The 72,089-nt window shown below is 47.8% G+C and overlaps 1 protein-coding gene across 2 annotated transcripts; it reads right to left on the reverse strand.

Annotated features, from left to right (window-relative positions):
* Nucleotides 1–17,997: 17,997 nt before the first annotated feature.
* STARD3NL (STARD3 N-terminal like) lies at nt 17,998–60,336 on the reverse strand. Of its 2 annotated transcripts, XM_066585179.1 has the most exons (10): nt 60,135–60,335; nt 47,768–47,929; nt 43,550–43,833; nt 40,940–41,017; nt 38,347–38,424; nt 36,847–36,900; nt 28,923–29,040; nt 26,207–26,305; nt 21,050–21,106; nt 17,998–19,502 (listed from the first exon to the last, which is right to left on the reverse strand). In XM_066585179.1, exons 3-9 carry the CDS (start codon nt 43,772–43,774, stop codon nt 21,054–21,056), a joined length of 705 nt encoding a protein of 234 aa, XP_066441276.1. In that variant the 5' UTR covers nt 43,775–43,833; nt 47,768–47,929; nt 60,135–60,335; the 3' UTR covers nt 17,998–19,502; nt 21,050–21,053. The 2 variants fall into 2 exon arrangements, with proteins under 2 accessions (XP_066441276.1, XP_066441277.1); XM_066585180.1 differs by lacking the exon at nt 38,347–38,424 and having other exon boundaries at nt 60,135–60,336.
* Between the last annotated feature and the right edge of the window lie 11,753 nt (nt 60,337–72,089).

Raw genomic sequence — 72,089 nt, forward strand, 5'->3', positions numbered from 1 at the left:
ATTCCTTCATCTCCCCAGCATGTCCCCTCATCACTGGACACTGGGACAATGATGTGACAATGATGAGACAGCAGTGTCCCAGTGTCCAGTGATGAGGGGACATGCCGAGGAGATGAAGGAATCTCCTGCTACAGCTGTCACAGTAGTAGCAGGAGATCGCACTGCTCTCCCTGCCGTCTCATTAGTATGAATGGAGCCGGCCGGCTGCTGGCTCCATTCAAAGCAGTGAAGCATGCATCTCCATTATGACGCCGGTCCTCCAGTCATGTGACCGGCATCATCGGGAACGCGCACGCTGAGGAGAGAGAGGCAGCAGTGCATCATGGGAACTACCCAGCAGCGCCATCTTTGAAAAATTCTTCAGGCAAGCTTTATAAGGGGAAGAAAAGCAATAAAAAGGTGAGCAGAATATGGATTTTTATGTGTAAAGCTGTAGTGTGTGATGCTTCTACTCTACAGGGCATTAATGGGAAAAAAAATCAGTTTGGGCGGCTGGACAACTCCTTTAAATGTGGAAAATTGGCTTCTACCTCACTGAGGTGTTTTGTCTTGCTCTAGATGAACATTAGTAGGGTTCTGGGGGGGTTAAGAGTTTTAACTGGATGGACATATGTCTTTTTTTGGTCTAACATACTATGCTACTATGTTCTCTGCCATCCAGAGACAGGTGGCACCATCGTTACGCCTCTGTGTCTGTTGAAACCTCCTCCAGGTGCTTGTTTGAAGGACATTTGGTCTCCCAGCGCGCGTTACATGTGATAACTTTGACACTCACATACCATCGTCTCCATTTGCAGTGATGTCGTGGATGATAAAACTAGACTGCTGCGCAGTGGAACTGGATTGTCTTCAAATACAGGTTTAGTTTGGGCGCTGACAATGGCCGTGTCTGGGGACATAGGGGTGAGCGCCTCAATCCTGCCTCTGCTGCGGAGCAGCACACTGCCCCCATTACTCATGTGATGGTCTGGGGGGCGATCGCATAAGATAGTAGGTCACCCCTAGTAGTGGTATGAGGGACAATGACAGCTCAGCGATATTTTCAGGAAATCCTGCAGCCACATGTGTTCCTCTCATGGCGGCTTCCAAGAGGTATTTTCCAGCAGGACCAACAGGGTACTAGAGTCTCCAAGTCCATCCATATCACATCCTGTACCCAAGGGTACTAGAGCCTCTATGCCTGCCTGTGTCACATCTTGTATCCAAACTAGAAGCCGTACAACAGAGTACTAGAGCTTCCATGCCCATCCGTATCACATCTTGTATCCAAGCTAGAGGTGATACAGCAGGGTACTAGAGCCTCTATGCCTACCTGTGTCACATCTTGTATCCAAACTAGAAGCCGTACAACAGAGTACTAGAGCTTCCTTGCCCATCCGTATCACATCTTGTATCCAAGCTAGAGGTGATACAGCAGGGTACTAGAGCCTCTATGCCTACCTGTATTAAATCTTGTTTCCAAGCTAGAGGCGGTACAACAAGATACTAGAGCCTCCATGCCTGCCCATATCACATCTTGTATCCAAGCTAGAGGCAGTACAGCAGGGTACTAGAGCCTCCATGCCTACCCATATCACATCTTGTATCCAAGCTAGAGGCAGTACAGCAGGGTACTAGAGCCTCCCTACACGGGGTCGGTTCTCCACAATAAATGATGCTTTTTCTCTGATATTGTAATCACTTATATCAATGTTACAATCACAGAGGAAGTTTCATTAGATTCTGACAACTCTTCCTAGGGGCCTAATTTTTCTTGACAATGAGTGGACTTTAAATGTCACAGTGTTCAGTGATGATGGGACTCCCCGCAGGGATGAAAGAATCCCCTGCCACAGCTGTGGCAGAGGACCGCGATGTTCTCCGATTGCTTTCAATGGGTCTGATGCTGCAGCTGCCCCCTTGAAAGCAAAGGGAGGCAACCCCCGCAGTGATTTTCGGGGAAGGGTTTAAAATCTAAGCCCCTCCCTAAAAATCAATCCTAGCTGGCTTAAAAAATTAAATTATCTGTCCTGAGTGTTATCACTGTGTGTTTGCTGTGGTGCTAAGCTCCATTTATACAGGACGAGTGTTGGGCAAACGATTTTTTAATAATAGATATGGCAAAAGGGGGGTGATTTAAACTTTTATAACTTTTTTTTTTTACAATTAATAAAACTTTACTGATTTTTTTTTTCTTTACTTTAAAGTCCCCCTGGGGGACTACAAACAGCGATGCTTTGATCGCTCCTGCAGTATGACATAATGCTATAATATTACGTCATACTGCCATTTAACAGGCAGTCTATCAAGCCACCCCACGGGGATGGCTTGATAGGCAGTCTGCTAAGGCAGCCATGGGGCCTTTCAAAAGGCCCCCGGCTGCCATGACACCTGCCCGGCTCCCCCGATCTCACCCCGGGGGCCGTGCAAGACCCCCGAACATCGTTCGGGGAATTTAAATGCCGCTGTTAGAATTGACAGCGGCATTTAAAGGGTTAATAGCCGCGATCGCGGCTACTGCCCGTGGGTGTCAGCTGTAGTAAACAGCTGACGCCCGCGCTGTATGCAAAGAGGTCGCCCCTCGACCTCTCTGCATACATACCCCGGCGCTCCAGGACGTAAATGTACATCCTGGAGCGGGAAGGAGTTAAACAGCAGCCGTTCAATAGTGAACGGCGGCTGTGTTATGTGAATAGAGGGGGGCGGGGGAGCGAAAGGAGAAAAATCTCCTGCCCCGCCCCCCTGCTGACCACTCCATGAACCAGTCTAGTGTGCTATCTCCCATGCAGGAACACAGGAGTGCAGAGACACAGGGCCGAGTGTCGTGCATCATTTGCCCGGCACTCGTCCTGGGTAAATGGGGCTTTACATAGGACTGCAGGTGACATCACTGTGTTATCTTTCCTAAGTTATCACAGTGTTATCTGTCCTCAGTGTTATCACTGTGTGCTATCTGTGGTGTTACATAGGACTGCAGATGACATTATCTGTCCTCAGGGTTATCGCTCAGTGTTATCTGTGGTGTTACATAGGACTGCAGGTGACATCACTGTGTTATCTGGGTAAACATGGCCACTTACATTACACTACAGTACTGTTTTACTAGCGCCCACGGTGATGCTGGAGAAGGGTGGGTAGCGTTTCAGCATCAGGAGGAGAATATGCTGAGCAGGAGATCACGTGGGCCGCATCAGCAGTGAGGCCACGTGGGCCAGCGGGTGCCAATGAAACTCGAAGCAGCCAGTGAAACTAGAGGCGAAATTCTGACTTGATAAATCAGTGAAACTGGAAACCGGCTAAACTAGAAGACAATGAAGGTAGAGGTCTGACTGTATATCGTAATTTTCCTCAGACATTCTCGCTTCGAGCTCACCAACTTTATTGTTCAGACTTCTTGCATTCGTTGCCATACAATTTATATGGTGGTTGTTATTCTACTTCTATCTCTAGTCCTATTGTAGTGGCCCAGTACATCAGCCTGGTCCCCTCCATAAATGTCATACATGTTTGTCTTATGTTGATGCACTGTGCAAAGCTGTCTTGTGACTTCCAGTATGTGTGTTTCACAGCTGCAGTGCTTGAAGGGTTAACTTTAATTTAAAAAAAGAGTCTGCATGTAAATGTATCAAGTCTGTCATGTCATGTGGTATGGGAGAGGGTATAAATAGGAGTGATTGAGGGCAGGAAAGGAGTCCATCTTCTGGAGTTGAGAGAGTCTAAAACACAGAGCCACATGGAAGCACCTTCCTGCTGATATTGTCTGAAGGAGGAAACATCTGTAGTGTCTGCACAGCAGCGGACCACAATATAGCGCCACTATGGACCGCTCTTCCAGGAAACTTCAGCCTTAGAACCGTGGTACATTAATCCCGCCGCCACAGTGGAGAATGTGAGCAGTTGTGTTACTGATGTGCTAATTGATATATGTATAATCGTATTCAGCAGTGCTTTACTATTGGGGATCCCGGCAGTTTAGTACAGATACGTAATACAAAATATGTGGTTTTTTTCATTTATTTTTTTTATACAAAGAGGGGAAAGTGCGCAAAAACTATTTTCTTTATTCAAATTTTTATAAATTTTTTTTTTTACATTTTTTATGTCTTGGTAGGCCGTGGCAGGCATGGACACCATTGTCTGGCGTCCTATAGCAATGGCAACCTATTGGCCCTCCATGATTACATAGTGGAGGAAGATGTGAACTCTTTACATGCTGCCATCTGCATTGATTGCTGCATTTAAGGGGTTAACAGCGGTGATCGGTGTTCTCGACAATCCCCACTGTTGCAGTGGGAGGATGGTCATCAGTCGCAGCTGGCTTCCGCTGTGTGATGGTGCAGGCTCACTTTTGAGTCCGTGCCATCCCCAAGATATAAGTTCATGTCCTGCTGTGTTAACTACCATCCTGCCAGGACGTAATGCCAGGAATGGGAGAGCAGGAGAGTATAAAAAATACATCCGCCGCCTCTGCATCACCCCACCAAACTCCACCATAATGTAAACAAAGATGGGCGAACCACTTCACTAACTACCTGATGCATTCTGGGTGTTAGGAGTCATCGGTAGTCTAAGACACTACATGCTGATCTGACTGGCCAATCAAGGCAGGTGTGGAGCGTCCAATGATGCATACTGATGTAGAGTGTGCAGCAGGCAGGGACGCTGCTGTGGCCAGATCTGTTTTTGGATCGGAGGGTCACTTTAATTTATGTTGCTGTTTGGTAGTGACAGATTCCTTTTAACCCCCCAGCAGTTTAGGAGCAGCTCTGTTCGTTCTGCAGGATGAGGACATCACAGTTTTGGACAAACAGAACTCGTTCTACTAAGATATTGTTCCATGTGCCATTTGCATATTTCCCAGAGGAGCATGGGTGGCCTTATAAGTCTCACTCCCCTTCTAGGTGTCTCCTTAAGTAGAAACGATACCCTTCCTTCTAGAGGCTTCTCACCAGCCAAGCCAAAAACCTGCGGCACACTGATGAGGAGCAAACACCCCAAAATAGCTGTCGGTGCCTGGTTATTCTGGCTTTTTCTTACAATTCCCAGAAAATGCCAAAAAAAGCAGTTTTCTGTTTATCTTGCTTCGGCAAAACAGGACTATAAAATAATCAAAAAGTCGGTAACAAGACCCAAAAAGGAAGGGGGAGTAGGCCTCCCTAATTTTACACGATACCATCAAGCAACCCACTTAACCCGAATAATAGACTGGCACAGACACGGGACCCTCAAACAATGAGTCACCATTGAACAAGTGGCGACGACTATTCCTTTGAGGGTTCTACCCTGGCTGCTGGAACAGATTCCCAGAGAATTGATCCAGCACCCCACAATCGGCCCCACCCTGGTGACAGCAGCGAAAACACTAACAAGATCGAATATAGCCCCCAAACCCTCACCAATGCTCCCAGTCCTAGGCAACCCCTCGTTCCCCCCGGGGATTGAAAACAAAGTCTTCCGCAGTTGGGCCCAAAAGGGTAGATACCAAGCAACTCACTTCATATACGAAGGCCAATGGCTTACCGCGGATCACCTGACAGGGACAAAAGACCTTCCGCCAATCTCGTTCTGGCAAACGGTACAATTGAGACATTTTCTCAACACATTCCCACATCCGAGTTCATTCACGCGTTCAAAAACTCAGTTCGAATCCATATGTAGTGCTGAGGGCCCTCACAGACACACGCTATCTCTAGTATACGACATCCTCAATACACAGACAGAATCCACACCACCCAGCTTCGTTCAGAAATGGGAGGAAGACCTTACAATAACACTCTCCCAACCAGAAAAAGAAAAAACATCTTTACACTTACACACTCTGCATCCATATCCAGTAAAACACAGGAAACTGGATACAAGGTGCTATCACGATGGTACAGGGTACCAGCCCAACTAAATAAAATTTTCCCCGCGGTCTCCCCCCTGTGCTGGAGATGCAACACCGCTCGAGGGACCTTCCTACACATCTTTTGGGACTGCTCGGTGCTGGCGGGCTTCTGGACGGAAATTTGGCAGATTACCTCGAAATCTACTCAATATTCAATACCCAAAACACCTGCCTTTTTTTTTCTCCACCATAACGAGATTCCTCTTGCAGTGTACAAACAATCAGTAGTGCGTCATCTGGTTAACGCAGCTCGTTCCTGCATATCGAAACTCTGGCGCCTGACAACACCTCCCTCGATAGCTCAATGGCTCAACACGATACAGGGGATAAAAGAGATGGAGGACCTTACGGCATCGCTCAAAGGTACCCAAGAAAAGTTCATAGAGACCTGGTTCTACTGGCTTGAGTTCCAGAACTCCTTGGAATACTGGAGACTACTAGACCCCAGTCACCAAAAGGTCATAAATCCCACCCTTATATGTCCCCCTCTCTCCGCTTCCACCCCTCTCCTGATCACCTTCCTGACAAAACCTAAACATTCCCTACTGTATCTTGTCCTCTGTCTTGGTTCTTAGATGTTTTCACGTTAAGGTTACAAGAGTTCTTAATTATGCTATGTCTGCCTGTTTATAAGTAATGGACTTTAAGACAGCGCAACCACAACATATGGAAGATGTTTTAAACAAGGAATCGTATAGCGTGTCAATGAAGATGGTTGGTCTGTGCAGACACACTTCAAAGTTTATTTGATGTTCTGAGATGGGACTTTATTTCACTTTTCTGTATTAAGATCCTTGAAAGAGTCCTAACAATATTTGTATTAAAATTGAAAAACTGAAAATAAAGAATTAAAAAAAAAAAAAAAAAAAGTCGGATATTCCTCAGAATGGTACCAATAAAAACTAAAGTTTCCCGTGAAATCGGGGCTGGCCCTTAAAGCTAAAATTAGTTTTGTTATAAAGCGGTTAAAAATGGACTACAGGCAGGTAAGACCTGCAGCAAAACTATATCTATATGTTCCTTTTGTTATTTTCTTTTCTTTATAGGCTCGCTGTAAATCCCCAGTAATGGTGTGAGCCAGCGATGGACAGCAAGAACATTTCCTTTACTCAAACCACCTTCTTACAACTCCTCGTGTGTGATATTTACAGGTTTTTAGTTTCACAGTGTTTTTCGGCTTCCTACAATTCTCTTTACTAGTAACCTACGTAACGTGATGGCCTCAAGAAGACCTTTTCATACAGTGACACGTGCCACCAACTTCAGGTATACAACATGGGCATGGTTCAGATTCAGCTTCACGTTTGGTCACCAGATTCTATCAGGGAGTCGCGTTGCCTCTGATGCCGATTCAGGGTCCCCCGGGGTATTCTGTCAGGTGACTATATAAACTTTAAACTTGGGCTTCTATGCTGCAGACTACAGAAGCGTATACCCTCAGAGATGTGAGCTTCGTAACACGATGTATGTGTTATATAGCAACTGCAATCCGGTGAGTTTTAACATGCCAGTTAATTCATATGCTATATTGTATCCTCACACAGGAACTGTGACTGTTCGGCCAACAACCGGACCCCTGCTCTAAGGACTGGAATCAGAGAAATCTCCGATCCCGGTCGCTTAACCCATTAGATGATGCAGTCAATAGCGAACGCAGTATCTACAGAAAGGGACTGCCTATCAGTGCCCCAAAACTTGTTCACAGGAGCCAATGTGTTACCATGGCAATTGGCAGCTAACAAAGGCCTCTGGGTTTGCTAAGATACTAGCCCACTAGTTTGCCTTTCCGTATAACCAGTATCATAGTATGGAAGACCGAGAAAAGGCATATGTCCGTCCAGTCCAGCCCATTAACCCCCAATGTTAATCCAGAGGAAGGCAAAAAAAAAACCTCAATGAGGCAGAAGCCAATTTCCCCCATTTAAGGGGGAAAAAAAACCTTCCTGACTCCAATCTGGCAATTGGAACAATCTGTGGATAACCGACATTTCTGAAGTAATTAGGGATATAACATGCAATTTTATATATAACGCTCAAGAAAGCTGTCCAGGCCCCCCTTATACTCCTATCAAATTTTCCATCACCGCATCCTCAGGCGGAGAGTTCCAGTCTTAGTGCTCTTACAGTAAAGAACCTCCTTCTACATCTGTGTAGAAACCTTCCTTCCTCTAGATGTAGAGGGCGCATTATATATAATAGCTAATATTAGCTATCTATCTATCTATCTATATATATATCTATATATATATAGCTATTAGAGCGCCCGCTTGTTATAGTCCAGGGTATAAATAGAAGATGGGAGAGATCTGGCTATTGTTTCCTGATATATCTATACATAGCTATTAGGTCACCCTCCAGACGTCTTTTTTCTAAACGAAATATTCCCAATTTAGATAACCTCTCTGGGTATTGTAGTCCGCCCATTCCATTAATTACTTCTTGAGTACCAGTGCCCAAAACTGTCCACAATATTCCATGTGTGATCTGACCAGTGACTTGTAAAGATGACGAACAATGTTCTTGTCATGTACCCCTACCCCTCTTTTGATGCACCCCACCTTCTTTTTGCCTTGGCAGCAGCTGCCTGACACGGTTTGCTCCAGTTTAACTTATAGTTAACTAAAACCCACAAGTCCTTTTTAATGTCAGTGTTTCCAAGTGGATCACCATTTAGTGTGTAATGGTGACATGTATTTCCTGCCCGTGGGCAGAACCTTACATTTATCAGTGTTAATTCTCATTTACCCCTTTTCTGCTCCCAATTTATCCAGATCATCTTGCAACCACCTTGTGTACTCACTAGTGTACATTACTTTACATAGTTTTGTGTCATCTGAAAATATTGATTTTTTACTTAGGCTCCTCCTACCAGGCCATTAATAAATATATTAAAAAGAGGGCCCAAAACTGAGCCCGGTGGTACCCCAATAGTAACAGTGACCCAATCAGAGTATGTATCATTTGTAACCCCCCTCTGCTTTCTATCTCTGACCAGTTACTCACCCACTTACACACATTCTCGCCCAGACCAGGCATTCTCATTTTACATACCAACCTTTTATGCGGCACAGTATGAAACGCTTTGGAAAAGTCCAGATACCGAAGATCCAGTGATTCCAGTCTAGAACTTACCTCCTCATAGAAGCTGATCAGATTGGTTTGACAGGAGCGATCTCTCATAAACCCATGCTGATATGGAGTTATACAGACATTTTCTTGAGGTCCTCCAGGATGGCATCTCCTAGAAACCCCTCAAACATTTTACCCACCATAGAAGACTTACCAGCCTGAAGTGTCCACAATCGCTTTTTGACCCCTTTTTGAATATTGGTAATCCAGCAGAACAAAGAAGAAGTGAGGGTCTGTGTATTACATTACTTAATTCCCTTAGAATTCGTGGGTGGATGCCATCGTGACGCGGTGATTAGTCTATTTTAATCTTTTTAGGACGGCTCTGCAGTTCTTCCTGGGTTTGGCTGGTGACATTTAGTGTAGAGCTTATGTTATCACTCTGCAACTCATCTGATATTTTATTTTCCGCTGTGAATACACTGGAGAAAAAGCGATTTAACAGATTTGTCTTCTCCTCATCGCCCTCTACAATTTCTCCTACATTATTTATTAAAGGGCCAAGATTTTCAGTATTAATCTTTTTACTATTTATATATTTGAAGACCAGCTTAGGGTTAGTTTTACTCTCTTTGGCAGTAAGTCTCTGGCTCCATCTTTGCTGCTTTTATCTGATTTTTTACATAATTTATTTTCTTCTCTTATAGGTTTTTAGTGCCAAAGTATTTCCAAACACCAGGCATGTGATCAAATGATCATATCTTCAAAGTTTCCTAGTGGCACTAAAATGTTATTGTTTAATATTGTAAGCAAAAACACAACAACAACAAAAAAAAAAGCTAGATTTGTCTTTTTTACCCATTCTTATAGAATAAAACTATACACATAAAAAGGAAGAATTTTTTTTTTACCCCCAAAACTTAATAAAAGCTTAAATTAAAAATTTGACGTACCCCAAAATTATGCCATTGAAATTACCACTTGGCCTGTAAAAGTGCAAGCACTGATACAGCCACACTGAAGTAAAGAGTTAAATAGTTAAAACTCAAGGAGGATGACAATGTTGTCATTTTGTTTAAAGGAGATGTCTCGAGGAAGCAGTTAATTTTTTTTTTGCCCAGTCCCCCCCATTAAACATACATTACTAAGCCCCCCTGTAAATGACATTTCTAGCTGGTTCGTACTTACCGTTCCAGCGTTTCAGCAACTTATAAAAGTTTCCCCAAGATGGCCGCCGGCTCTTTCCCCGTCGCTCGCTGCAGCCCGACGTGCGCGCTCCCGAGACGCCGCCAGCTGTGTCTCCATGGCAACCGGACGCATCGCAGCCGCCGACCAGACGCCCCGCAGCCGCCGACCAGACAGCAGGTAACCGGCGCTAGCCCCCGGCTCCCCAGCGCTAGACCCTCAGCCCAGGTGAAGGCCCCGGAGCCCAGCGCTAGGTTCCGGAGCCCAGCGCTAGTTCCCCCGGCCTAGCGGCAGCCCCCCCCGGCCTAGCGACAGCCCCCCCGGCGCAGCGGCAGCCCCCAGCGGCTTAGCGACAGCCCCCCCATCACAGCGGCAGCCCCCCCCGGCCTAGCGACAGCCCCCCCGGGCGCAGCGGCAGCCCCCCCCGGCGCAGCCCGGCGCAGCGGCAGCCCCCCCCCGGCCTAGCGACGGCGCAGCCCGGCGCAGCGGCAGCCCCCCCGGCGCAGCGACAGCCCCCAGCGGCCTAGCGACAGCCCCCCCCCGGCCTAGCGACAGCCCCCCCGGCGCAGCGGCAGCCCCCCCCCGGCGCAGCCCGGCGCAGCGGCAGCCCCCCCGGCCTAGCGACGGCGCAGCCCGGCGCAGCGGCAGCCCCCCCCCGGCGCAGCGACAGCCCCCAGCGGCCTAGCGACAGCCCCCCCATCACAGCGGCAGCCCCCCCCGGCCTAGCGACAGCCCCCCCGGCGCAGCGGCAGCCCCCCCCGGCGCAGCCCGGCGCAGCGGCAGCCCCCCCCGGCCTAGCGACGGCGCAGCGGCAGCCCCCCCGGCGCAGCGGCAGCCCCCCCCGGCGCAGCCCGGCGCAGCGGCAGCCCCCCCCGGCCTAGCGACGGCGCAGCCCGGCGCAGCGGCAGCCCCCCCGGCGCAGCGACAGCCCCCAGCGGCCTAGCGACAGCCCCCCCCCCCCCCCCCCCCCGACCCATCACTTACCTGGGAGGCTTCTCGGGGCTGCTGGGCTGGGCTGGGCTTCTCCGCTGGGCAGCTCCAGTTTCTGCACCTTCCTCTAACAGAGGATGGTGCAGAATGGCCGCTTCAGCGCGCTCCCGAGCAGTGACAGCTCGTCTGCGCATGCGCAGAAGAGCTGTAGCGGGGAGCACACTGAAGCGGCTCGTGCTGAATGGAGAAGACCGGACTGCGCAAGCGCGTCTAAAAAAGCAAGCTGCCAGCGAATTTAGACGGAACCATGGAGACGAGGACGCTAGCAACGGAGCAGGTAAGTGGAATAACTTCTGTATGGCTCATATTTAATGCACAATGTACATTACAAAGTGCATTAATATGGCCATACAGAAGTGCTTAACCCCACTTGGTTTCGCGAGACCACCCCTTTAACAGTTTGGTCCTTAACCCCTTACGGATGTGGCCCTAGTTTGGTCCTTAACCCCTTACGGATGTGGCTCTAGTTTGGTCCTTAACCCCTTACGGATGTGGCCCTAGTTTGGTACTTAAAGTCATGCTGAGTTTTGGAGTTTTTCATCTCTGCACTTAAAAACTAAAAAAAAAAACTTTTCCTGTTGATACAGCCATACAAGGACTTCTTTTGTGCAGGGCGGGTCAGAGGTATAAATGGCACCATTTGGAGGTACTTTGTAGTATTATATAAACTCAGGCTGGGTTCACACTGGACACTTTCCCAGCAGAAATCTCGCAGTTTTGCCGCAGCGAAAAACTGCAAGACTTCCATGGAATAAGTGCAGCTTAAAAAAAAAAAAAAAAAAAAGAATTGACATGCGTCCTGGGAATCCGCGTCACAGCGCCAGCTAAGGGCATGCGTTATGCCAGCATTTTGGCTGTGTTTTCTGCACAGCTGAAAACGCAGCCAAGGATGCTGATTTAAAAAAAAATGAATACTTACCTAGCTGGTGAAGTCTCTGTCCCCAGCGCCGCTGTCGGGACCTAATAAAGCCAGACTATTGCTCAGATTGCCTAAGCAGTGTTTAGTGACAGCTGGCTGAGCCAATCAGAGCCAGCAATGGATACGTCCAATCACAGCCATTCAATGGCTGTGATTGGACGCATCCAGTGCTGGCTGTGATTGGCTGAGTGGGCTGTCAATCTGCGGTGCTCAGCCAATCAGAGCAATCTCTTGTTGGAGGCAGGGATTTCAAATCCCCGTCACCAGAGAAAAAGTTCCCCTGCCAGCTGACAAGTCTCGGGAGCGCCACCGGGGACAGCAACATTACCTGCAAGATGAGGATTGATTGATTTTTTTTTTTTTACTCAGGCAGTATAGCTGGGGCATTTAGCACTGCCAAAAGCGCGGTACCAAGTTGTGCTGCATTTTTGGCAGCGCTGAAACCGCTGCCCATTCATTTTAATGGACAACATGGGGCTGAAAACCGCCAAAAATAGGACATGTAACGCTGCCAAAGTACAGCGTTGAAGACGCTGCATTTTCAGCCTTGTGTGAGCAGACCTATTGAAATTAATGGGAGCGTTGTACATCATTTAGCACAGGGCTAAAGAAGCAGCGCTAAACGCTGTACAAAAATACGTGTGGGAGGGAGGCCTTAACACCAGTGTTACTGCTGCAGGCTGAGCAATGAGACCGGTACATTTAGCCTGTCCGCCATGTTCTTGTCACTCTACTGCTATAGAACACAATGTGTTGACTGATGACCCTTTAAAAAAAAAAGGAGTCATGTTTTTTTCTCACAGAACTTAGGGCTTCAAGGGGTTAAGTCATTAGAACAAAACCCCGTCCCCCTATAAAATAAAACAGAAGGGTGTCCTCACCTGTCCTGGAGCCCCAGGACGCAGCAGACACTCTCCGCTGGCGAAATCCGGGTAGTTGGACGGCGGGAACATGTGACCACTGCACTAAATCAGGGGCCGGAGCGTCAGGTCCTTAAACTCCTGGCATCGTGGCGCCCAGGGTATGAGTGCTGATGCCAGGAGCACAGACGGTGACACAGAGGCCTCTGATTGGCTACAGCAGTCTGGCGCTTCCACCATACTATCCAGAAGTCACTGGTGACAGTCGGCTGCATTCCAGGACTAATGATAAAATCCCTACTAAACGATAGATTCAAATTAACTGCATTATGAATTCCATAGAAGTCACTGGATCCATAAAAATAATTTAACGTTGTTTATTTGAAAAAATATTGTGTTTACAAACACTTATCAGCCCACTAAATACAGTTATTAAGCGATACGGCTATTCAATCTGATATATACAAATATATTACAGCTTACAATCATTACACATTCACATTAATGGCATCAAGTAGGTAAAAGTACAAAGTTTACAGAAAGGTATATATTAGAGTTTCATATGTTTAATCTAAATGGGTTCAAAGACCTTGCTGCTTGATTTAAATAAATCAACCATTTTTCTGCAAATGTTATTGTATAACTACAACTGTGTGAAGGGAAGCGAGGGATTTGGAGCTTTGCATCAAGGAAAAGCCTTCAGGCCCATAAATACATATTATGAAAGCAGCAGAGTATGCCGAACCTGTATTTACAGCAGATGGGAAATCTAGGAGATTCAATACGATTAAAAAGAGGTAAAAGTTAAGATGTATTGAAGGGATTTCCCGGGACTTTAAGAAAAATTATAAAGGGTTAAAATAAAGAAAAATTGCTCACCTACCCCGGCGGCTCCCCGTGCAGTACCGCAGCCCCACCAACCCGGAATAAGTGACTCACTGGCTTCAGCGGTGATTCTTCTATGGCCGCTGAAGCCGTGAGTTACTGAGAGGCCGTAGCAGAAGGAACGCCACGTGACTCAATTATATTACTTTATTCTTCTAGTTCAGTAGGTAGTAAAATAAATCTCAGTAAGGTGGCGATCATTACAAACAACCATTTATGAAAACTAGTCTAGAAGTACTAAGAATCAGCTAAAGAAAAGTCCCATCTCGAATTCCCATCTGAGAGCCGTTCAGCACATCCTCTGGGTCTCGTACATGAAAGGTTTGGAGTTGCCCACAGAAACTAATTAGTTCCCCTTCATATTCGAATCTGTTAAAAAAAGGTGATGGGACCGGTGTGGCTGCTTATGAGCAACAGATTTTTGCATGAGGACTTCCATGCATCAACATGGTTGGAGGGATAGTTCTGGGCTCCAGCACCTCACCATCCGTGGTCACCGGAGAACTTCATTCTCTAACAAAATGTAGTCAGTATCACAGAACATGCACAAATATACACTTTATCACAAAAACATATACTGGCGAGTTTTATCTGTATCGACCCATTGATTTACTAGGAAATGACAGCCACCGGAGACCAGAGAGTTTTCCATGTCAATATTTTGAACAGCTAGAATAGCCGTCAGTAACAATTCCAGACTGTATACAGAACCATGAAGCTCTACTCTTTGGACCCATCACTATGGCTTGAGGGGACGGTGAAACTGAATTTTACATAAAGGGGCATTCTACTAACAGGCATTTCTCTTAAAATCTGTTTAAACCATACAGATTGACAGCATGGCATGGGGACAGCCTGGCATGACCGCTACCAAGAGGCTCTTGCCCTCTTTGCCGTCAGCTCAGTGCTGGTCCACATGCTGGACAGCCAAGTGATGTTTGAAGTCTGGTTACTAGGTATATACTACCTATCAAACAGAAGTCCTTCGAACAGAGTTGTCAAGCAACACTTTTCAAGGGTTACCATCTCCTAAGCTGACCATACAATAGGGAATTAGGGCGGCCAATGGGTCAATTAAGACCATTTTATGCCAACTGTTGATGCCTTTTCGTGACATGAATGAGTGTGACATATGCCAACCGATGGCAGACATTGGTCGATAAGTTGATCTGATGTGATGGAGGTTTTTTGGTTGTTGGTGCTGCAGTTAAAAAGCCGTTGATACCGAATAACAAATCAGTATCCCATCAATGTTCCCTAGACTAGGCCACGGATTACAGCAGAGGTGAGTGGGGATTAGTGGTTTCATCTTGTGACATAATGTGGTCTTTGAAACGTTTTTGTAGACCAATCATGGACAGGTCATTCGACCGTCTGCTATGTCCGCTTTGGTGCCCTGTAGGACCATATTTTTGTAATGCATCTAAAAGGAAGAAAATCTGAGCTCAAACCTGAATTTAGGAAATTGGTTTTGGCTCTAACCTCTAACAACCCATTTAGATCTCCAGTTATCAGAAAGTTAAAGAAAAGTAATAGAAATGCCTGATTGCTTGCGAGAAGTCAGACAGTTTCTGCACATCTAGTAGTAGTCTAGTTTTTATAAAACAGCTAAGTTTACTAATATTAGATTCATAAAGCATTAATTCTTTTGGTTCGTTCATACAATAAAAGCAGTTGTGCCACTTCTAAAACTGCTGACCTATTCATTTCAATGGGACACAATCTCCAGTACCACACCAGGCCACCGTGCAACGTACAGAGCTGTCTGCAACCGGAGACAAAGCAGCTCCACACATTTGAACTCCAACCCTGCCAAACAGCAGGCTTCCCAGACCATCGACTATTGATGGCTGATCCTGAGAATACGTCATCCGGATTACAATGGAGACGACCCTTTTACTACAAATATTCAGTTGGGGCATAGCATTATAACAAGGGGCATTCTACTTCTTACGTTTAAGAAAATCATGACCAATAATTGGGAGGAGCACAGAATTATACTTCCAGTAACCGCTATCAATAATCGTGTTCCGTCGGTGGTTTTAGCTACTCTGAGCAAATAAATGTTGGGGGTGATACATGCAGGTCTAGGGCTGCACTACTTACCAACAGAGAAGCAGAACTCTTAGTGACCATCTGCTTGTAACAAGTTTATATTACGCTCATACTTTAAGACCACAAGCATTTGGTGACGTGACACAAAAATTTGGTTTCCAAGAGGTAAAAAGACATTGACACCATGAAAAAAAATAAGTTGCTGTACAATATCCACATGCAAGTTGTTTTCAGTTACTTATATAGGGTTATTACAAAATGATCCTCCTGATTTTGACCCCCACCCCCCCATAACTCACCTTTAATGACACTCGAATACGTAAATTTGATATCAATTGGAAAAAAAAAAAAACACCTCAAAAATTTTGATTTAGCAAAAATGTCTGACGGTAAGATGTCCTTGTTGCCTATAGCAATCCATCATGGTGCAACTTATTTCTCAAGCTTCTGCACTGCGATCGGTTGCTATCGACAACAAGGACGTCTTACGGATAGTTTTGCTAAACGAGGCCCAAAAACTTTTATCATACCGTGGTTGTCACTAGGGACATATGAGACAATATGGCTGCCAATGGAGACAGGAGAGCGTTTTGTGTCCTTGATTTTCACACCTACCAGTCTATTAGTGTGCAACGTTATTTCCAAACAACGTTTGAAGCTCCACCCAGCGGGCGCATGGTTCGTAAGTTGTACTCCAATTTTAGGACAAAAGGTTCCATCTGTGAGAATAATCCGTCCGTCCGCCTGTAAGCGTGGAAACAGCGGAGCGCGTCCGTGCACTCAAAGTCCTCAGAAATCCACCATCAGAAGAAGCAGAATTGGACGTCCCGCCGCCGACTGCGTGGAAGATTCTGCGCAAATGTTTACAATGTTATCCCTACCGATTGCAATTGTTCCGGCCCCGAAACCGGACGACAAAGTGGGAACGCCGTTCTTCCTGCAAGAGTCTGCTAACCAATGGAAAGCGATGGTTTCATGGAGCCTTAAGTGATGAAGCCGCCACCCAGCTTTTAGGCAATAAATGTAATGTTAGAATCTGGGGAGGGGAAACCGCCAGTGTACGGGGAGCGCATGGAGGACTCCCCCAGGTGATTGAGTTTAACGCTATAACCGGTAGTGTGCTGCCCCTTCTTCCATGGGGGTTTTGTTTTGATTTCTATCTCTGGGGGATTGTTGGACTCTACATGCCATCCATCATACATGACCTGCCAGGACACATCATGGAAGCCACTGCATCAGTATTATGTTACTACGTGTATGGCAGAAACGTCACTACAGGCTCAATATGTGTCTGGGGACAAAAGGGGTCACATTGATCACCTCTAATGTGAAAAACATTTCTGATGTCATGAAACTAAATACTTTGAGGTGGTTTCCATTGATATCAAATTTATGTATCCGAGTGTCACTAAATGTGAGTTAAGAGGGCTTCAGATTGGGTCGTTCACTTGTAATACACATGTATGTTATAGATATACATACAAATATATAAATATTATAGCCGAGATATCAGTATATTGTATGGAGCCAAGTCCCCATAAAGTGCAATCATAATCTACATAACATTTGCTCTACATTGTAGCCACATTGTTTTACAAGGGAGTGCTTTGCCTGAAATGTACCGGTTCTTCCTTTCCCCAACATCTGCCATTAGAGTTGGAACCCACACTAGATAGTCACCTGGTCTGCCAACTCAGGGCAGGTTAGCTGATCTTCATCTAGTGTGAATGGGGAGCCTTCAGGGTGAGGGTCAGTCATCACCAGCACAGGCTTACTCAGATGCTTTATGGCTACAACCTCCCTCGTCATCCCAGAATGATCTTCAGCACTCCAACACCAAATGATGCTGTCCAGAAAAAAGGCTAATTGGCGGATTAAGGACCACATGAAGGTACACAATGCTAACAATGGAAAAAGATTGTTTTTTGGAGAAGGCCCCACATAGGGTTGTTAGCGTAATCAGCACTGAGATGTTGGGGTGGGAAACATGTTCTAAACGGCATCTACTCGTTCCATGGAAATAGGCCAACTGGGTCAAGTATCTTAACTCTAACATATTATTAATGGTATCGGTTTCAGATCATTAGATTTGCTGGATTATCAAGAAAATATAAACTTCTCTTGAAGACCTTTAGGAAAGTTAAAAATAAAATCGTAAAAACATGAAATCACTCAACCTGTTTTTAATCAGTTCCTAATTAATTCTCTGGTAAATCTTCTGATCTCATGAAATTCAGCATTATATTGCGGTTGCCGGAAACAAGAGTAAGTTTACAGGGATTTCTGGACGACGAATTAAAGTAGTTTCACGGTTCTAAAAGCAGTTCCACGGGTTGAAGAAAGGCAGATCCATCGAGTTGAAGGTTTTTTTTACCAACTCTACATTACTATTTGCCAGCCTAATTCTAGCCCTCCATGCCCGTAGTTATCAGATAAGCAGCTAGCCCTTTTATAAATGCGGACATTGGCGAATCAGGCAATCTAGGTAAGCAATATACAGAAATGTGCTGCAATTGTTGAGAAGTTAGCTTCTCTTCCAGACCACGGCATCCGACTGGTTGATACTCCGCGGACACTTAAACATATGTGGTTTACTCTGCTCTTCAATCAATTTGAAGCCTGATGGACTCAATGAATATGAGGTATGATCTAAATCTCAATGCACTCGAGTAAAGGACTCCGTATGGCAGCAGAATTCTTAGTACATACCTGGAGAAGGGCCTTGGCACACCCGGCTGGGGGCAGGGAATGGGAGACATATCAAATAAGTAACGAGGGTTGAAAAAAAAACCTGAATCTCTAGAATAGCAGCTAAGAAAACCATTTTTGTACATGGAATATCATCAGATGGGTATGTGTGTGAATCCTGCCAGCGCAGGAAGCTTGTAGACTGAATCGGTGTCTTGTCACTTGCCAGTGTGCTACTTTGGAACAGACTTGTCAGGGTTTGTTAGCTTTATACATCATGTGCAGAATTTACTGCCCTATTGGCTACTTTACAACACAACGCAAATATAATCTTATAATGAAGTCTTGCATCCTCTTCACATTTTCCTTACTTGCTAGAGCAGGGGTCCCCAACCACCAGAGGAGGGGGGTGGGGTGGGGGGGGGGTAGTATATGGGTCTCGAGGAAGGTGGGGGTGAGTTGAGTCACATTTACATTATAAATGTCATAATTATAATAAGTATGCACTAAACTCCAAACCCCTCCATAACCCCGCCCCCATATGACCAAACCCCGCCCTGCCGGGCCATGGAAAAATGGTCTAGTTTGAAGCCGGTCCCTGGTGCAAAAAAAGATTGGGGACCACTGCGCTAGACAACCCATCCTTAGAATCGCACTTTCTGCATTATGGAAAGCACAAAGGCACTGAAATCTGGTATAATGGACTGCAGGAGAGAACGACGTCAGCGGCTCCACTTCTAGGATAAAGTATAACTAAGCCAGTGTTCCTATAGGATCTGCTAGCATATAAAGTATGCGCTGGATGTCTCTTCTCACTAAGGTAAGTTTGAACCCAAGTCCAGAGCATCTTCAGTAGTAGGTTTGTAGCCCCCTAGAGCAGCAGTGTCTGCACCCAGAGACACGCTTTATTCGGCCCTTCTTCCTGATGTCACCATGGAGGCATCCCTTTTTCCAATGAGGTTCCATGCGATGAAATGTCTTCATTCTGTAGAGAGAGGACAATGCTGAGCGGAGCATCGCTTTCATAAACTAAAGTATAAAACAATTTACAAAGTCTACTTCTATTCCAATAGGGCTACGGCCCCTCAAGCAAGCAGTGCCGAGTGCTTACATATCAGAAATGTTAACAAGTCGCCACCTAGTGGAACATAGCAGAAGGGCAATGAATGGAAAGGTTGATTAGATTTTGGCACGCATTTATTAAAAATGTATTTTCTTCGCTTGCCCCTTCCAGCGGTGTGGGTTCTGCAAGTGCTGGAAGACTTATTCTGCCGGCATCTGCGCACCTTCCAAAACACATAACTTTCTAAGCCGACTTGGCTGTATGAGGCCTTGTGATGACCCCCTCCAGTGTCCCCCACCCCCTTCATTTTGTGATATGTAAAAGTTAGTTTTAAATTTTATGAATTTTAATTATGGGTGAAAAGTATTTTTTTTTTGCCATAAATAACATGCTGACTGTTGCACAAGTTGTTACCCTATGTTACAGTGTAGAGTGATCCATCTGTCACAAGGGGCTCATTGCAGATACTGAAGTCTCACAGCTCACATCACTGCTTATCGCATTCATTTTGGGAAAATAAAACCTTTTATCAAATATAATTTCTCAAAATGCTCCTATCCACAAGTAACTTCTCACCTCCAGCCAGTGGCCCTTCCTTCGCATAGGTTGTCCTCAAACACAGCAAGCAACGTATCCCCTTTATGGCAGCCGGCCACGCCCGGTCACGGTTCCCCTTTATGGCAGCCGGCCACGCCCGGTCGCGGTTCCCCTTTATGGCAGCCAGCCACGCCCGGTAGCGGTTCCCCTTTATGGCAGCCGGCCACGCCCGGTCGGGTATGCTCTTATGGCAGCCGGCCACGCCCGGTCGGGTATGCTCTTATGGTAGCCGGCCACGCCCGGTCGGGTATGCTCTTATGGTAGCCGGCCACGCCCGGTCGGGTATGCTCTTATGGTAGCCGGCCACGCCCGGTCGGGTATGCTCTTATGGTAGCCGGCCACGCCCGGTCGGGTATGCTCTTATGGTAGCCGGCCACGCCCGGTCGGGTATGCTCTTATGGTAGCCGGCCACGCCCGGTCGGGTATGCTCTTATGGTAGCCGGCCACGCCCGGTCGGGTATGCTCTTATGGTAGCCGGCCACGCCCGGTCGGGTATCCCCTGTGCCACATGCACTACTGTGCTTGCACATCAGCCAGCAATTATGGTGGCTCTAGGTGTGTGCACTACTGCAAATTCTATCACTACTTTTTATGTACTCAGCAAGTTTTACGAACTTGGCATTTGCGAAGGACATCTCCAGAAGGTTAGTTTGCCAAGTACATACGGCCTTCCCATCAACCCAGATAGATCAGCGGCAGTAACAGGGGAGTGAATAGACTGAGAAAAAAGTAAAGCATTGGAAGTAACGGTTGCAGCTATTATACATAGATGCAGTCCTGATACAACCCCCTTTGATTAAAAGAAAAATGAAATTCCTGCTACAACTATCCCGCCGTGCCGTGTCCCCCTTATACTGCTGTGCGGATCTTACTTCACTAGATGAGAGATTTTTCACTGTCTTGTTTCTCCTCGAGGTCTTCATCAGAATCTGCAGACAAATAAAGACTATTAAAATTACGGCATCAAGAAAAGGTGAATAGATTTACTATACAGTGATCCCTCGCTATATCGCAGTTCAATGATTGCGGCTTCAGTGCATCGCGGAGTTTAGATTGACCACATATAAATCGCCAATCTCGCCAACGCAAGATTGTACACGGCACGCTATTGGCTGATGGAATGTGTTCTGTATCCTGGGCGCTGATCGGCTCACTGATCGTGGCATCGGGCTGACTGATCACTTTTGCGATTGTTTGGCAGTTCACCCGACAGATTCATTTGTGTAATTATAACGCTGTTACTTCGCTGATTTTCACGTATCGCGGGGGTCTCTGGAACGTAACCCCCGCAATAGGCGAAGGTTCGCTGTATATATTTTGAGCCAATATCTAATCCGCCGGTCCCCCATGTGTCCATCAATTCTACCAGGGCAGATCTCGATCTATTGGGAGGAAATAATGAAGGTTCCTATTGAATAACTGCAAGCAAATATATTGAAAACATCGAGAAATGGATGCAGAAAGTATACTGGACAACTGTAGAACTTTCCATTATATAAGGCTCTGTACACGAGCGTCATTATGATAAATAATAGGTTGAGATCGCTCCTCTCCATGAAAAAGGTCTAATCAAACTGGTTCCCTTTCATATAATCATAGCCGACCGATCAGAGAAATACGGATGGATACAACTGGGATACAATTTGAATGCAGACATGAACGGGATTCCGAGATCATAGTGGAAACAACGGACAAACCTACACAAGCATGAGGTCCAAACACATCAGTCAGGTATAGAGCGCCAGCCAAAGGCGGCAGCTGCTGGCATAACACAAGCGTCTCATCTACAATGTCAGACCCATCCTCAATCTTCAAGTACAACAGGTTGCTGTGTGTCCCTGGCGAGGGTCTATAAAATAAATAGACCTAAGTACCCTGCTACGTTCACATCCCACACGCATCGCTTCAAAATAAAATCGCATCTGATAGAACTGATTGTTTCCTATGGATTCCTTCTGCTCCCTCCTCAGACCCAAAGAACAGGCCCCCATGATGGATCTCTGTGCTGGAGAGCTGGCCGCCCACTTGAAAGAAAAGAATTAAAAAAATCGAAAACATCCAAAAAGAAATCTCCGAATATTACACAGCTGCCCAGTCTGCTCAGCACTGCATCCATCACTCATTCACTATCTATACTAGAACCAACGACAGGGGAAGAAGTCTCCAGGCTGCTGTCCTCTTCTCGTCCCACCTCCTGCACTACAGACCCTCTCCGCTCACACCTCCTCCGGTCCCTCTCCCAAGCTCTTATTACCCACCTCACCACCATCTTCAAACTCTCTCTAATCTCTGGTATTTTCCCCTCCTCATTTAAACACTCCATCATATCCCCTTTGCTAAAGAAACCAAACCTAGACCCGACCGACGCTGCCAACTACGACCCGTCTCAAACCTCCCCTTCATCTCCAAATTACTGGAACGCCTGCTCTACTCCCACCTCATACGCTTTCCCTTAGACAACTCTCCCCCATACACCTGACTGAAACCGCCCTCACAAAAAGTATCAAACGACCTGATGACAGCCTTGAGGGGCGACTACTCCCGACTAATTCTCCTCGCTCTCCGCTGCATTTGACACTGTTGACCATGACCTCCTCTTCGCTATGCTTCGCGCTATGGGCCTAAAGGAGCATGCTCTCCTGGTTCTCCTCCTACCTGTCTGACCGCTCTTTCAGTGTCTCCTTCACTGGCTCCATCTCCTCTCCGCTCCCCCATGCTGTTCGGGTCCCCCAGGGCTCGCTCCTTGGTCCCCTCTCCTCTATCTACACAGCCCCTATTGGACAAACCATCAGGAGATTTGGCCTCCAATACCACCTGTACGCTGATGACACCCAGCATACACCTCTTCCCGTGACATCTCAGCACTATTCCTCCAAAACATTACCAACTGTCTGTCCGCTGTCTCTAACACCATGGCCTCCCTTTTTCTCAAATGTAACCTCTCAAAAACTGACCTCCTTGTCTTTCTGCCCTCAACCAGCCGACCTCCCCCAAAAATCTCCATATCAGTATAGGGCACCATCATAACCCCCAGACAGCATGCCCGCTGCCTTGCGGTCACACTAGACTCTGACCTCTCCTTTACCCCCCACATCCAATCTCTGGCCCGAACATGCTACCTGCACCTCAGGTATATAGCTAAAATCTGGTCGTTCCTCACCACAGACGCGCTAAAGACACTTGTTGTTGCCCTCATCCATTCCAGACTCGACTACTGCAACTCTCTGCTCATCGGCCTCCCCCGCGTCATACTCTCCCCTCTCCAATCCATACCAAACGCGGCAGCTAGGCTCATCTACCTGGCCGACAGCTTCTCAGACGCCACCGCACTATGCCAGTCGCTGCACTGGCTACCCATACACTATAGAACTGCACCACACCACCGCACACCATTTACTTTCTTTCCATTTATTACCCAGCCCACACACTCCGATCCGCTAACACACTCAACACCCTTCTAATATGAACCTCACACGCTCGGCTCCAGAACCTCTCTAGAGCAGCACCCATCCTATGGTACGCTCTACCCCAAAACATCCGAACAATCGCCAACACATGGAACTTCAGATGCGCCTCTTTCATAGAGGCATACCAAACCTCCGGATCTAGTCCCCCACCCCCCTATAGCTTTCCACTTTTGCCTATCGTGTACACTTCCTGCCCTGTACTTCCTGTACTGCCCCCCATCCAGTTGATGACCTAAAAACTGTTTATCGCATGTTACCGTCACATTGCTGTGTTCCCCCTTGCTCCACCTCCTGCCCCTGTACTTTCTGTATCACCCCACCCCCTGTTTCCAAATAATTGAATACCGCATGTAAATTTGGTAATTTCTATATTGTTTGTACCCCATGTGCCTCGAAAGTGCTGCGGAATAAGTTAGCGCTATACAAATAAAGATCATTATTTGTGCCATTTTGGGGTACATACAGTTTTTTCAACACTTTCATTGCATTTTTTGTGAGGTAAAAAACAAAATAAGTACTTCGCCTACATTTTTTTCAAGGTTTTTCCTGTTTATGATAAATGGTGTGCTCAAACTAGTACGGGTCATTACAGAGATGATGCTACCAAATATGTGAGGGTTTTGCTTAAATTTTAGTTACACAAATAGTAGAAAATGAGCAAAAAAGTGTTTTGGGGTTTTTTTTTTTTTTTTTTTTAAACACTATGTTTTTACACCCTTTATGTCCCTGTATGGGACCTGAACCATAGCAGCTATGATAAAGCATTGCAGGACTTGTACTGCAATGCTTTATCGCTTGTAATAGCAATGATAGGCAATGGCAAGCTAGGACGCAAGTGTCTGGCATCCTGTTGTCATGGTAACCCATTCGTCCTCTGTGATATCACGGGGGTCTGATAACATCACAGAGGCAGCCCTCTCCCTCTGTGAACCCTTTACATGCTGCGATCTACATAGATCGCAGCATGTACAGGGTTAACAGCGGAGGTCGCTATCCTAATGTAGCTTCGCTGTTGCAGCGGGGGGGGGGATAGTTATTGGTAAACAGCTGGTTCCTGCTGCCGGATGGCGCGGGCTCACTTCTGATCCCGCGCCATTTACAGGACATAACACAACAGGCCGTAAGCTTAAGTACCCTGCAGCCAGGACGCCCTGTGGCGGTAAGGGGTTAAAGGGATTGTCTACTTCTGAACTATTGCATTTGTTCTTTTTTAGGATTGGTGTATCTTAGGTCAGACACAGAAAGGAGATAGTTGGAGTGATTTATGCTTAACGTATTAAAAGGTGTATGCCTTTTTACAAATTTGTTGCATTTGGGACGGTACAAAAGTCCGATAATAGCAGGTGTCGAATTGTGCCAAAATTTGTGCCATTTTCCGACTTTCTCTTAAATTTGCCAAAAACCTGGATACCTTGCCTACTTCTCCTTATCACTTTTCAAATTTTGTGCACGTCAAGGCCTGCAACTCTATTACCCGATTTATTCCAAACGTTGTCGTAAACTACTTAGTACACCTGGGGCGCTGTGTGTTCTCCACCAGAGGACTTCATGGATTTGAGATTATGGATTTCACGGAACATTTCTGTGAAAATGGAAGCATCGTCAGGACCCAGCGAGTAATACTCTGCTAGACTGCTCCAGCTTTCATCCGCAGCGGACCAGATTGGAATTCCAGCTGCACAACCTTCCTGTGTAAGACATGTTGGTTCTTAAGGACACTGTGTGTAGTTTTGTTAACCCTTTCCAATCCACTGTCTGACATCTAAAGACATTCTGATTGAAGGCTGTACAACTCCGATGTCGGTAGACCTCCGGCAGGGTATTCTTACTGTAGATTACTGGCCAGTCTGTTGTAGGGGGCCACTCCAGCATGTCACATACCGCAGTACTGGCTCTAGCCAGGAGATGGCGCCATTGTATAATGACAGAAAGAGAAAGCCCCCTAGTAAATCCTGAATCCAAAATTGGATTGCAAAGGGTTAAACTCTCATTTATAAAGTATATTGAGAAAAGATCTATGTAACTCAACAAAAACCTCTAACAAACTGACTGCACATCTGTGGTTCTTGTTTTGATTATTGCCATTTCCTTTTGTGGAAAAAGCAAGCACAGCTTGAGAGTTCCGGCAGCCATAACGGTAGTCTACCTCACGGTCAGCAACGCCACACATGGCCTTAAAAAAAGTGTTCCTCTAGGTTAAAGGAGCTATCCAGGCAGCGGCCGCCAGGATACCCCGGGGTCAGACACGAAGGGTGTACCGCAAGATTTAAAACCATACACCTTGTACCAATAACTGCAATATTTGGTCATGTAGGTTTTTTTACCCATACCTGTTCTAAAGATTAAAAATTAATATTTACACACGTGAAAAAAAAACAAAAGACTTTATACGGGGTGTCCCTACTTTCCCACATGACTGTATGAAGTCTACAACTCTTCACCAACAGTATACCCAACCAGTGTGTTAAAAGCAAGCACAAATAGCATTGCTCCAATATGAAAGGTTTGCACTGGGGATACAGAGCCGATTCCTGAGAAGAGCACAAATATATCTACAAGTACCTGCAGGAGATTCGGGAGGCGAGTAGAACTGTCCATCCGACCTTGGTCCTGGCGGTAAAAGTGCAGCACGTTCAGAAACGCTCTGAATCACTAAACGACCTTAAAAATAAGAAAATTACCAAGTCAGTAAGGCCTGCCAAAATGGTTTTGCATCTTTTTCATTTTAGAGAAAACCCCCCAACAGTTTTGCCTACAGTGTATTTGGGCTTGGAGAAATGGACTTAATGATTTTGTCCAAGTACAGCACGGGCTAGATTGCAGCTGCGGCTGCCTTTTGTATCTTGTTTTCAAGGCAAAAATATTACTCATTCTAGCTGACATTCTAGCAGGATGAAGTGAGAGCTGCAAGTACTGAACTTCAGCCAGTGTGCAGGAGGGGAGAGGGGTGCAACGGGGGACAAGCAAACAGGGAGAAGATCTGGGATTCTCCTGTTTGTCCCTGGTGAGGTGTAGCATAGACTTCTGTTCATGTTACCATCCCCCTCATCAATCAGAAAGCATCTCTGCTCCGACTGTCACATGTTCTATCGTGGCATTGTTTCCCAGGAAAGGAGTGAGAGGATGAGCGCTTGCTCATGTAATCATTCCCCCCGCACCTGATTAGGCCATTTGTTGACTCCATGATCCAGATGAAAACCAGTCAAATGCCGCAGACAATAACTCTTTAGTGCTAGAAATATTGTATATAATAACCAGCTGCACAATTATATCCGCATCTGTATGAACTACTAGAAAAACAAAACCAGAACAACGCCAGAACACCTCTTTACTGTTCAGCTCACCTTCAAAATCATGCGTAAAATCGCTAAAAAGTGGTCCTTTAGGACAGAAACACGCTGGTCTTTAAGGGTTAATATAGCTACTATGTTATATTCCTGTATTTGCCGTTGCCACAACAGGCAGCAGGCGAATTCCATAGAGTAAATCCCAATGCACTCAAGAACGCTGCCGGTTTGTGCCGCAAGTAACGATACGCACTGATAAATAAAAGGTTTGTGCCGTTTATTAGACTTTACTCGGATCTACCATGCGCACACGACTATTAGATACTTTCGTTTTCCCGTTTTGAGGCCTCGCTCACACGCCAGAATTTTCCAGGGAATTCTGCGTCCGTAATGCTTGTGAATTCAGCGCCATTTTAGAATCCTACTGCTGATTTGGCATAGCCTGACCGGCAACTTTGTGCTCCCTAGAGGCTCCCGGGTGATGGGGAGGGATGTGTCCCCAGCTGAGGGGGGGCGCTGCAGCTGCTAAAATCAGCAGATTGTGACCAGGAATCAGCTGGATACACCAATTGTGCATTTTTCGCTGCGAGAATTCCCCAGAATTTACGCTACGTGCGAACGCACCCTGAAGGGTTTCGATTTTACAAGAGTGTAAAAACCTACAAAAATGTATATATTTTGGTATTGTCGTAATCGTACTGATATGCAGAAAAAAAGTTACCATTTTAATTACACCGTTTACTAAACATCATTAAAAAAGTGTCAGAATTCATGTGTTCTTTTGTCCTGAACCCCCTTACCCTAAAAAAAGATTATCAAAAAGTTAATACATTATAAGGACCCCAAAATGGCACCAATACAAAGTATGGCTCACCACTCAGCGAATAAGCCCTCATATCAATGGAAAAATAAAATAGTTATGGCTTGTGACAAATGGAGATACAGATCATTGCATCCTTAAAGGGATCCTGGGAGCGGTAACACATTTTTAAAACATTTAACCCAAGCAATACCTTAGCACCCCCACCTCCACACAGAGTTCATACATGTCCCATATGTCCAAGTCTACCTGCATACGTCTTCATAAAGCCATCTGGAATTCTGCAACAATGTACAGTGCAATAAAAACGAACAGAATTTAAGGAGGGTCCGGTGGGGCGCAGAGTGTTAAGGCAGCAGAATGCAGTCCGGAGCTCTCTGGGGAAGGAATGGCAAAAACAGTCTGCCAAGAAAATGTCACAATGTGACGTCACCCTAGGAGTCAGTCATGACTCTGTGCTCGCACCAGTGGACCTTACCTTTACCTAGCCAGAACTTATCCTTGGTTTGGGTCACCAATATCAGATTGGCAAGGGTCCAACCCCCAGCATCCCCATTAATGCGCTGCTTTTTGCACCAGAAATAGGACCCCTCCGTAGAGGGTGCAGCATTCCAGAAAGGTGCTGCAAGTTCAGGCCCTTTAACCCTTTGCAATCCACTGTCTGACCTCTGAAGACATTATGATTTAAGGCTGTACAGCTCTGATGTTGGTAGACGTCCGTCAGGGTTCTCTTACTGTATATTGCCAGCCTCTCTGCTGTTGGAACCTATCCAAGTGTCACCTCATGTAGTACTGGCTTTAGCCAGCATATAGTGTCATTGTATAATGGCAGAAAAAGAGTAAGCCCCCTAGGAAAACCAGGATACAAATTGGATTTGAAAGGGTTAAAGGGAAGATCTGTGGGTGTTCTAGGTGGCAAAACCCTCTGCTATTTGTTACATATGCTGAGCATAGATCATCAATAAAAAAAAAGGGACCCTCACATCCACAGTTCCGCACGTGGCATAAAGTATGGGTGGCATAGAATTTACCACACTTTTGTAAGACGGGTGGTTTCTTTTTGAGAAGAATGTTTTTACACTCCAGTTGGTCAAACCCGTCATTTTAAACCATAAATTGTAGGATAAGTAGTTAATAAAAAAAGATTCAAAAAGACATTTTTTAAACTTACGATTTTCTTCTTCAGCTTCTTGTGGTAAAACTTTAAAATCTAAGAACCAAGCCTCTATCCAGGCCAAGATGAAGGACATGATAGGAAGGACGTAGCCAAAAGCACCTTGGGAGAACAGCTGGGGAGACAAAGACGACAACTTTTATTCACACCGTTATCAGATCGAAAAAACCACTCGTAATTATCATCAACAACGGACAAATAACGACTGCGGATGTTCAGGCATCTTCAGATCTACGCCGCTTACTCCGTCATATTGATGGAACTCCATGGACCCCACTATAAGTCACGGAGTATGGAAGGCGCATTTGATGTCCATCCTTCAACAGACCCTGCAATGTATTATGAGGCTCACTTTTAACGGAGGTTGGATGGCAGACGTGAACACAGTATGTAAGGCCGAAAAAAAGATATATTTCCATCCAGTTCAGCCTATTAGCCTCCCCCCCCCACCCCCAATGTTGATCCAAGTGGAGTAAAATGAAAAAAATAAAGCGTCATTCAGGCATCTTTCGGTGCGTCTTGTTTCTACGGCGCAGAAACTGCAACAAAAATCACACTATATCTTTTTTCTACGGGTCAGTACGATTACCAAGATAACAAACGTATGTAGTTTTTTTTTTCTTTGCTGTACTACCTGCATTTTTTTTTAAATTAATTATTTTCTGCCATCTTCTGCGCGCAATAACTTTATTTTTCCTTTGACATAGTTGTGTGGGGGCTCATTTTTTGCGGGTCGTCCTGCAGTTTCCGTTGGTACCATTTTTGAATTCATATGATATTTTGATCAGTTTTTATTGCAATTTTTCTTAGAGACTGGGTGACCAAAAATCTCTGGTATTCTTAATTTTTTTTCTTTTTTGTTCGACAAGCATCGTGCGGCGTAAGTAATGTGTTCCTTTAATAGATCGGACTTTTACAGACGCAGCGATACCAAATATGTATTTTTGTTTTATTATTTAGATTCTTTTATTGTAAATATGGCGAAAGTTGTTTTTTATTAACTTTTACTTTTTTTTTCTCAACAATTAGTAAAACTTTATTGTTTTTAGTTTTACTTTTTTTTTTTCAGCTTCCCCTAACTAACCACCACTAGTGATGCTTTGATCGCTCCTGCAGTAGATCATGCTGTGATCTGACAGGCAGTCTATCAAGCCACCCCACAGGGATGGCTTGATAGGCAGTCTGCTAAGACAGCCCTGTGGCCTTTCAGAAGGCCGCCAGCTGCCATGACACCCACACGACTCCCTGCGATCTCATTGCGGGGAGGCTGTACGGGACGTCTAAACATCATTCGGGACATTAAAAAGGTTAACAGCCCAGATTGGCCGTGCGACCGCTCGCAGCTGTTGCCGCTGGGTGTCGGCTGTAATAAACAGCCTGCACCCACGATGTATGATGAGAGATAGCCGCGTGATCTCTCATCATACATACCCCGACCCTGCAGGACGTAACTGTACGTCCCATAGAAGGAAGGGGTTAAATGACTTTAAAGGCCAAAAATGCTTCTAGTTGATGTTAAAGTCTGAATTTAGTATAAAATAAACCCTAGGCAAAGCTTTTCAGTTTGGGGCATTTTGTTGTTTTTATTTTTCAAGCAGGCTCGTTTTAAACGTTACAAAATAAAAATGCCACAAAAAACGCTTTAAAAATATGCCAAGAAAACATGACTGAAACGCGGGCATTTTTTTTTTTTTTTTTTTTTAATTAAAACACTGAAAAAATATTTTTTGTGAAGAAGGTATAAAGTATAAAGGCAGCCGAGACCAAGACAAATTACGCTGCAAGTTAGTTTCATGCAGAGGCATTTAGGGCTTATTCACACAACCGTATTTACGCAGGTATTTTGGCACAAAAACCGCGACCGTGCGAAGCATTGGATTCCAATGGCTTCATTCAGATGAACGTTTTTTTCTACGTAAAATATACGCATATATATATTTTTTTTAATAATTAGTGCATGAAGAGACGGGGCTTGCCTTATTTTTTGATGTGATACACAGTAAGTTCCCATAGACTTCTGTGGCAGCTGGGATGGGGTGGGGGAGTGGTGTTACCCTGCGTATAACACTGGGAAAAGAAGACAGCTGCCCTAATTAAGCATTGATTGTCATTCTGAGCATTTTAGTCCGATCGTCCTTCGCCATCGCTTCAGCGTCTTTTCGCATTCACGCAGCAGCGCCCCGCGTGAACAGCTGGAAATACACGAAGATTGGAACTCGATCATTTCAAAAAGTCATTCATACGGTGCGTGCGGGCAAACGTAAAATCGCATACGGTCGTGTGAAGGCCGCCTTAAAGGCCATGGACAGCTATGAATCCGTTTCTGCGCTGCATGTACAAATAGAACAAATCTGCAGTTGTGCATGTAAACAGCAGAGAACGAGCTGCGAGAGTCGGGGCGGCGCTCCTCCTGTCGGACGGCTCAGACGTCTTTAGGAGCAGCTGGTTTGTGATCGTCCATATATTTTATTGATTTAATAAACGTTAAGTTTTATATATCAGTCAGACAGTTCTTCTCGGGGATAAAATTTGAGTTTATTTTGAAGTAGACTGTTGCCACGGTGATAGTTTTGAAAATTTTGAATTATGGCAAGCTTCCTGTCAAGTTGCATTGACACTGCACCTTGGCTCACTGAGGCAAAATCGGTGTTCTCAAATAAAGAGCTGGATACTAGCACACATACAGTTTCTATTAACCAAGCGTTCAAAAACTTGACTAAAGTATACAAAGACTTCGTACGCGTCTGGTGGGAGGTCCAGGGACTCTCCAATTATTTGGAGAATAAGATAGTGCCCCGAGGACTTAGAGTCCATATACTGCCCACTCCAAAAATGAGAAACAACGCTTTCATGATCAAATGGGAACAAGAAGCTACGGCTAGTCCTCTGAGACTCATGACCTTGCTCCTAGAGGAGGAAAAGATAAATCTTGAGAAAAATGGTAAAGCCCTTGACGAGTTCATTAAGGAAGTACAGAAGTTCTCAAGTGAAGCAGACATTGAGAGAAGAGAGAACTCTCTCAAATTAACCATTGACAAGTATACCTGCCACTTGAAAGAAAGAAAACACCACCAATATAATAGAGATATGAACGATTTTAAAGAGAACAGGGCATATGACAACAGATCTCAAACGGAGTCAGAGCTGAGCTCCTCCGAAGGGGAGATGCCCATGAATGACACCTCAAGGAGAGGCCAATTCACAGGCAACTTTAAAAATAGGGGTTCAAACAAACAAAGACCCCGTAACAAGGCTAGAACTAACTCAAGAGATAGACCTTTTTTAGGGCAACCCATCTCCCACTACATGTTGAGAGACCGAGGGGGCCCTGGACCGGCCCACTAGAAAATAGTACAGACACTATTAGGGACTATGAAGCTGATATGACTCCGCAGAATGAGAATAGTAATGAACTCCAAGTTATAAATCTATCCACGAAAACACTATCGAACGAGGAAATGTCTGTGTTGAAAAAGGGCCTTTCATTCATCCCTACTAATAAATATAATGACTTCAATTGGGTAAAAGACATATCGCTGTTCCTACGCAAACTCAGGTGGAGGAAACATTTCCTGATACAGGAGAGAAAAAAAATGTTCAGAATTGGGTCTGGATCTGAATGATAGAGAAGCACTTTCAATATTAGAATCCCTAGAAGTGGAGAATGAGAGGGACCCCTCTCAGGGACCATTCACTAGTCTCCAACCTAAGAGTACAAGCACCCCTTCGGGAGATTTTCCCTTTATTGACCTATTTGAATCTATGGTCAATAGAGAATTGAAAAAACTGTCTGAAACCAAGACGTATAGGAGACAGAATTTATCATCAAAAGAAATGAAAGCACTAACAGCTATAGAAAAAGATACGAAGATCGTTATTAAACCTTCTGATAAAGGGGGAAATATCGTTATACTCGATCGGAAACAGTATCTTGAAATGTGTCTTTCTTTGTTGAATGACAGTGCTACCTATAAAACTCTTCAAAATGACCCCACAGACCAATTTCTAAGCGAACTGAAAGAAATCCTGATACGAGCTAAGGAGAAATCACTGATAAGTGAAAAAGAACTTGCGTATATGTACCCTTCTAGTCCTCAGATCGCTACGTTTTATGGGCTCCCCAAAGTACACAAGGGGTTGTCCCCACTTAAGGGGAGACCTATCGTCTCTGGTATTGATTGCCTTACACAGGGCGTAAGCAAGTACCTTGACCAGGTTCTCAGGCCCTTTGTTGAGGCACTACCTGCCTACACGAGAGACACAATGGATGTGCTCAAACGGATCGAGGGCATACATCTATCTCCTGAAACCAAATTCGCATGTCTTGATGTAGAATCCTTATACAGTTCGATTCCCCATGCAGGAGGCCTGAATGCAGTTGACTTCTTTCTCAGACAGAGAGGATTACATCTTAAAGAACATAACATCTTACTGCTGGACCTCTTATCCTTTGTACTGAAACACAACTATTTCCTATTCAATAGGAAATTCTTCCACCAGCTCAGGGGTACGGCTATGGGGAGCCCCTGTGCCCCCAGCTATGCCAACCTATACCTGGGCTGGTGGGAGGAAGTGATGGTGTTCAGCGAGGAAAACGAAAAATGGACTGCATTTGTAGAACTGTGGATAAGGTTCATTGACGATATTTTGATATTGTGGACTGGCTCTGTTGAGGATTTCTCTGAGTTTGTTGAACATCTAAATAGAAACGACCTTAACTTGTTCCTAACAGCTGAGATTGATCCTGTTAAGGTCACATTCTTGGACTTGACTATCTCACGCACAGAGAATGACTGCATCGAGACCACTATCTTTCGGAAACAGACAGCTACGAACACGCTGCTTCATTGGTCCAGTCACCATCCGACCCCGTTAAAACGAGGAATACCGAAAGGCCAATTCATTAGAACGAGGCGTAATTGTTCGAACGAAAGTGATTATAACATCAAGGCATCGGAGATGCGTAGACGATTCCGAGACAGAGGGTACCCAGAAGAAGTCATCAAGAAGTCGGAAATGCAAGCCGCTGAACTGAGAAGAGAAGATCTTTTGGAACCTAAACAGAAATCTACATCGGAGGTGACACGGATCATCGGTTGTTTCGATGACAGATCACAAGATGTACAAAACACACTCATGAAACACTGGGACATTCTCATGAAAGATGGTGATCTAAAAGAATTTCTACCCATTAGACCACTTATCACCTATAGACGTGGTAGAAATCTACGGGATAGACTCGTACATAGTCATCTATCCTATGTACCAACAAATTCTACGTGGCTTCCAGCTGAAGCACCAAAAGGTTATTTTCCATGTGGCAGTTGCAAAGCGTGCAAATACATGCAAAAGAGTACAACTTTTTCAAGCCCTTCTACACAGAAAGTATATAACATCAGAGAGTTCATTAACTGCCGTACGAGCGGAGTCATTTATTTAGCTTCATGTCCCTGTCCAATGGTATACATAGGAAAAACCAAACAGCAATTACGTCGTCGTGTATTAGCACACATTGGTAACATCAATAGGAAAGAGCAAACAAGTTTAGCGGTACATATGAAAGAAATGCATAATAACAACCCAGACCTAGTGACATTCCGAGGCATTGAATGCGTCAGAGAGAACGGGAGAAGAGGAAACCTGGATAAAAGATTACTGCAGAAGGAATGCACATGGATATATAGATTAGACACCTGTGCACCAAAGGGATTGAATGAGACCCTTTCCTTTGCAGCATTCATATGAAAAACTATCTGACCTCTTTATCAAATATCTTCCTTGCTCTGCGCATTATTCACTGTGCCCTGCTGTGACATTAGTTGCTTCCCTCGTTGATATGTATACAGCCCGTGTGGTGTGAATAATAAGCGAAGGATGGATGTCATCTTCATTTTTGAACTCACATGCACTGTCTTATGAATTCCTTCGGACCTATAGTGCCATATTTTTCAACGTATACATCTATATGTAGTATCTCTGTATGATCACTAGTACTAATGGTCTGTTGTGACCCTGCATTTCCACCTATATTGGGTATTTGCATCCCCCTTGCTGGTACTTTCGTGGACGTTACCAAGGAATTAACGAACAGAATGGGTCTCTTACTTAGAGACACATTCACTATCTATATGCTGTTTGATCTATATACTTACCTGTATATGTGCATGTACCCCAATATTTATCTAAGAAAGAAATTTAGACATGTAGATTTTGTCCTCCTTTATTGCTTCTGTGTGGATTCATAAGTCCCTAGGCACAACACTCATCCCTCAATGTCTTTTGCCATCGATATGGAATGCTCCCGGTATCAGGGTTATTTCCTATTAGGCAGCGACTGCAGTAAAATACTAAGTTCGGCCAGGAAGTCTATGCGCATGCGCTAACTTCAGCCAAGACTAAGTCCGTGTATACAGCGGTTGCGCATGCGCCGCCAGCTGCGAAGAGTACGTACGTCACTTCGGGATAGTGTACGCCGTGGTGGTATCGCGTCGCTACGCTATTCCACGTCATGGGCGCGCCGTACTTCGTCTTCAATAGGAGGCGGCGCCGGCGCTCTGACGTGGCACGGCCGCACGTCGTGACGTCACCACGCTGCGCCCGTTGGCGAGGTGAATGGGATGCGTCTGTGCTGATCACGTGTCGACGTGATGACGCGGCGACGCAGTCACGTCACAGCGCAACGTCATTTGAATAGGAGGGTGTGTTGGGCTCTCTAGGACCTGATTGGGGCCAGGGATACTCCCACACAGCGAATATGGGCGGAGACTGTAGTATTTAAGATGGAACTGAAGTTTCACTTACCATTGCTGCCTCTGTCTGTGTAGCTGCTCATGCTATAAGTCGTGCCCCTAATTAATGGGGTAGTGCATCTATACTAAACCAGTCCACAGCATTTACCACTATGTTAAGTGGAGTAGTGGACTTTTGATATCAGACTGACCTGAAATAATATCAGTCATCTTTGAAATTAGGTCAGAAAGTACTAAGGGCTAATAGGAGTAGTTATCAAAGCCTGAGCCTTGTAGTACTTCCTTCAATCCTGATGAAACAACAGGCGTATTTACCTGTTGCGGAAACGCGTTGATTGATTGACTAGATTGATTGATTAGTAAAACCACTAGTAGTATAGACCTATTTATATACTGAGTGCAGTGACACTTTTGTGTGCACTTGATGTAGCAGCATCAGTCCTTTAAGTGCTACATTAGTGCATTTAGTGAGGGTTGGCACAGTATAACTATACTCCATGCGGACATATCACATGTGAGAAACGTGATTGAGATCTACACTTGTGATAATCCTGGAGGAGCTGTGAAGTATATCCCTCCGTCCCATGGAACTATACACCATCTAGTTTTGATGGAGTATAAGGGTTTAATGACAATCCAAATCCATTCATTTTCCCTTTGAGTAATTGTCATCCAAGAAGACCACTCTGGCATCTATTGAGCGTGGTCTCTATGTTGTGACGTTGTACTCTAGCTTTACCCTCTAAGAAGTGAATACCTGATATATTTCACCCTATTAAGGGGAAAATGGAGAAGGCATAACTGGGGAACTGGAGCCCCTCATAGTAATTAACTATCTATTCCCCATAGCGGAAACATATGCCTTTAGTTAATCGTGGAATATTTACATTGGTACCCACTTTCATCAATGGGATACTGTATACATCCACATACTTCAGACATATGAAACCTACTTGTTAGGTGGTGTATTTACACTACAGTAATCCTAAGGAGGTACTTGAGAATTCTAGGTTCCCAACAGAAGTAGGCCCGTTTCCATCACCCTAGGGTGGCATAATCATCATTTTAGATACTGTGTGTTTGTGATCGTCCATATATTTTATTGATTTAATAAACGTTAAGTTTTATATATCAGTCAGACAGTTCTTCTCGGGGATAAAAAGTGCTCTTACCTTAGATAAAATGACTTTCACTATGAGGAAGGCACAAGTGGTTGCTGTGGTCACCTACAGAGGAAGGATGAGAGAACGTTACTACAAATCATACAACCTAATGGGGCCCACTATAACATCCACGTATGGCCAAACCCCTCGGTGACAGGCGAATATCTGTCTCCCATACTGCACAGGATATATAGTATGTATACAGCGCTCCCTCCCCTATATTAAGCCTTAGAAATGTCCCAACACCTGAAATCCAAACCCCTTTATGTCGCAGCAGGCGTGGGATACGGATCACTATAGGCCTCTTTAAAAAAGCACAACAGCGCTATGAAGTCTTGAGTTGGTAAGATCTAAAATGCTCCATAGGACCAATTCCATCAGCGAGAGGCTATAGGGTCTCCTCCATGTGCTGTAGAGGCGGTAGTTACATATGTTCTAGCTGGAGCCGTCATGCTGTGTGCGTGAGCAATGGGGATCTAATAAGGTACGACAGCCCGGGTTGTCCTCCTCCCATATGTATAGATTATGCTATATGGGGGTTTAAATAATGGTTTTTGTTATCTTGGATGTGAGATAATAATATGTTAAAAGGTCACCAACTTTTCAAACAACTTGAGCTTTTGTGCTAACAAAAAGTGCTATTTCCTTTATTTACCTAAAATGATATTTTTGAGTTGAAAAATCACTCGGAAATGTTGGCCATTAGGAGGGGTGGGGGGGGGGGGGGAGGATCTCCCTTCCTTATAACTTGCTGTCTGTAGAACAGTAAATTTAGGAAGGGGAGGATCATCCTGCTAATTGAAGTCCATGAGGGCAGAAAGGAGAAAGAGGGAAAGACACACGTATGTGATGTTGGGACCAATGGTGGGTCATTCACATTTAAGACTGCTGAGTACTGTTGTACACTGACCTACATGATAATGTTGTGTCTCTTTGTATGTTACAGTTAGAGAGCAGAATCTGCAGTTCTCTGTGAATAGTCTATAGAAAGAATCATAACAGACTCTTCCCACCAGTTCCAAGAGAACAGAGAAATAGAGATCAAGTCAGCAGTGGGGAAAATACGGGGTACCAGTCATATAATGGCCATATATAGTGTTATTCCTCCCGTGCACAAAGTAGCTTATTCTGAGAAGTTAGGGATGATGAGTTAAGTACACTGATGATTATCCTCACCTTGACAAACTGTATTCACTATTGTCCCTGCCTTTGTGATATATTATATCTTTAGTATTACTGATGACCGGCTCATACAGCTTCACGTATAATATCCGCTTTATATAAGAGACGGTGGGCCCATTGTACTGTTACCTTGTGTCCCCCTTGTTTCCTCATACACTAAGCTCCTGCGAGCGGCTCTCACCCCATCTGCTCCAATTGTTTATTAGTTTATATTATATGTAATGTCTGATCAGTACCCTCTGATCTGCTGAATATGTCGGTGCTATACAAATAAAGACTATGATTGCTGCTGCCATGTATCTACCCGATAACCACAGTGATACCTACCGCTACGGCCCACCAGTGGCGCATTTTGCATATTGCATAAGCAATAATTAGAACATTAAATCGAAAGAATGACAACAACTGCGGAGAAAAAAAAAAAAAGAGAATTCACGGCTTACATCACATGTTTACAGAACAACAAGGACAAAAGAGAAGTATCATTCATTACTTGTGATATTTCAGCAGGCAGTCTCGGGTCGGTCTTACTGCCAGGCCTCAAATTAAGGCCGGTCTCACAAGACTGGATTTGTATTGCGGATTCTGCAGTGGGCATTGGACGGCATGCATTTTCAATTTTTCACTCACACTCGCGGATACAAATTGCGTATTCCATGAGTGGAAGAAAAATTGCAGCATGCTCTATTTTTCTGCAGAATCCACGCGGGCGGTCTCTACTGCTGTGAATGCGGCCCATACACAATTAACATTGCTCATGGGTTCCCACGTCATCACTAAGCAACGGCACAGGAGATACAAATAAACAAAAAAACTGTAGCATGCACGACCGCCTGCGAGCCTCCCTAGTACCGGTATAGGAGGTCTGCAGAGTCACCGGCCGGGCTCAATCGGAATCCGCTGTGGGCCTCCTGTCTGCGGTAGTTGACCCCCTCGTGCAAGCCTGGCCTAAGGGGTAGACAGGGGTCCTCTTACACGCTGATCTCTTATCTGTCATTTATTGGTTTGTCTATTCTGTTGCTCATTTTCCGGAGCAGGGAGAGGGTCTTAGGGCAAACAGGACTATACCGGGATCCCGAATACATCGATACACTTCAAAAGGGGACGATGTATTATGAAGGGAACATGGCCTATTTGATGGTGCGCATCTGATGAGATGTTGTGTTTTCAGTGCTTCTAGCAGAAATAATGGCATAATATAGCACACAAGCCTGTAGCATTCAGCTGGCATTAGACTGCCTATGCTGCACCGTATGAAGCCCTGTGCATGTGCCAAGCTGCAAGTCACCGAGCGGAGAGTCAAGCCTCAAGTCCACGGGCATAAATGAATTGCGGAATCCTCGGGGGTCACCCGCAGTTCAATATGCCCATAGGCTATTATTGGGCATCTGCTGGTATTTAAATACCTGCGGATGTCATTTTTTTCTCCACCGGCGGATCGCATGCAGGGGAAAAAAACGCAGCATTCTTCATTTTTCTGTGGATCCTGCAGGGGCGGCTTTTAAGTCAATGGAAGCCGTCCGGTCCGCGGCACACCCACAGCTATAACAGCAGACGTGCCGCGGATCCGCGGGGAAGCAGGAGGTATAAAAAAAGAAGAAAAGCACGGCGCATGCTCTGGGCACGCCGGACGGCATGCAGGGACACATCGGCCGTGTATAAGAAAGAAGATCCAGCCACGACGGAGGAGATCAGCAGCGGCCGGACAGGCAAGTTAAATGTCTTTTTGGCCTCATGTCTGCGGGCGCGGCAGGAATCTGCTGTAGGATTCCACACTCCTAATCCGTGCGTGCCCGTGGACATGAGGCCTTGAGCGGGGTAAGACGTACACTTATTTCCTGATCAGCCAGTATAAACCTACAGACAGGTTCACAGGTCACATGGTTGAGGGCCATACAGATATACATTCGTCAGCACCTACGCTGCATGCTATAGAAAAGCAGGTGAGAGGCCTCGTGAGAGGCTAATGGGTTTTCAGGATTGGCATAGATATTAAAGTTTGTGCAGTAGGCAAACAAGAGACAGGAATAAATCACGTAGGAATCTAATTTCCTGGTGGAATAGCATATTTACCAGGATTACAGGTTTGATACCCGAGGCCCAACGACTCTGATCATAGAGGGCAATGAAAGGTATTCAGCTACATACATCGATAAACGGACTGATCTAAATAACTGATCCAGGCACAAATATAACTAGAGTATACGGATGCGTTCACACGGCGACGATGTGCTGTGGATTTTGGTGCAGATTTCACACTGAATTGTAAGGTTGAAATCTGCTGCAGATCTGCACCAAATCATTGCCGTGTGAACGCTCACTAAGGCCTCATGTCCACTTGCACACACAATATCCGTGCATGCCCACGGCCATTGAGGGGGGGTGGGGGAATACATTTTCTTACCCTCTCCAGACGCTGCGAGGCCCTCCTCTGTGCAGGCCGGATCTTTTTTTTTCCGGCCGGTAGATGTGCTCGGCATGCCAGCAACGTGCTGCAAGCATGCGCCGTGCACAGCTTTTTTTTTTTTTAAATCTCCTACATATCCATGGCACAGCACAAAAACAGCTGCGGGTGTGCCGTGGATACGGACGGCTTCCATAGGCTTCAATATGAGCTGTCCGTGCGGGAGATCCGCAGAAAACTGTAGCATTCTGCGATGTCTTCCCATGCGTGTGACCCGCACGCACGGGAAGAAATCACATCCGCATGCTTTAACTCCCTTTCGGATGCTAATGCATCCCTATGGGCAGCAAGACGCACGGATTTTATAAATAAAATCCGCACGTGGAAATTGGGCTTAACCCTGTAACTACAAATGTCTGCTATCCTGAAAAGTTGCTACAATGTAACGAGCCCGTAGGTGCCAGATAATCCACGGACGCAGCCTTCCAGTTTATGGCGAGCATCCCACATACTTACAAAAATGTCAAAAAACGAGTAGTAGTAGTCATAGTGTAAAACCTCCTTCTGCAAGGCCTCGAGAATATTAACATTCGCCTAAATGAGGAAAACAAAATATTACTAAACATTTTATCACAAAAGCCTTAACATCAGTGAAATCTGCTGTAACCTACTCAGCGGCTGAACTACAATAAACACATAACTCGGATGTGAGGCTTTGCGCAATCACCTATAGTTCTAGCAGATAAGATCTTATAGCATCATCATCTACGTGGGAGAGCAAAGTACAGCACATATTCTGTATGTCAAGAGGCTTTAACCAAACCCCCAAAACACACAGCGGAGATACTCTGCGGGAACAGAGAGCCCCTCTGTAAGAGCAGATCCCGCAGCTTCAGGCCCCATGCCGTCCTTGTACACCATGGCGGGAGCGGTTTGCACACCATGCCGTACATTTACATCATGTAGATCACTTGGCCTTAGGAGTTGAGTTGATGCCACCTGCAGCGGGAGACGGCTGCAACGTGCAGTCAAGGTCCCGCTGCAACGGCTGGGATCGAAGATAACTTAGGACCCTTTTACACGGACGATAAAGCGTTTGGTTTCTCGCATCCAGGAGGAATCTAAACGATCATCGTTCGTTGTTCAGTCTCAGCATGCAGAAAACTGAATAGATCAGTGTGTGTAAACAGGCAGTTGCTCACTTATGGGGAACTGCCTGTTTGTAGTGAATGGAGGCGGGTTTGTGGAACTATCCCCGGTCCACTCCACCTCCTTTCATTTAGAGATACTTGTTCCCGAGATCCCTGGTCTGCTGTCGGTGCAGCAGGCCGGCCGGCCGTCATAGTAGATGGCAGAGGTCTACCTGGCTTCACTTCCATTTAAATCAATAAGAGCTGAAGTGGCTACACTTCCACCTCCAACATCGGCGACGGCTGTGAAAAATGCCGCACACCAAAAAAACCAGCTATATTTATGGTTTAGGTCTATCATTCATCGTTCGGTACAGCGCTCCTTTAACCCCTTCATGACGCGGCCCTTCATGACGCGGCCCTTCCCCCCCCCCCCCCCCCCCCCACATTTTCTTTTTTTCCTCCCCCCTTTAAAAAAAATCATAACTCCTTTAATTATCCATCGATGTCGCTGTATGAAGGCTTGTTTTTTGCGGGACGAGTTGTAGTTTTCAATGGTGCCATTTAAAGGACCCTATAATATACTAAAAAAACTTTTAAAAAATTATAAGTGGAGTAAAATGAAAAAAAAACACGACATTCCACCATCTTTCTGTGCGTCTTGTTTTTATGGCGCACAAACTAAAACAAAAGCAACATAACTTTATTCTACGGGTCGGTACGATTACTAAGATACCAAGCTTGTATAGTTTTTTTTTACTATACTACACTTTTTTTTTTTTTTCAAAGATATTTAATTTTTTTCAATTATTTTCTGCCGTTATTTTGTGCGCGCAATAACTTTTATTTTTCCGTTGACGTAGTTGAGCGAGGGCTCATTTTTTGTGGGATGTCCTGTAGTTTCCGATAGTATCAATTTGGAATACATACAACTTTTTAACTAGAAATGAGCGAGCGTACTCGGAAAAGCACTACTCGCTCGAGTAATGTGCTTTATCCGAGTATCGCTGTGCTCGGGTCTGAAGATTCGGATGCCGCTGCAGCTGACAGGTGAGTCGCAGCGGGGAGCAGGGGAGAGCGGGCGGGAGAGAGGGAGAGAGAGATCTTACCTCCGTTCCTCCCCGCTCTCCCCTGCAGCTCCCCGCTCTGTACCGGCACCCGAATCTTCAGGGACGAGCACAGCGATACTCGGATAAAGCAAATTACTCGAGCGAGTAGTGCTTTTCCGAGTACGCTCGCTCATCTCTATTTTTAACCCCTTTTTAGCGTTTTTTGTGGGAGACAGGGTAACTGAAAAAGTGCTTTACTGGAGTTCTTCATTTTTTTTTTTCGGACGACGTTCACTGTGCGGGAAAAATAATCTGCTACTTTGATAGATCAGACTTTTACGGACGCGGCGATACTAAATATGTATTTTTATTTTATGATTTAGATTTTTTAATTATCGATATGGCAAAAGGGGGGTGATTTAAACTTTTTTTATTTTTTTTTACAGTTAATAAAACTATTGATTTTTTTTTTTACTTTACTTTAAAGTCCCCCTGGGGGACTACAACCAGCGATGTTTTGATCGCTCCTGCAGTATGACATAATGCTATAGCATTACGTCATACTGTCATTTGACAGGCAGTCTATCAAGCCACCCCACAGGGATGGCTTGATAGGCAGTCTGCTAAGGCAGCCCTGGGACCTTTTAAAAGGCCCCTGGCTGCCATGACACCTGCACGGCTCCCTCAATCTCACCACAGGGGGAGCTGTGCGGGACCCCCAAACATTGTTCGGGGGATTTAAATGCCGCTGTCAGAATTGACAGCGGCATTTAAAGGCTATTGCCTGCGGGTGTCAGCTGGTAGTAAACAGCTGATGCCTGCGCTGCATACATACCCCGACGCTCCAGGATGTAAATGTACGTCCTGGAGCGGTAAGGGGTTAAAAGAAAAAAAAAAGTTACGAGCGACAAAAAGAAGAAAATATGTATTTAAATGGAATCACTCACGTTTAGCTCTATGATCCACAACAAAGTGACGAACAAGAAATCGAAGGTGACAAAGAGGCAAAATGTTCTCCGGACATCAGATATGCTCTTCTTCCCTGAGCTCTCGTAGGATTCAAGTCTCGCCACCAACTCAGCACTATTAATAGAATGGACGTCCAGCAGCGAACTGCGAGAATCCAAGACGCTGCTCCGTGCGCACTCGCGGTCAACCGGCTGCTGGTTCATGGTGACTGAGCAGACGATGCCAACCGCTCCTCTCTAGCATCACCTAAAGGGATCTGAAGCTGCAATTAGAAGGGTTACAGAATGTCAAGAACAACGGTGCATTTGCTCTAAATATGTGGTTCATTGTACTAATAACGAGGCGAGAGCAACATTAACAGGGGTCATTTATCTCAACAATCCCATTTCATATCACCCACAGTACCGTATTAGAGCAGATCAACATCATAGTTCCATGTTCTCTAGGAGCCAGAGAGAAGAGCCAACATTGGCCCCCACCCCGGCAGACCAATCCCATCCCTACAGTACAGGAAGGCCATACACTTGTGTAATACTACCTATATAATGTACAGCGGGCTGACTGAGAAGAGATGAGCGGCCTAACGCAACTAATCTTACCAAATGTAGCGGTTTGCTGAGGTCTCCGGACCTCCAAGGGGTTGTCAGAGTTATAGTTTATAGGTAGAAGCCCTTCCGCATGCAGTAAAACAAGCAGTGATATATTCACCCCTCCCCGCTCCCACATTATTCCGCGCTGGTCTCCCCTCCGATGTCAGGTTTACAGGTTGCTCCAGCCCGTCTACAATACGTCACAGGCGCTGCAGCCAATGACAGAGCTCTGCGCTTTATCGCTGAACTCTTATTGGCTGCGGCACTGGTGATATTCCGTAAACTGGGCAGGTCTGCAGCTCAGAGGACCGGACACCGGCACCGAACACAGCGGGGAGGGGTAAGTATATCACTGCTTGTTGTTTTACTGCATGCAGAAGGGCTTCTACTTAAAAATTATAACTCTGACAACCCCTTTAACCCGTTAAGGACCAGGTGCTGTATATTTACGGCGCTTGGTCCCGGGCTGAAAGCCCATCTGCATGTAAAATTATGTAAGATTACGGCGGGGATTAAAGCCTCCGGCTTCTGCAATCAATTAGAAGCAGGATGGGGTGTCAGCTGTTAGTTACAGCCCACAACCCAGAGGAGGAGGGAGAAGAGGGTTTTAACTCTTTCTGCCTCCTCCTTTATTTAGTACACAGCACTATGTACTAACAAGTGAAAGCGGAAATCTTGCTTTCACTACACGAGCCAGCAGTCAGTGACAGCCAGGTGACCTCAGGCGTAGCAGAGCTACAGGGTCCCTGCAGACCCGAACCAGCTCTGCCAGAGACTATTGTCACTACAGGGGATATTTTCCCTGTAACTGGGGCTCCTGTTTTCCCTATGGATGCGGCTCCTATGGATGCCCCAGCTACAGTGGGTAAGTGTCAAAGAAAATTTAAAAAAACCAACACATGTGAATGACCCCCAGAGGTCTTATATGACGTCATGGGGGACATGGATAGTAAAAAACATAATTACAGACATCAGTAAAGCTCAATTAAAGAATAAAGCAACAATACATACATACCGACGCTATAAGCGCCCTGTAAACTACAACCATACATATTGTATATCAAGACGTCTGAAACAAAATGAGGGACCCGTTCCCATACTTTAGTTTAGCGTAAACATACTAATTTTTAAAAAAGCCCGCCCAACTGAGATGCAACAGGAGTAAAGGAACCCAACTCCACTCTGCAGTACCATGCTGGTTTGGCTTTGCCTAAAGTGTCAACATGCAACAGGTTTACTGAGCCTCCAGGTGGGAGCAGTGAATGAGCGCTAAATGGGGGGGGGGGGGGGGGGATTTCTCAGTCTTCAGTTCACGAATATGCAACGTTTTAAGAGACCAGAACGCTGCGGATTCCCTGCCTATCTGTCTCTGCTTGCGGTTTTTGTGCACATGCAAAAACAAAACAGGTGAGCAACCATTGATTTAATGTATAAATGGGCAGTTAATATGCACGGATCACGCGCAGTCACTGCATTAAGCGGGACCGTGGACTTTAATGCTTATTGTGGTCTGTAATACAGATGGAAATAGAACATGCTGCATTTTTTTTCAACCAGTGTCAGAAATGAAAGCCTGAATACCCCAATAAAAATCAATGGGGGTTAAGCAGTGTGTATTCCCCCCGGTGTGAATGAGCCTATGAGGGGATTCAGCAGTGTCTATTCCCCCCCGGTGTGAATGAGCCTATGAGGGGGTTAAGCAGTGTGTATCCCGCCTGGTGTGAATGTGCCTATGAGGGGGTTCACCAATGTGTATCCCCCCCCGGTGTGAATGCGTCTATGAGGGGGTTCAGCAATGTGTATCCCCCCCAGTGTGAATGTGTCTATGAGGCTGTTCAGCAATGTGTATCCCCCCCCCCTCGGTGTGAATGTGCCTATGAGGGGGTTCAGCAATGTGTATCCCCCCCCCCCCCCCCTGGTGTGAATGTGCCTAGGAGAGGGTTCAGCAGTGTGTATTCCCCCCTCGTGTGAATGTGCCTATGAGAGGGTTCAGCCGTGTGTATCCCCCCCGGTGTGAATGAGCCTATGAGGGGGTTCAGCAGTGTGTATCCCCCCGGTGTGAATGAGTCTATGAGGGGGTTCAGCAGTGTGTATTCCCCCCGTGTGAATGAGCCTATGAGGGGGTTCAGCAGTGTCTATTCCCCCGGTGTGAATGAGCCTATGAGGGGGTTCAGCAGTGTCTATTCCCCCCGGTGTGAATGAGCCTATGAGGGGGTTCAGCAGTGTCTATTCCCCCCGGTGTGAATGAGCCTATGAGGGGGTTCAGCAGTGTCTATTCCCCCCCGGTGTGAATGAGCCTATGAGGGGGTTCAGCAGTGTCTATTCCCCCCGGTGTGAATGAGCCTATGAGGGGGTTCAGCAGTGTGTATTCACCCCGGTGTGAATGAGCCTATGAGGGGGTTCAGCAGTGTCTATTCCCCTCCGGTGTGAATGAGCCTATGAGGGGGTTCAGCAGTGTGTATTCACCCCGGTGTGAATGAGCCTATGAGCAGTTTCCCTCCATGAACCAGAGCAGAGGTCAGCTGTCACTCCAGTGGTAAACGTCATCATGTTGTAGCGGTAATGAACATCTAGAACCGCCCTCCTCTTTCCGATCACCTTATTCTCACTTTTCAGTTTTTGCTAGTCAAAACTGTGCAGAGCGAAGAGAAGAAGGTCTCGCCGTATAAATGAGGGCAGCGAACACAAACCGAGAACTCCAGTGGGACTTCTGTCTCATTTAGTACAACGTACAATAACTTGTAGTAGACGTCTTGTACAACAGGTTGTAGATGTTACTGTAACAGGTGATCTTTTACATGGTCGCCCCCGGCAGCACCGTGGGTACATCCGGCCGGTCGCCCCCGGCAGCACCGTGGGTACATCCGGCCGGTCACCCCCGGCAGCACCGTGGGTACATCCGGCCGGTCACCCCCGGCAGCACCGTGGGTACATCCGGCCGGTCACCCCCGGCAGCACCGTGGGTACATCCGGCCGGTCACCCCCGGCAGCACCGTGGGTACATCCGGCCGGTCACCCCCGGCAGCACCGTGGGTACATCCGGCCGGTCACCCCCGGCAGCACCGTGGGTACATCCGGCCGGTCACCCCCGGCAGCACCGTGGGTACCTGCTCAGCATATGACGCACAGAAGATCTGCACCCGCAATATGCAGTGAACAAACCTACTGATTTCATAAGCGTGTTTTGTACGTGCATTTTGCTCACATGCTCCATTTTCCAGCGTATTTGCACAGGGAAAGAAAACATATTGAACTAATTACACTAACGGAGCGGGTCATTGCATGCTGTGCCTTTTGTGCATGCAAGAAGTACAGTAAAACTTGCACAAGCACACAAATAGGCAACGCCCAGTTCAAAAATACACAGTGCAATGTGTCACATCCCTGAGACCCTCCTAATTAGCTGTACTAATAGAATGTAAATTAATGCAGAAAGGGATTAGTGACTGTAGTGAAACCTCTAGGAGAGGACCACCCAAAACTGCACTAAAGAATGGTCTTCTAGAGGGGTGCCCCTCCCATCAGAGGCCGGAGGACCTGGGATACAGGGGGTGGCAGCCCGGTAATAATATGTGGACTGATGAAGTGTCTCTGTGTATAACTTACCCAGCATGTCTGCAGAGCTGCCAGAACAAGTCTTCACACTTCTCTGTACACAGAAGAACAGAAGTGTTTGCTCACAAGTCACATGTCGCTGGCCGGGCTCCAGACAGCTTCAGTTCCCCCATGTGATAGTACTGGAAATGAAGACGACGGCGCCGCTGATCTCTGTCCAAAGAGAAAAGGCAAAAAGAACAGCTTACATCTGTGAAACATCTTCAGCGGGTTATTCTGCATCTTACAACCTTATGGAACGGTTGTATTAATGAGGGATTTAGGTCCCTGGTTACATATAATGTAGGTGCGAGGTGAGCCGACTGTAACCGGTCCATGCGGGCCGCCCCAACTCTTCTGACAGGTTATAACCTGACCGGACCGTCTCTTTCACACATGAACTCCATTTTGCTACATTATTATCAATTTGGTTGTTCTCTAAATGTGAAATTAAAACTACACAATTTGCAGATTTTGCCCCTTTACAGATTTACCACTAAAATAATATCTCATTAACAATTAAAGTTGTTTTCCAGGCGGCGCCGGCCGTCAGTGCTAGGAATAGGGATACACTGGAGTGGGAGGGGCATCTGTAATTGGAATCTTGGAAGCCTAGCCTGCAGTTACCAGTGCAGCTCCTATTGACTTGCACCTGCAGTTACAAGCGTCGGCCACTACACAGGGGTTGCAGCAGAGGCCACAGCTCCGAACCCTGTATATTCCGGCACCGACAGCTGGCGCTGCCTGGAAAGCACCTCTAAACATTTTGGCACGTCACATTTTCTATACAGAAACAGACCAAAACGGGTGATTTATCCAGAAGAATTCTCAGGTCTATAAGCCCCGACAGGCGTCCCAAAAAGTACAGGTCCTGTGCGTTCACACAAGAGCAAAAGCCGCTCCCCCCGAGCGAGACGTCCCCTCCCCCCCCCCCGAGCCAGACGTCCCCTCCCCCCCCGAGCCAGACGTCCCCTCCCCCCCCCGAGCCAGACGTCCCTCCCCCCCCCGAGCCAAACGTCCCTCCCCCCCCGAGCGAGACGTCCCTCCCCCCCCCAGAGCGAGACGTCCCCCTCCCCCCCCCAGCGAGAGACGTCCCCCCCCCCAGAGCGAGACGTCCCTCCCCCCCCCCAGAGCGAGACGTCCCCCCCCCGGAGCGAAACGTCCCCCCCCCAGAGCGAAACGTCCCCCCCCCCAGAGCGAAACGTCCCCCCCCCCAGAGCGAAACGTCCCCCCCCCAGAGCGAAACGTCCCCCCCCCCAGAGCGAAACGTCCCCCCCCCAGAGCGAAACGTCCCCCCCCCAGAGCGAAACGTCCCCCCCCCCAGAGCGAAACGTCCCCCCCCAGAGCGAAACGTCCCCCCCCAGAGCCAGACGTCCCCCCCCCAGAGCCAGACGTCCCTCCCCCCCCCCCCGAGGGAGACGTCCCTCCCCCCCCCCCGAGGGAGACGTCCCTCCCCCCCCCAGAGCGAGACGTCCCTCCCCCCCCCCAGAGCGAGACGTCCCTCCCCCCCCCCCGAGGGAGACGTCCCTCCCCCCCCCAGAGCGAGACGTCCCTCCCCCCCCCCCCAGAGCGAGACGTCCCTCCCCCCCTCCCAGAGCGAGACGTCCCTCCCCCCCTCCCAGAGCGAGACGTCCCTCCCCCCCCCCCCAGAGCGAGACGTCCCTCCCCCCCCCAGAGCGAGACGTTCCTCCCCCCCCCCCAGAGCGAGACGTCCCTCCCCCCCCCAGAGCGAGACGTTCCTCCCCCCCCCCCCCAGAGCGAGACGTCCCTCCCCCCCCCAGAGCGAGACGTTCCTCCCCCCCCCCCCCCCAGAGCGAGACGTTCCTCCCCCCCCCCAGAGCGAGACGTTCCTCCCCCCCCCCAGAGCGAGACGTTCCCCCCCCCCAGAGCGAGACGTTCCCCCCCCCCCAGAGCGAGACGTTCCCCCCCCCCCCCAGAGCGAGACGTCCCTCCCCCCCCCCCCGAGGGAGACGTCCCTCCCCCCCCCAGAGCGAGACGTCCCTCCCCCCCCCCCCCGAGGGAGACGTCCCTCCCCCCCCCCAGAGCGAGACGTCCCTCCCCCCCCCCCCAGAGCGAGACGTCCCTCCCCCCCCCCCAGAGCGAGACGTCCCTCCCCCCCTCCCAGAGCGAGACGTCCCTCCCCCCCCCCCAGAGCGAGACGTCCCTCCCCCCCCCAGAGCGAGACGTTCCTCCCCCCCCCCCAGAGCGAGACGTTCCTCCCCCCCCCCAGAGCGAGACGTTCCTCCCCCCCCCCAGAGCGAGACGTTCCTCCCCCCCCCCAGAGCGAGACGTTCCTCCCCCCCCCCCAGAGCGAGACGTTCCTCCCCCCCCCCCAGAGCGAGACGTTCCCCCCCCCCAGAGCGAGACGTTCCCCCCCCCCAGAGCGAGACGTTCCCCCCCCCCCCCCCAGAGCGAGACGTTCCCCCCCCCCCCCCCCAGAGCGAGACGTTCCCCCCCCCCCAGAGCGAGACGTTCCCCCCCCCCCAGAGCGAGACGTTCCCCCCCCCCCCCCAGAGCGAGACGTTCCCCCCCCCCCCCCCCAGAGCGAGACGTTCCCCCCCCCCCCCCAGAGCGAGACGTTCCCCCCCCCCCAGAGCGAGACGTTCCTCCCCCCCCCCCAGAGCGAGACGTTCCTCCCCCCCCCAGAGCGAGACGTTCCTCCCCCCCCCCCAGAGCGAGACGTTCCTCCCCCCCCCCCAGAGCGAGACGTTCCTCCCCCCCCCCCAGAGCGAGACGTTCCTCCCCCCCCCAGAGCGAGACGTTCCTCCCCCCCCCAGAGCGAGACGTTCCTCCCCCCCCAGAGCGAGACGTTCCTCCCCCCCCCCCCCAGAGCGAGACGTTCCTCCCCCCCCAGAGCGAGACGTTCCTCCCCCCCCCCAGCGAGACGTCCCCCCCCCCGAGCGTGACGTCCCTCCCCCCGAGCGTGACGTCCCTCCCCCCCGAGCGTGACGTCCCTCCCCCCCGAGCGTGACATCCCTCACTAGTTGCTTTGTTTTAGTCAGCTGAGGAGCGATTTCCCGCTCAGGGCCCGGTCGCTGGCTGTGTACCAGCACCGTAAATTGTGCTACAACTGATTCTTCAGACAATGACTGTAAAGGGCATTGAGAAGTCCAGACGGAACTCATTATTTGACCATTGCTGATTTTGCACTGACACACGGGGTTGTCCTTCATTCCTTATGAGGGGCCGCGGGGCCACGGATTGCAGATTAGATCCCCAACTGTATCATTGCAGGTTTTTTTCCTATTCGATATTATTTTAGTATCGCATGTTTTTCAACAAGTTTTATTTGGTTTTACAAAGGTTTTATATATTAACCCCTTAGTGATCGCCGATATGCCTTTTGGCAGCCTGTATCGGCGGTCTATGTATGACGAGAGATCGTGCGGCTCATCGGAGCCATTAACCTTTTAAATGTTAATGTCATTTCTGACATTGGAAGGAGCCGTACGGGTGTCATGGCAGCCGGGGCCTTCTGAAAGGCCCCAGGGCCGTTATGGCAGACTGCCTATCAAGCCGTCCCCGTGAGGTGGCTTGATAGACTTCCTGCCTGATCGCAGTATGATATAATGCTACAACATCACATCATACTGCAGGAGCGATCAAAGCATTGTAAAGAACACCAGAAATGCGCTTTTTGGGTCACCCCATCTCCAAGAAAAAAATTAATATACAGCGATCAAAAAGACGTATGTATTCCGAAATGGTGCCAACGGAAACTACAGGACGTCGCACAACTATGTTGACAGAAAAATAAAAAAAGGTATTGTGTGCAGAAGATGGCTGCAGAAAATTTTTAAAAATTACATATCTTTGAAAAAAAATACAAGTAGTACAGCAAAAAAAAAAAAAAAAAAACTAAGTTTGGCACCGTAGTAATCGTACTGACCCATAGAATAAAGTTGTCATTTTTGTTGCAGTTTGTACGCCATAGAAACAAGACGCACCAAAAATGGTATTTGATTTTTTTCCCCCATTTCTCTCCACTTTTAAAAGAAATTTTCAGTGCATTATATGTTACAATGAATAGTCCCCGACCGTACGCCCCCCCACGATGAGATCGCAGGCTGCCATGCGGGTGTCATGGCAGCCGGGGGCCTTCTGAAAGGCCCCAGGGCTGTCATTGCATATTGCCTATCAAGCCGTCCCCATGGGGTGGCCTGATAGACCGCCTGCCCGATAGCAGTATGCTGTAATGCTATGGCATCACATCATACTGCAGGAGTGATCAAAGCATGGGTAGTTGTTGTAATAGATTTGATTTTAAATAATCTAAATAAAATATACATATTTGGTATCGCTGCGTCCGTAAAAGTCGGATCTATCAAAGTAACACATCATTCACCTCACAGAATGAGCGTCAGAGAAAAAAAATAAAAAACGCCAGAATTGCGCTTATTTTGGTCACCCTGTCTCCCAGAAAAAATGTAATAAAATGTGTTTAGAAAGTCGTATGTATTCGAGAATGGTACCATCGGAAACTACAAGGCGTTCCGCACAAAATGAGCCCTCACACAACTATGTCGACAGAAAAATTTAAAAGTTATTACTGTCAGAAGATGGCGGCAGAAAATAGTGCAGCAAAAAAAAACAACTAAATTTGGTATTGTAGGAATCGGACTGACCCGTAGGATAAGGTTAGGTCATTTTTTTATTGCAGTATATATGCCGTAGAAACAAGACGCACTCAAAGATGGCGGAATTGTTTTTTTTCCCATTCTACTCCACTGAGAATTTTTAAATGTTTTTCGGTACATTACACAGCACCAATGAATATACAACTCGTCACGCAAAAAACAACAAGCCCTCATACAGCAACGTCAATGGATAAAAGAGATATGATTTTTTAAGGGGGTGAAGGGCGGGGGATAGGAAAAAACTAAAGTGGAAACAAAAAAGGGGGTGCTGGGTCATTAAGGGGTTAAGCGATGGCCTTTAAGTTCTGATTGAAAACAATGTGCGAGGCGTTCTGAGGGAACGCCCACAGGTAGAACGTGCTGTGATTCCTTTCCTCGCAGCGACGCTGGAGTGAATAAATCCAATGACGGATGTTAGCGAGACATTCTCACATGTCAGTCCTGTACCTTGTACCCTGCCATAAGATACAGTCCAAGGACTGACAGGGGCAAGGATGATAAGGGACTAGTGACACCAATCCGTATCGGAGAGCTGATGGGGACTCACTGTAGGGAAGGAGTGACCGCTGGAACATTACCCTCCCGAAGGAAGCCGGATTGTAACCCGAGTGCACGACATACGTGTAACACATACATTTACATGTTGGAAGAGCAATCGTACACGTGAGCAACCATTCCATCCACATGGGGACGCTCCTGATCTATGCCGGTACCAGCGCTCCTACACGTGATCAACCATACCCATCCACATGGGGACGCTCCTGATCTATGCCGGTCCCAGCGCTTGTACGTGTAACCAACCACTCCATCCACATGGGGACGCTCCTGATCTATGCCGGTCCCAGCGCTCGTACGTGTAACCAACTACTCCATCCACATGGGGACGCTCCTGATCTATGCCGGTCCCAGGGCTCGTACACGTGATCAACGATTCCATCCACATGGGGATGCTCCTGATCTATGCCGGTCCCAGCGCTCCTACACGTGACCAACCATACTATCCACATGGGGACGCTCCTGATCTATGCCGGTCCCAGCGCTCGTACGTGTAACCAACCACTCCCTCCACATGGGGATGCTCCTGATCTATGCCGGTCCCAGCGCTCGTACCTGTGACCAACCACTCCATCCACATGGGGATGCTCCTGATCTATGCCGGTCCCAGCGCTCGTACCTGTGACCAACCACTCCATCCACATGGGGACGCTCCTGATCTATGCCGGTCCCAGCTCTTGTACGCGTGACCTATCACTCCATCCGCATGTGGACGCTCCTGATCTATGCCGGTCCCAGCGCTCGCACGTGTGACCAACCACTCTATCCACTTGGGGACGCTCTTGATCTATGCCAGTCCCAGCGCTCGTACGTGTTACCAACCACTCGATCCACTTGGGGACGCTCCTGATCTATGTTGGTCCCAGGGTTCGTACCTGTGACCAACCACTCCATCCACATGGGGACGCTCCTGATCTATGCTGGTCCCAGCACTCCCACACGTGACCAACCATACCATCCACATGGGGACGCTCCTGATCTATGCCGGTCCCAGCGCTTGTACGTGTTACCAACCACTCGATCCACTTGGGGACGCTCCTGATCTATGTTGGTCCCAGGTTTCGTACCTGTGACCAACCACTCCATCCACATGGGGACGCTCCTGATCTATGCTGGTCCCAGCACTCCCACACGTGACCAACCACTCCATCCACATGGGGACGCTCCTGATCTATGCCGGTCCCAGCGCTCGTACCTGTGACCAACCACTCCATCCACATGGGGACGCTCCTGATCTATGCTGGTCCCAGCACTCCCACACGTGACCAACCATACCGTCCACATGGGGACGCTCCTGATCTATGCCGGTCCCAGCGCTCGTACGTGTAACCAACCACTCCATCCACTTGGGGACACTCCTGATCTACGCTGGTCCCAGCACTCCTTCACGTGACCAACCACTTGATCCACATTGGGACGCTCCTGATCTATGCCGGTCGCAGCTCTTGTACGTGTGACCTATCACTCCATCCGCATGGGCATGCTCCTGATCTATGCCGCTCCCAGCGCTCGTACGTGTGACCAACCACTCCATCCACTTGGGGACGCTCCTGATCTATGCCGCTCCCAGCGCTCGTACGTGTGACCAACCACTCCATCCACTTGGGGACGCTCCTGATCTATGCTGGTCCCAGCGCTCGTACGTGTTACCAACCACTCCATCCACTTGGGGACGCTCCTGATCTATGCCGCTCCCAGCGCTCGTACGTGTAACCAACGACTCCATCCACTTGGGGACGCTCCTGATCTACGCTGGTCCCAGCACTCCTTCACGTGACCAACCACTCCATCCACATGGGGACGCTCTTGATCTATGCCGGTCCCAGCTCTTGTACGTGTGACCTATCACTCCATCCGCATGGGGACGCTCCTGATCTATGCCGCACCCAGTGCTCGTACGTGTTACCAACCACTCCATCCACTTGGGGACGCTCCTGATCTATGCTGGTCCCAGCGCTCGTACGTGTTACCAACCACTCGATCCACTTGGGGACGCTCCTGATCTATGCTGGTCCCAGCACTCGTACGTGTTACCAATCACTCGATCCACTTGGGGACGCTCCTGATCTATGCCGGTCCCAGCGCTCGTCCCTGTGACCAACCACTCCATCCACATGAGGACGCTCCTGATCTATGCCGGTGCCAGCGCTCATACGTGTTACCAACCACTCTATCCACATGGGGACGCTCCTGATCTATGCCGCTCCCAGCGCTCGTACGTGTGACCAACCACTCCATCAACTTGGGGACGCTCCTGATCTATGCCGGTCCCAGCTCTTGTATGTGGGACCTATCACTCCATCCGCATGGGGACGCCCCTGATCTATGCCGTTCCCAGCGCTCGGACCGCCACAGAACAGACACTTATAACCTATCCCCATTCCATGGATACCGTCGCTCAGGGGTGTCAAACTCATCATCACCGAGGGCCACATGAGACTTATGGCTGCCTTCAAGGGCCAAATGCAGTTGTAAGACTGTACAGTAAGGGCTTCTTCACATCAGCGAAAAACCTTAAGTTATGGGAGCAGGAGAACTGAATCCCTTGAAAGAATGGATTAGTCATATAAGAGAACCAAACTGTGCAAATGAACACCAGTGACTATAATGGGTCCGAACGCCCCCTGCACCTCTCCGCCATTTTTACCCGTCAAAAAAGTCGTGCATGCACAACTTTTTTATCTGCCATTTCACGCCAGATTCGCGCTCTGAAGGCAGTCTCCGATGCAGATGTCAATAGTCTTATAGTGACCCTCATAGTGGCCCCAGTAGTTATACATGACCCTCATAGTGGCCCCAGTAGTTATACATGACCCTCATAGTGGCCCCAGTAGTTATACATGACCCTCATAGTGGCCCCAGTAGTTATACATGACCCTCATAGTGGCCCCAGTAGTTATACATGACCCTCATAGTGGCCCCAGTAGTTATACATGACCCCTATAGTGGCCCAAGTAGTAATACATGACCCCTATAGTGGCCCCAGTAGTTATACATGACCCTCATAGTGGCCCCAGTAGTAATACATGACCCCTCCCCCTATAGTGGCCCAAGTAGTAATACATGACCCCCCCCCTATAGTGGCCCAAGTAGTAATACATGACCCCCCCCCCCCCTATAGTGGCCCAAGTAGTAATACATGACCCCCCCCCCCCCTATAGTGGCCCAAGTAGTAATACATGACCCCCCCCCCCCTTTAGTGGCCCAAGTAGTAATACATGACCCCCCCCCCCTATAGTGGCCCAAGTAGTAATACATGACCCCCCCCCCCTATAGTGGCCCAAGTAGTAATACATGACCCCCCCCCCCTATAGTGGCCCAAGTAGTAATACATGACCCCCCCCCCCATAGTGGCCCAAGTAGTAATACATGACCCCTCCCCCTATAGTGGCCCAAGTAGTAATACATGACACCCCCCCCTATAGTGGCCCAAGTAGTAATACATGACACCCCCCCCTATAGTGGCCCAAGTAGTAATACATGACCCCCCCCCCCTATAGTGGCCCAAGTAGTAATACATGACCCCCCCCCCCTATAGTGGCCCAAGTAGTAATACATGACCCCCCCCCTATAGTGGCCCAAGTAGTAATACATGACCCCCATATTGGCCCCAGTAGTATTACATGACCCTCATAGTGGCCCCAGTAGCATTACATGACCCTCATAGTGGCCCCAGTAGCAACAACCACCTCCCCTATTGGCTTTGGGCCAGACAGCATCCCTTCAGGTATTCCACTCACTCAGCCTACAGCTCCGGTCCGGTGGCGATGACAGACGCTGATGAGTTTGTGACCACTCCTCTCAGCACTGCGTACAGGACGACACATGCAGACACCGGGGGCGAGAGGTCAGCAGTCACAGACTCTACCCCACCGCCAGACTGCCACTAGAAGCTGTGTGTGGTAAGCCGTTAGGTTTGAGGAACGACCGATGGGCCACATATAATGAGGGGGTGGGCCGGATTTGGTCCATGGGTCGTATTTTGACATGTGTGGCACAGGTGATAAGTTGCTCCTGTGGGAGAACCTCCTTAATAAAGATACATATGTACAATCTTCCTACAAGTTATAGCCTAAATAACACTTATAAAGTTGCACAATCATTCAGGCCTACAAGTAACTGATCAGCGCTGCAGTCAGGGCGTTCTGCGACTACCAGACCCCTCCCATCACATCGGCATTTATTAATAAAACTACTGCAAGGAAGATCGGGCCGGCTGCCAGCGGGACGCATCCTTCAGTCTCTCCGGAAGTTTCTACAACGTTGTCAGCCAAGAGATCTGAAATGCAGATTTACTGCAAGAATAAGGCGCAATGTCCACGGGCGGATTTTAATCATGAAATCAGCAGCTCTAGCCGCCCGTAGGGATGGATTAGCATCCGCACAGCAATATAAAGCATGCAGATCGGATTTTTTTTTCCCGACGTGCAGATCGCGCACACGGGAAGAACTCGCAGCTTGCTCCATTTTTCTGCCTATCCTGAAGGACGGCTTCCATTGAAGTCAATGGAAGCAGTCCGATCCGCAGCTGTCACTGTGGACATGCCGCAGATCCGCGGGAAAGCATCGGGCCGGACGGGCGCCACAGGGCTCAGGGGCCGGACGGGCGCCACAGGGCTCAGGGGCCGGACGGGCGCCACAGGGCTCAGGGGCCGGACGGGCGCCACAGGGCTCAGGGGCCGGACGGGCGCCACAGGGCTCAGGGGCCGGACGGGCGCCACAGGGCTCAGGGGCCGGACGTACCCTTGCTGGCTTCACTCCCACTGATATTAATGGGAACTGAAGAGGCTATTACACTTGGGGGGGGCTTTTCCTCAGTGCCGGCAGTATAATAGCCGGCTTCAGCACTAGATCAGCATATGATGGACACGACTCACACCATGGAATCCATCAGGTTCCCGTCATGTCGCCCACTGTGCCATCTTCCTAGGATCTGGTACCAGGTCTGTGCCAGAGGCGGATGTGAACACAGTAACGTACAGCGTCCTCATACTGGTAACACGATACATTTATCCCACTCTTCCATCTACAGACTTAACCCAAATCTGTGTCCTATTTAATCCTTGCACTTTCATTTACTGACTTATTTCCCGCTAAGCGTGCGTTGGCCCATTTTCTAACATCCTGTAACCGAAGAACGGATTAGATACATATATTAACAAGCAGATCCAACGAGTTCCGTTATGGAAGGTCTATGTTATAGTGCGGAACTAGAGAACACAATACAAGGGCCAGTAGCACAGTAACCATCGATCCCAGTATAAATGTAAGTGGCGAGCCAGAAGTGGTGCACGCCCCAACGGATCCCCCACTCCCTGGATCCTTTCAAAGCAAAGTCCGGAAAGATAATGGAGCGCCACGCCAGGAATTCTCTAAAAGGCATATAGCACCATATGGTGCCTTCTTTATTGACTCTCTATAAAAGCACAAATGGGGACGTTTCGGCCCCGGATGAGCCTTTATGGCGGTATTGTACTGCAGTTAGCACGGCGTTCGGGACAGCGCACTAATCACGGTAATAGCCTTGGGACTCGTTCACGCGGGCGTACGGTTGCTATGGAAGTGTCCGCAGAATGCCTGACGGTTGCTATGGAAGTGTCCGCAGAATGCCTGACGGTTTACAACAACCTGTATTCTGCAGAAAGACTACATGAAGAAGCTCGTGTCTCATCAAGTAATGAAGGGAAATACAGACGCCCTAATAACGTGGCACCACAGAGAAGTCCATTAACAGCAATGCTTAGAAATCAGACGCGATCGCAATCTGCCGAATTACCCTTATGGCACATGGGCTGTCACATACGGCAAGCCCCCCCCCCCCCCCCCCCCCACTCTTATGTCAGGTACAACAGAGCCATTGGCCCATTTATGCCAGGACCAGTAGAGACCTCTCACCCTCCTGTTATCGGTTCTGATGCAGTACTCGTTCCCCCGTTATGCCCTCTGGTGGTGCCCCTCTCTCCCTGTCATTCCCCTCCCCCGTAAAGCCTCCGTCCCCCGCTGCTACCCCCTCCGGCAGAGCCTCCGTCCCCCGCTGCTACCCCCTCCGGCAGAGCCTCCGTCCCCCGCTGCTACCCCCTCCGGCAGAGCCTCCGTCCCCCGCTGCTACCCCCTCCGGCAGAGCCTCCGTCCCCCGCTGCTACCCCCTCCGGCAGAGCCTCCGTCCCCCGCTGCTACCCCCTCCGGCAGAGCCTCCGTCCCCCGCTGCTACCCCCTCCGGCAGAGCCTCCGTCCCCCGCTGCTACCCCCTCCGGCAGAGCCTCCGTCCCCCGCTGCTACCCCCTCCGGTAGAGCCTCCGTCCCCCGCTGCTACCCCCTCCGGTAGAGCCTCCGTCTCCCCTGCTATCCCCTCCGGTAGAGCCCCTCACTCCCTCTGTCCCCCTCTGCTACCCCCTCCGGTAGAGCCTCCGTCCCCCCTGCTATCCCCTCCACTAGAGACGCTCTCTGTCATCCTCCTTCGTCTCCCCTGCTATTCCCTCCGGTAGAGCCTCCGTCCACCCTGCTACCCCCTCCGATAGAGCCTCCGTCCACCCTGCTACCCCCTCCGATAGAGCCTCCGTCCCCTCTGCTATCCCCTCCGGTAGAGCCTCCGTCCCCCCTGCTATCCCCTCCACTAGAGACGCTCTCTGTCATCCTCCTTCGTCTCCCCTGCTACCCCCTCCGGTAGAGCCTCCGTCCCCCCTGCTATCCCCTCCGGTAGAGCCTCCGTCCCCCCTGCTATCCCCTCCGGTAGAGCCTCCGTCCCCCCTGCTATCCCCTCCGGTAGAGCCTCCGTCCCCCCTGCTATCCCCTCCGGTAGAGCCTCCGTCCCCCGTTACCCCCTCCGGTAGAGCCTCCGTCCCCCCTGTTACCCCCTCCCGTAGAGCCTCCGTCCCCCCTGTTACCCCCTCCCGTAGAGCCTCCGTCCCCCCTGTTACCCCCTCCCGTAGAGCCTCCGTCCCCCCTGTTACCCCCTCCCGTAGAGCCTCCGTCCCCCCTGTTATCCCCTCCCGTAGAGCCTCCGTCCCCCCTGTTATCCCCTCCCGTAGAGCCTCCGTCCCCCCTGTTATCCCCTCCCGTAGAGCCTCCGTCCCCCCTGTTATCCCCTCCCGTAGAGCCTCCGTCCCCCCTGTTATCTCCTCTGGTAGAGCCTCCGTCCCCCCTGTTATCTCCTCTGGTAGAGCCTCCGTCCCCCTGTCCCTTCTCACCAGTGACAATCCCTCCTCCCGCCGGTAGTGTCGTCCGCCGCCGCAGCTTCCTCCGCTGGTCTGTCTTCCGTATATCCGGCTGGTCACATCCCGGCAGCCGCCCGTCACTTCCCCGGTGTGAGCCCTCCTCCTGTGTGCGGGGAGGCCGGCAGTGTCAGGCGGGGAGGAGGAGCAGCGCCGCCGCCACAGGGCACCTGTGCACCAGCCTCCTCACAGCTGTAATGGCGGCGTTACCTCCTCCTGTCAGCGCTGAAGCCCATGTTCTACCGAGCTGCAGCAGCGAGGACAGGATCGCAGCGCCCCCCGGTGGTCACCCTGTAGACCCCTCGTACATATCGTGCGTTTATCCCGCGATACCGTATCTTCCCGCCAGCGCCTCGCGGCTAATATTCTTCTCAGATGAACGGTTCAGGCCGACGTTTATAACGTGCGCTAAGCGAACACCATGTTCTGTTTTGAGGCGTTGCGAGTTTTTGACGCCCCGCAGCGCCCATTGAAATGAGTGGGGCGCATTAAAAACACGACAGCGTTTTACAACGTTTTTACTACACCAGGGGGAGAAGAAAATGGCGGCGTTATACTGCAGTTAGCACGGCGTTCCGGACGGCGCACTAATCGCGGTAAAACCATCCTATGTGAAAGCAGCCTTGGGACTTGTTCACGGGGCGTATGGTCACCGCGCGGTACGCACGCAGATCTATGTGCAACACGGTGAATGGAGGCAATGAAAATCTATGTCCATGCTTCCGTTCACACCTGGTCGGAGCTGCGAAGGGACATCCCTATAAACCGCGGGAGAGGTAAATCGCAGCGCGCTCTATCCTCTGCGTTTCATAGAGCGCCCGTGATGGGCAATGCCTGCGACAGAGCAGCGTTTACTACGGAGCGTCGCTCTACACAGAGCGGGGGATCTCAAAAAAGTCACTCTGCATGTCCGTGATGCCATATTCCCGGGCATGTGCTGTGCCCATCGCGGCCCCTACGCGGCCTCTGCCAGCAGACCTCAGGGCTGCGATGACTACAACGCTGCGAGAAGCGGCCGTGTGAATGACCCCCAATGGAGGTTAATAAGCAGTATGATAAGTATTTATTAGCAAGCTGCTCTGTGACATGCTATATTAACCCCTTAAGGACCGCGTAAATACATGGCGCTCGGTCCCGGGCTTTAATCCCGGTTACAGCAAAAATAAAAGCCTCTGCTCCCGCAGTCAAGCTGAGGACCCAGAGGAGGAGGGGGAAGCTGTTTTTAATCACTTCTGCCTTTTCCTTTCCAGGCTATATAGCACTCAGTGAGCGCGGAGTATGAAATACCAGCGGGCACAGATGAGCCCTGCCGGTGACTACAGAGGGTGTTCTCCCCCGTAACTGGGGCTCCTATGGATGCCGCAGCTACAGTGGGAAAGAAATAGTGACTGACCCCAAGAAGTCTTATAAAACATCCCGGGGGACATAAATGGTTAAAAAAAGGTTACAAAAGTTAAAAAAAAATACAGAATAAAATAAAAATATATATGCATAAAAAAAAAAGAAAACAAGGCGGCGCTGACACCAACCTAAACCGTCACTGTAGGCGCCCTGGGAGCCCAAACTATGCAAATTATATAGCAAAGTGTCCAAAACAAAATGAGGAACCCGGTCCCATAGATTTAGGAAATATGCTACATTTAAAAAAATAAACTATGAATTAAAAAAGAAAAAAAAAAAAATCACAGAAAGGGAAATGTCAAACAGACCAAAACAGAAAGCGGCCATATACTTACTGATACAAGAGGGCAGGTATATAGACCACATATCCCTCACCTTCGAGACCAGCAGACTACTAAGCAGAGGAGCAAGTAACGCTTGTGTGGACACCGATGAACAGCCACTCACAAACCCCCCTTTTATTGGGGGGGGGGGGGGCTGTTTAGTATTTATTCCTGCACATAAAAGTACATCCAGGGTGTCGGACTGAGTACTCGGCCGCTTTCTGGGATTTCTTTAGCTTTTTATCCCACATAAAACTAGTAAACGGGGAAAAAAGAAATGATAAATAAATAGCCCTATATGTCCTGTAAAAAAAAACACTGCAACAATAATGTTGGTAGCTGAATAATAGAAACAAAATATAGGGCAGTAAAACCCCCACATGGGTAAAATCCCTAAAAAGTGTCTGGTTCTTTAGGTCAAAAACAGCCTGGTTCTTTAGGCCCCCTGTCCACGGCAGTTTATTCGCCGGCGAACCACGCCGGCCGACGCTTTCCATAGCATTGCTATGGAAAGCTCCGGCACCTGTCCACAAGCTGAAAATCATTGCGATTCTCCACTCGCAGCGGGCAATTCGCAGCATGCCCCGATTCTCTGTGGTCAGCCTATCTATTAGATAGGGCTGACTGGCGGAGTTTCGCCGCGGGATATCGCATAGCCCGTGGACAGCTGGCCTAAGGGGTTAATGTTCAAAGTGCACAGTTATGTAACGTTGTAGCGAGACCACCGCTGTGGCGTCTATGATGGCGTGCATGCTGGGTGTGAGGGTGAGGCCTCTACGGAGCGTGAAGGGCCAACTTACAGGAAGGGAGGCCAGTGTTGAGCCCAGGTTCGGAAGGTCCGAGATTTCTATTGGATGTCTTGCTGTTGCCAAATACGAATGTTAAGTAACGCTAACGTTTATGACGGGTGTGATGGCGCAACAAGTACTGGGTCAACAACATTGGCATCTTGTGGGTTAAGACGCCAGTGATGGCGAACCTTTTAGTGACCGAGTGCCCAAACTGCAACCCAAAACCCACTTATTTAATCAAACAGTGCCAACACATCAGGGGGCCGGGCTTGTCATGACATTTGATTTTACCTCCGTCAATATAAAAAGGACAGGGCCGTTTCAAAATAGACAGGGAGGAATGCCCTGTGTTGTTTGGTAGCTGGAGCACTGGAGTTCCACTACTGCGGATTTCTTACTATGCAGCACTTCCCCGCACCTTCTCCCCGGCTTTTGGTTCCAGGCGGCCCAGTGTTACGTCCAAACAGGAGATCCTTAAACCTGAGATAATCACGCAAAGGCACACACGCTAAACACCACAAGAAAGTGAACTAGAGAACTACGAATAGGACTCCCAAGGAAACGTGACACAACAACTGACAAACACCCAAAACACTCACCTAACATACCTGCATGCATAAACAGATGGAATTGCTAATGGTACAAGGTATCGGTTCGTATTTTGGACAATATACTTAAGCCCACGAGCCCGTGACAAGGGTCCTCATCTCATACGTCCCTACTCTAACAAGACAGCCACCCCATGAGTCCTGCCTACAAGCCACAGCACCACAACTGGTAATCTCTATCATGGTGACCAGCTGTCGGCATGCGCACCCACAGAGAGGGCTCCAAGTGCCCCCTCTGGCGCATGTGCCATAGGTTCACCACCACGAGTCTAGCCCTCAGACGGTAGTGCAGATATGGAGTTAATGCCCAAGGTATTTTTAACACAGGGCGATATTCTAATGGAACTTTCAAGTACAAGCACCGTCCTATGTAGTCAAGTCACCTACCTTGTTTCCCCACAAAAAAGACACTGTCTTATATTAATTTTTGCCCCAAAAGAGGTACAGGGTCTTATTTTTGGGGGGTGCCTTATAATACTCACCTAGCAGACAGCGTTCGGGTCCCTCACGCTGGTCTCCGATGCTGCTTCAGGCTTCCGTGTAGTCCTGAACACAGACAAAGCATTCTTTCTTGATAGCGGGGCTTGAATAACACACACACACACGCGTTTGGTCTGATAGGTTCATTGAGTGCTGCATCAGCCAGTCAGAGCTGGCGCTCGATTAACCAATCAAAGCCATTCATTCAATGGCTGTGATTGGTTAATCGAGTGCCGGATCTGATTGGCTGACGTGGCGCTTCATGAACCAATCAGAGCAATTGCTTGCTGGAGGCGGGGTATTTAAGCCCTGCTACCAAGAAGAAATGCTCTGTCGGCGTTCAGGACTACACGGAAGCCTACAGCAGCGCCGCAGCCCTGTTCGAAGGACCTAAACGCTGGATGCTCGGCGAGTATTGCTTTTTTTTTCTTGCAGTGTAGCTAGGGCTTATTACCAGGGGAGGTCTAATTTTCAGGGAAACACGGTACTTATTGGCTGTTAAGTAAATTCCGTTTTATTAAAACGTGCGGTCACCACTGCAGCATCACATACCACCACCCCCTTCAAGAGCATGCTGGGTCCACTGGCTGGCTACCCATGCACTGCTCTGCCTGCTAGTGTGTATCGGCACTTGCAGGGAGAGGCTTTCCTTTCTTAGCTCCGGCATTCACCAGTCCCCAGGTGAGCCATTCTGAGCCAGACTGAATTGTATCTTAGGGCTCATCCTCATGGGCGTTTTTGTATCCGGATTTCTCACAGCCGCAATACGGACAGCATAGTGCAACACTGGTCACCATTGGTGTGTTCTGACACTCTATTTTGGCTTGTGTTTGGCTTGACCAAAATCGCCCATTCAAGTCTATGGGAGCATTTATGTATGTCACAAGCGTGTTCAATGCATTTTTATGCATGAAGGCAGGAGACCATGGAAAAAAAAAGCAACAAGAATTATTTCTTCTTGTGTTATTTTTTGCGCGTTTCAAAAATGCAGTAAATAAGTGCAAAAAAAAAAAGCGTATACAGACCAAAAACATACTAAATATACACATATACATGCAGTGAAAATGGTACGATTTTACACACCACAACGCTATCCGCCAATGAGAATGAGCCCTTACAGCACTTGTATATTTAAGAGAGGATCCAGCTCAGAAATTCAAGGCTCACACTCCCATTTCTGTCACAACTGCGCATGTTACTGGACCGCACATGTCTGCTTGAAACTAATCAGCATGTGGCCAATGTGCTGGCTGTTCCATGTGTAATCGGCGAGAATAAGTAGCGACAATCTGGGGGGATCATTATCTGGAGCAGGTAAATAGGGTTAAAAAAAAGCACACACACATGTATTCGATTGTCATTAGATATGCCACACTGGGTTTGGGTATCTTCGCTAGTCTCATAGACTTTCATGTGGCAGCCGCTCCATTCAAACACCTACTCACTAAGTGATTGGGAGACCCCGCTGGGTGGGTGCACAACAGTAAACCACGTCCAGGCCAGAAGCTCAGTTGAAAAAAAACGTAGTAAATCCCCCCTTTATTGTGGAAAATCACCAACAACCATAACACAATCATCACACTGTTACTCGTCACAGGGTACACAAATACATACAAGTCCCTGGCCGGCTGGCCACTAACATCCTTTATTAGGTCTGCCATACAGGCCTAGTGCCTCAAACACACACCATGAAGTACATCACATCATACCCATCCAGGGTGTCAACCTCGGGGGTCATTCAGCAGTGGGCCGACCGCTCAGGATCCTCCCCCAGGGACCGAGTGGACCAGAATTGATTCTCTCCCAGGGCCCGAGTGAACCAGAATGAACACAGAGCTCAGTGACTCATGTGCTTTTCTGTACTGCAGCTGCCCCCACCCAGGTGTTGGCTGATTAATTAGGAAATTGTATTGCATATGAGCGGGTACGCACGCAGGCGGTCATGCGCAGTACAACCTTTTTTGTTTGTATTTCCCGTGCCGTTGCCGATGACGTGGGTACCCACAGCCCGTATACAATGTAATTGCGAGTATATCCGCGACCACAGATCACAATAGCCTCTGTGGTCACGAATTCCGCGTGTAAAATAGAACATGCTGCGTTTATTTTCCACAAGCGGATTACACAATTTCGATGCGCTAATGTGAGCAGAATTGTGTCATCCAATGTATTTGAACCGTGTATTACCGCGGATCATACAATCGCGGAATCTGCTAATTCAAATCTGGTGGAGTGAAACCGGCCTCACTGGTTTATTATGTCCACTTCTATTGTACATGTTTGTCTTCAGGTGTATATGGCTGTCTGATAAGATACTTTAGAATTAAATACTCTGTGTAAGGAGAATTTATGTGTTTATCAAAGAGAAGACGGTCCCAGATCCCGTGCAGAAGTCTGGGCCCAGGAGAAACACATCACACTAGCCTGAGCTATGTCAGATGATTTCTAATTTAATTTTAAGGTGGTCAAAGATTATATATTATAAATGACATCACAGCAAAAGTTTATACCTCCAAGGTGAATAAGGATATATGATAGGCTTAAAATAAAAGTGATTAACATAAGTTACACCTCCTTAAGTGTATCTATTACATACAATAAGACCGTCATAAATTCAGGGAGAAGGAAGGCCTGGGAAGGTGCCATATAGTCTAGTCACTTCTCCCTGTGTATGTTATACTATAAACATACATGAGTGATTTAATAGACTGTCTTATCTTCTAATCTTTCTTCCTCAGAAGACATGCAGGCCTATAGAAGAGTTTCGTTTAACCCCTTCACTGCTATATATTCCTAGTCTACAATGCAATATAGAATAATTAACTGATACATTGATCTACAATTTTCTTAACATTCCCCACTTTAGATCAATATGTCAACACAGTAAATACACATATATAATGACTCTACCTACCACAGACCCCCTGGCTACGGCCCGAAGCTTTATTACCAGGAGGCCTGGGTTCACACTTCAATACTAAGTATGTAATTATTTCATATAAAAGTATTACATTGATGCATATATATATATGTGAAGTCATTCCACTAATTGTACCCAAAATTAGGCCCACCCCCCAAGAGAAGCTTGGCCTTGATTTATTATCCAATTGATGTTCCTTTCTTCATATATAAATGATTGTCCATCATGATATAAGATCTTACTTATCGAAGTGTCCATCAGTTATTAGAGCGATCCTCCGGTACAATCAGAACGCACTGGAATCAAAATGTCACACTTCAAAATCATCAAAGTAAAATGGCGCTTTCTTCGTAGAACTTTTACCCATCACTTGTCAGACAGAGGTGGTCACCTGACCCAATAAGGCATCTTGTTCTTCGTCATCTTGTATATTTTGAAACATAGTTTTGGTGATGGAAGTGTTAATAATAATAAGGTTTTGTAACAGTCCTCGGATACAGCAGCAACCGCAAAGTACTAGAATGGAGGCAAATACTGACATAGAGACTAGTGTGGAGTATATGACTTGTGACCACTGTCCGAACAAGTTTTCCAACCAGTCTGTGAATGGATCGTCTATGCCAGAGTTATCAGCTAGTTCATTTGATTATGCATTTAACCCTTCCAGTGCTCAGGTATCATCTGGTGCCGTGTTATTAGGAATGAAAGTACAACAATATCCTCCAATCATTTTACAAACTCCTCTTTTTTCTGCTAGTAACATATCAAGAGCCATTCTATTTTGCCATGCAATGAGTGTAAGGTGTGTCCTAGTTGTTCCGCTAGGCCCTTGATTGCATCTCTTGTATAATTAACAAATCTCTGTTGGTTATAATATATATATATCCAGTCTACATTTTTATTCACTGTTACCCACCATGCAAGAAGAGACTCAAACCCCCTGCAGCCATCCGATTTCTCGTCCCATACTCGTCCGGTACCCCCCTTGGGACCCCGATGGGTCAGAGGAACCTTTGGGAGAGGTGTCCCTAGTTCTCCGGACACGGCCCTTGCTGTTACCCTCGGAGGTCATGAGGTATATAGGCATTATCAGTTGTACCAAGCACAATCCCGTTAGGGGCTGTACCTGGCACCTGTTCTAGGCCCGGTCACCACACAACCATCACACGTCTGTGCGTGCTCTCTGTAGCTCAGGCCATATCCCAGAGACAGCGTGCCCTTACGGTTCTCCTCTCCGCACAGCATCCCTCAGGCAGTCTCCCATAGTCTGCCTCAGTCCCATTACCAGGTAGCGCTAAGCAAGCATGACCCCAAGATCAGAGGCAACAGCAGGTATTTGGTCCCTGCTCACAGGTGGAAACAGCAAACTCAATGTATAACATGGATCACTTATCTGTGGGGGTAGGTACAGTGAAGAAGCTTAATCACACATCTTACGTTCATCACACCGTGAGGACTTGTCATTAACTTTTATCTATCGTGGGGTCAAGTCTTTCTATCTCATAATTATTATTAACATTCTCTATACACAATATTTACTGCATAACATTAAGATTCACACAACTACTACTACTCCAATCATCTGCAGTCGCTTGATCCTCCAACGTTAACAACCCCCCTCAGGAATTTCTCTTATCAGGGAGAGGTGATGGAGTAAGATAAACAGAGCTTTAGCTGTGTCTGGACTCCTTCAGATAACTGCAGCATCCTTGTGCTATCCTTCCCGTAATAGGGACACTCAGCTCTCACATTATCAACAACTTCATTATTATTATATCTTACATGACATTATCACATTGAAAACACCATTTAACAATCAAAATCACTGCAAACCAATCACAGAACTGACATGTACACAAATAACAGCAAGAATGGACGTTCCCCATTCACACAGGTTTATACTAAACTTCATTCCTGATCATCTTCATTACAGGTCTATTCATATCAAGCAAGCAGAGCATGGCTAGAGTCAGTCACATACCCCCTCCCTCCCTCACTGAACTCTAAAGCTGAAAGGTGGGGGCGAGGGTGAAAGAAGCATTCCCATGTAACAGACGATTTAACCATTTGTGAGCTGACCACATCTTATAGCACACACTTAATAAGATAGACAACATATCATCAACACCCAGAGGACAGTGATGGAGGCTGCTGACTTTTTCTATGCAATTCAGAGAAGGCACTAATCACTGGTGTTGTGTACTACAAGTGCAAGCATTGGGATGCCAGGTAGAAGGTACAGCTATGGGATGTAAGGAGCCAAGATGGCGTCTGGGCGGCGGCCGAAGGTATTACAGCAGGTACTAAAATGGCCGCAGGCCATGACTAGCACTAAGATGGCCACCAGGGACGTGGCCTGACTAGGAGTACTATCAAGCCAGGCAAGCATCTAGCCACACCTTACCCCTTTGTGTGCAATGCCAACAAGTCCCTCATCTGACACACATCTATAATAATCTTTGTGTATAGCGCCAACATATTCCGCAGCGCTTACATAGACGGGGGATACAGAAAGACAGAAGTACAAACATTACAGAACCACGGTTACATAGTAATCAATTGATGGAAACAATAGGGGTGCGGGTCCTGCTCCAACAAACTTACATACTACAAGTAATGGGGTGATACAGAAGGTAAAGGGGCTGGAGATGTGCACGGTATGGAGAGGTGGAGAGTGAGGGGTGATATACACATAGACAATGGTCAGACATTTAGCCGTGTGACGGCAGAATCAGTATGACTGCAGGGCTGGTTTATGACGGCTAGCAGGGATTGCAGTCAGTAGGTCAGGGAGCAGATCTACCAGTATGGCGCTCGTCACTCCTTCTATAGAAGTTACACCCAGAGCTCTCCCAGCATCCCCCATGTGTAGGACGGCGCCCCCTCCTGGTCTTATACTCCCTTCTGCATTGTTTAGCACAAATAATACAAGACAAAAAAAATTTTTTAGAGTAGTTTGTAAACCCCTAGGCTGTGAATACTTCCCATATGAGTGCCACCATCCCCCCTGTTGAGACATGACACAGCCCATGGCTCAAAACTGCTGCACATCTGAAGAACAATTTAGGTAAGATAGCTTTTTTTTTTTTTTTTTTTTAACGGAGATGTACAGCCCATCTACAAGAGTGTATTCAGCATCTACAAGAGATACCTCCTGCAGATCTGGTCTGGATAACACCTTATGTGCCATCTCTCCTAGACAGTTGTATGGAGGACCGTCTGAAGAAATAGGCAGTAAGGTGGATGGATGGAGCGTAGCACATCCCTAGGTTGTCAGGTGTGGCTGAGAGCAGTAGTGTCCTGCAGGGGGATGTCTAGGAGGACTAAGATATGAGTATAACTAACTGCGTACGGTACTCAGTGTGTGGGGGGACAGCACTATAGTGGCAGAAGGTCTGACTACCGCTTGTACACAGGCTGGGAATGCTCGGCCACTGGATCTAGTCTGCAGAGTAGTATGCCAACAGTCTGTTTTCCACCGTGTTCCTGAGTTAACACAGAGGTGATATATCCTTCTCCTGAGTCAACAGTTAGCACAAAGGGCTTGCTGTAGTTCAGCAGCCCCCCAGACTGATGTGCCCACCAGAGTCTGTTTTAACCTGACAAAGGCTTCCTCAGAGGCCCATCTCACTGGATCCTGCCGGCTGCAGCCAGAGGGTCATCATAGATGATTCTGGTAAGAAGCGCTGTCAGAGATGCAGAATTTGAGATCCAGGAGCTATAGAAGTTTGTCTGTTACGATCGTGTGGGCAAGCAAAGCACGGAACCCACATGATCATGACCAAAGGGGACGCACACGGGTATCACCAGGGTCACACGGGACTCACACCGGTTTCAGGCAACTGACCCTGTGCTACAAGGGAGGATGATAGTGGCCCTACCTAAGCGGGGACATTGCCCTAATAAGGGCAGCCCAGCGGTCTTCGGATCTGGGCCCTAGCTGATCCTAGGAGCCACACACCAGAACAGGATGCATTCACATGCCACATGACAGACCCAGAATACACTGCATACAACATGCAACCACTAGTAACAGATTGGAAGCTGAATATAAATACCAGGTATTGGTTGACATGTTGTACAAGATGTTGAAAGCTAGCAGGCCACTTCACGGCTCCTGGTTATACTGCTAGTCCCTACACTAACCAGGAGTCCAGCAAACCCAGACAGCGTTCACACCGCACTGCAACAGGACAGGACACAGATTGCAGGACACACAGCAAGCTAACACAAAACTGACAGAATTTAAACGTACAAACGGACATGAACCTGATCACACTGCAACCCTCACCAGACAAGCATTCATGACGGCCCACCTGAGGGGCCATATAGACTGACCAGGGGATTGGCTAGCAGACAGCACCACACCCAGCCAGCTCAATCATTAACCCTGTGAGTGCTGTGCTGCTGGAAACACAATAGAACAACAAATCCCAGCAGCACACGTAACATTGTCATTCCCAAAAAGGAGATCATTTGCTCATAGTTTTGGGACCTCCAGAATTGCTTGCCTACCTTCATCTGACAGGTTATACCCCAAATATTTAACCGTTTGCTGACCGTATTGGAGTTTCTACATGTTTACTTTATGGCCTTGCTCATAAATAAACCTCAAGAGTGCGACTGTGTCCCCCCACAATTCTCTCCACTGTCTGCTGCTGACTACCAACATGCAGTAGTCGCTGACTACCTCTAAGAGTCTGGAACTGGGCTAAGTGTACTGACATAGCCTGGGAGACAATTGTTGGAGATTCACAGCAGCCCTGAGGTACTCTGGTGAAGGTATACCTAATTTTATCATAATATCTCATTACAACACATTTACTGGACATATTCGGGACTATATAATCTGACATTTCACAGGCTTATTTGTCTCTAGGTCTGTTATAACTGGTTCAGAGAGGGATTCCCTGTAGGTCTGGCCATTAACCCCTCTTACCAGGATATGACTATTACTACATTTAACATTGGCTACATATTGGGATGTATTAATGTCCTGGTGGCTCCTTAGCCCACCAGGAAAGTAATCATCCGCCCATTCACCTGGAGATCTATCTCAGGCAGTGGAGATTGCCATGAGATCCTCCAAGTGTTGTACATCGACCCCTCCTAGTCATTTTTCCCCAAGGTCGCTGAGAACATTGTTTCTCAGGGCACTCTCAGGCAAAATCACTAGACTTCCATTATTCAAACACACATTTAAATCCCCGAGCTGCATCCCACCTCTGCTTCTTCCTCTGTCTCTACTTTCACATCCTCTCGCTGTCCAATGACCTCTCTTACTTTCTTGAACCATCATATCACATTCCTCTCCCTGTATAAAAAAACCTCACTTTCTGACCCTTTTCTTTGTAACACTTTTCTGCATTTTTTGCATATTGCAAAACATCCTGCAACGATCCCATCCT

The sequence above is a fragment of the Eleutherodactylus coqui genome, chromosome 12, assembly GCF_035609145.1.
Source record: "Eleutherodactylus coqui strain aEleCoq1 chromosome 12, aEleCoq1.hap1, whole genome shotgun sequence".
Lineage (NCBI taxonomy): Eukaryota > Metazoa > Chordata > Amphibia > Anura > Eleutherodactylidae > Eleutherodactylus > Eleutherodactylus coqui.

What these genes read in the sequence shown, in the direction of transcription:
- STARD3NL (XM_066585179.1), bottom strand. Translation starts at nt 43,774, where the DNA reads ATGAACCAGCAGCCGGTTGACCGCGAGTGCGCACGGAGCAGCGTCTTG. An exon ending in TGTGGATCATAGAGCTAAAC is followed by an intron (nt 41,018 to 43,549) that starts GTGAGTGATTCC and finishes TTCCTCATTTAG; the next exon opens with GCGAATGTTAATATTCTCGA. An exon ending in AGAAGCTGAAGAAGAAAATC is followed by an intron (nt 26,306 to 28,922) that starts GTAAGTTTAAAA and finishes CTTATTTTTAAG; the next exon opens with GTCGTTTAGTGATTCAGAGC.